This window comes from Aedes albopictus, chromosome 2, assembly GCF_035046485.1.
Source record: "Aedes albopictus strain Foshan chromosome 2, AalbF5, whole genome shotgun sequence".
In the NCBI taxonomy this organism is placed as follows: domain Eukaryota; kingdom Metazoa; phylum Arthropoda; class Insecta; order Diptera; family Culicidae; genus Aedes; species Aedes albopictus.
Genome location: NC_085137.1, coordinates 76,854,900 through 76,926,988, shown reverse-complemented (window position 1 = coordinate 76,926,988; position 72,089 = coordinate 76,854,900). Strand labels below are relative to the sequence as shown.

The following is a 72,089-nucleotide window of genomic DNA, read 5'->3' as shown; positions in this document are numbered from 1 at the left end:
CAACCCCTGTAACCACCGCATTCAGTCGAGCACCATTCATATCGATTAAAACGTAATCCGTTGAAGCCTTTGTAATGAAAAAGACACAAGAAAAAAGAAAATAAACGTTACTTTACCAAAAACAGAAAACGAGTCACAGCTGGCAGTCGTCAAATGCAGATTGAATTGTATTTAAAAAGCCCCATTATGAAAGCTAGGAAAGAAATTAAACGATTTTTTTTGTCGAATGGTTGCGGTGAGTAGTGGCTCTGCAAACACAAAGCGCTTGAACACTGATTATCCTGTAGCAAGCAGAGAAAGTATTGTTCAGAACAGAATGGGAAAAATGTAGCAATGCACCAAAGGAAGATGAGTTTCGGTGTTTAATCTGGATAGAAGTAGGTAATATAGTTTACAATAAGTAACGATCTGGCAAATGCTTGCGAAATGTAGAAAATGCATAGAAAAGTAATTTTACTTAGGGTACTGAGTTCTGATGCTAGTGAATTGAAAATCGTTTTAAAAATATCGATTTACATTTCATTCAGATGTTTTCATTCCACACTATTTTTGTTTGTATTAATTCATTAGGGAACAGATTCATTTTTAGGATCTCTTTTTATAAAATCAATGCTTGCTTACATTTTAATTATCAAAAAAATCCCTTCTACTCAGATTAAACTCCGGCAGTTATTAATCTTCATGTTCCCATTCATTAGGGTGCCGTACAAAGCACCGTACTTAACAATGTGACAAGGGGAGCGAGTAAGCAGAGAACGAATGAATTCAATTTACAGAAAAAAAAACACAACTCAACGATTGAAATGTATAATGTGTGAATATTGAAAACAGATATATTTAAATCCGAGGGAAGAGACCAGAGATCGGCCACCCGATCGGGTGGAATCTCGCTGTGCTGTTTGTAGTTCAGGGGGGGGGGGGGGGGGGCGCAACTATACAATTTCGGAATAAATGCAAATTTGTTAATCAAAATGAACGAAAACACTTGTTTCAATCACGAGGAACAAAAACGAACGCTTTACTTCCCGGCGGGGGATGGGGGATGGGGATTCTTTATGGGGAGACTTTTCAATTTACAGCCATCACATTTCCAATGGGAGTGGGACTCGTTTATGATCCTTTTCGAGAGAAATCGATGATGGTGAACGTTTCCCAGCTAATGCGAGGTATGCACTTCAAACGGAATCGCTCAAGTATTTTCGTTCATTGCATTATTTTTCCATGACCGGAATGGGCAAGAAATTTAACACTGCAAGCCCCATTTGATTTGACGTTTCGTTCCAGCTCCGTACTAGGATCCGGAATAAAGCGACGCTTTTTCATTTCTTAATCGATTCCTTGCCTGAATTTTCCACGCATCGAGATAGGCCAAGTAATTTCTTGCGATTTGCGTACTACCCATAACACAAAGTCGTATATGGTGTTGCATAGGTAGGGTGCAAGTGTATTTACGTACAGGGGATGGCCAAAATGTTTGGGATAGGCAACTTTTTTTCTTCCACAAAAAAATTCAACATGCTGTATTTTTTTCATAGAATGCATCAAAAAATCTCAAATTTTTGACTGTTTGTCAACCTATTATATGCCCAAGCAACACACATGTTATAATAGAGTTACGACAGCGCAAGTTTTGGTTGTCTTCTCCTTCTTCTTTATGGCTCTACGTCCCCAATCGGACTTGGCCTGCCTCGCTTCAACTTAGTGTTCTTTGAGCACTTCCACAGTTATTAATTGAAGGGCTTTCTTTGCCTGCCATTGCATGAATTTGTATATGGTGAGGCAAGAACAATGATACACTATGCCCAGGGAGTCGAGAAAATTTTCCCGACCGGAACGGGAATCGAACCCGCCGTCTCCGGATTGGCGATCCATAGCCTTAACCACTAGGCTAACTGGAGACTGGAACTGGAACTGAAGTTTTGGTTGTATAGAAGTTTATTTGACGTAATTTTAACATTATGTTTAAATAACGTAAAATAAACTTCTATACAACCAAAACTTGCGCTGCCGTAACGTTTATATAACATGTGTGTTGCTTGGGTGTGCATCATTGGTACAAATTTGGGCTCGATGGATTAATTTTTCGCGAAGTAAGAACCGTTCGGGTAAAACACTATTATTTAGACAACTAATTTTTGAAGTGTCATATCTCGGAAACCTGTGAACCGAATTGAATAATTTTTTTAACGTTTATCAACAATATATTGATACTTAATACGACGTTATAAAATGTAATATTTTCTCACGGCGAATTAAGTTATACCGGGTTGAAATTTTTACCCATATAGAGGAAAATAAGTCAAATTTACAATACCACACAAAAATTACTAAAAGTGGTCTTTCTTCAATCTAAATAGGCTCTAATATATCTGATTAGAGATAACTTGAGAGCAGAAGTGGAAAATCTTTGGATATCAACACTAAAATTTATTGACATTGATGTTAAAAAATTACATATTTTCGAAAAAAAAACCAAAAAGTGTCAATCCATGATAACTTTTTTCAACGTTTAAAAAGTACCTATGATTTAATAGTTTGTGAAGCATTTACATATTGTTAGTGTACGTTCAAAATTTCATTCAATTCGGTTCACTCGTTTCCGAGATATGACAGCTCAAAAATGAGTTTTCTAAAAAATAGTGTTTTACCTGAACGGTTCTTATTTTGCGAAAGATTAATCAATCGAGCCCAAATTTGTACCAATGATGCACATATAATAGGTTGACAAACAGTCAAAATTTGAGCTTTTTTGATGCACTCAATGAAAAGTTATATCATGTTGAACTTTTTGTGAGAGAGTTTTGTGAAAAGTTGCCTATCCCAAACATTTTGGCCATCCCCTATATATTTCCTTCACTTTAGCATCTTATGAAACATCATATACGACCGATTTCGAAAAATGTGTTTTCTTTATTCATTCAACTTTTTTGCTTGCTTTAAGTAAATTTTGGCGATGTTTTCAGTGAGATATTTCTCAGAACTTTTATCGGACTCCCCAGTGTAGACTCAAATTCTTGGAGGGGTAATGGGGCTTTCTCAACTTGCTGTTGGTCCATACTTCAAGCACAATTCGGGTGACCGTGGAAGATTCGGATGAGCACCTTGTTCTGGAAGTAGCTATCCAAGATCTGGTTTAGGCACTGTGGGACTCCTCGGTGATTTATGGTACTCTCTATAGCGGCCCAGTTTATACTGTTGAATGCGTTTTTCACATCTGGCGTGGCGTGACAACCGCGCTGTAACGAACTTCCCTTGAATTTTTTGGAGCGCAATCGCAGCAGCTCTCGTCACTGACCTGATAGTGTCCACCGTCAATCGTCCTTTCCGGAAGCCCAGGTACACTTGAACCACCTTGAACCGTCATCTTTGAAATAATAAGTATTATTCGTGTTTGGACAGTACAACCAACCTTTGTATTCTCTATCTCTCCGGAAATTTGCCTCTGTATAGGAACATCTGCATGCATAGCCATTCGGAACAAATCAGGACTAATATCGATGGACGCCTTAATGGTTTCTGTTGGAATATCGTCTAAATCGAGTGCCTTGATCTCCTTGAGCGACTGCGCTATTGCGAACAGTTCCGCATATGTTACCGGTGCAACCAAGCCGGTTTGACCTATGGAACTTAAGCTCATGGTCGTGTTTCATAGCGCGGGAACAATGTTTCCACGAACTTCTTCAGCATCTCTGGGGAGCGCACAGGGGATGCCGACGATTTCTTTGTCCTGGTTATGACTAGCCTGTAGCCATCACTGACTGACAGAAAATATCAATGCACGATCACTAAATTATGCGCATTAATATCTTTGCTCAGTGCACTCTCTTCGCTCCATTCTATCCCCAACGATGAACTCTTGGAAATCTTCAGGCACGATGCGCTGAGTTCTGCGATTTCCAGGCACCACTGTTTCGACTAGGTCGTCGTTACAGATCGTCGGTTTTCATCTCCATAATCAATCGTTCAACAAATGCTGGCTTGTTGAACCACGCAGTCAGCCATACACGATGGCTATCGATAATCCCCGGCTGTGGCCGTCTTCTTCTGTATTCGAATTTGTATCGAATCGCCAGACGGTTACCATGCATGTACCTAACTTCAGAAGATAGCATCGATGGTGATCTCTGCACCGTTTCTGCTGTAGGTATTTTTGTCCCCTACGTCCACCTTCAGCTTGCTATGGCTGGGCATATATTCGAGAAGAGCTCTTGTATTGGTCAAGCGACTGCTCCGTTCGACCACGCAGGCAATGAAGTCTACACCAATGACACAGGACCCAATCTCGCCAGTGCGCTGGATAGCGAATCTGGCATGGACGAAAATTGAACTATTGACCTTCTGAAGGCATAGCAATTGCAGTAGTACACCCCGTTGATCTTCGCTATTGCGAAGCCCTCGTTTGACGTGGAAACTGCACTCCCTGGAAATGTGATTCTCTTCTCCAAACTTCATGCAAAGTTTTATCCTATTGGGGCCTCTACACTCCCACGACTTGTAGCCTAACTTGAAGCACTTGAAGAACGCCTCTGGCAGCTCGTTGATACTCCACATACACACTGACCAGCTTACTCTAACGCTTACCTGGCTGCGCCCGCCTTGTTAACCTCCTAAACTGGGAGCATTTAAGCAGATTGATTCACTTGTGCCATCGATCTTGCACTGCTGTTTAAGGGCAACTGCGGGCTCCTCGGCGTCGGTTACCTCATACAAATGTTTCCACTTAGGCGCCATCCACAAATTACATAACGCTCTAGAGGCAGGGGGAGTACACGGAACCAGACATCAACCCAAATATAGGTTCTTTTCACTCATATCGGCTCTTCCGTGCGAGAACCCAAAATTGGCTACACCGCGTTAGAGCTCCGAGTAGGTTGTTTCCGTTTGATCCCGGCAGAAAATTGCAACCAATCGTAAAGTTCTTTCTACCCAGCGTTGACTTTCAAAGTACCCTAGTGGGTTGAAATAAACCCACTTTTGGGTAAACGGCGAAAACCCAAAATTTGGCTTCTCGCACGGACATAATCGGCTAGGTAGCTGCTTCTTGCTTTGTTTTTGACATCATTACGAGGGGGGGAGCGAGAAAACGACCCACTGCTGGGTAAAAAGTTCAAGTGGTATACTTATTTTTGCGTTCTTTTAACGTATTTTCAGGTAATCTGTTTTTTCGTGTATGGTCAAGCATTAGGGTCCCTACAAAAATTTTAGGATTTTCAAACAAAAAAGCGCTATTAAGGGGAAAGGGGGTAAAAAATGTCGACTTAAGCGTTACGTAATAAAGGGATGCCGCCTTAGGAGTCGCTTCCACCATCATAGGATATCAGGTGGACAAAAATCAGAAAAGTGACTTCCACCAATGCTTGTTCTGAAATTTTCTATGAATAATAAACATATAAACTAAGAGAAATCTAGAATTTCAAGTTTCTAGCTGATGTAGTTACAAAGATATTGAGTATCAAAGTTGAATAAAGCTTAAAAATGTAATTTTCGCAAAAAAAACAACACATAATTTCAAATCGATATTTTTTAATTAATATCATCATTATCAATTGGTTTCAATACATCATTGATAAGGTAATGAAGCAAGCTTTCCAACAAACAGTTGGGTTTGTGAAATAGTTGAACAATTGTAAGAAAAAAAGGTACAAGAATAAGAAAAAGTTGAAAAAGGCATGAGATTAAAATTTTGTTAATCGGCATCTTTTTTTTCCCAAACATTCCCAGCCTCAAAATCAGTTTATGGTCAAGCTTTAGGTCTACACTAATGATTTTGTATGCGAAATGCTGCGGTAAATTGCGGTCTTGGGAGATTCAGTGTTTTTTACGCACGGGACCGCCTGGGCGCGCCCCTTGAGATTAAACGACGATTTTCAAACATTCTAAGCAAATTCCCTTGGAATTCATTTTGGAATGTAACTACACAAGAGATTTGATCATTCTAAGCACAAAAAAAAAACAAAATAAAAATATAAAAAATTAAACAAACTCAAACTTTATATATATTATCAGTTATTTGACCATATTGAAAATACGCCCTTTTCAAAACTTGGTCGTGATGTTTAAAAATGTACATAAACAATATATTTTAGTCGAACCAACTACAGAATTCCAACAAGTCCTCGAAAATATGACGAAAATATTTTTGTCCGCCTGCTTGTATGGGAATCCCCCATAGTGGCATCAGAGCTCTTTCCTGTACCCCTTCTCCGGGATTTCTTGTGCCTTGTATGACGACGTGGATGAAGTCTCACGTTACATTTGAAAAAAGCCTATCCCTAAAATGTAAACAAATCGATTTTGATACCATTCCATATTGCATCTTTTGCACCATATTCGACCCCCTGCAATTTTTTTTTGTCCCACCACAATATGTTCCCACCAGTTTTAGCATGCATTGGTTCGTTTCGCTGCTAGATTTTTTCAGCGCCGGTTACACTTTTTGAGTGGTGCATAGAATAAGGCAATCCATGACGACTTTTCGCGATGGGGGTGACAGCCAAAAGTGTAAACATAGTGTGAGTACAACTTTACAAAGTTTCGTCAAGTGTCGTCGGTGCTTAACAAATTCCTTTCTGTTCAACTGCCATCCCGATCATCGGATGTCAAAAATACATGATAAACAAAAAAAAAATCAGCTGATCGTTTCTGTCTCATGGATTGCCTTATAGTCGGTTTGTTTACTTGCTACTTCCTTTGGTGTTTGACGTGTGAATAAATATTTTGATTTATTGAACATTTGCACGGTAATCTAAAGAGCAAAGCAAGAGGCAATAGCATCCTCCAACAGAAATTTACTGTACAAACATCAACCGTATAATCGTTAAACTTATCAGAATAAACCCCATCTTCAAAACGGCCAATCACAGCTTTTTTTTTCCTAAATTTTGATAAATTTAAGCATTTTATGATAGTATGTAAACTTGCAGGCAACTTTTGGAGGGTGACTTGTATGGGAAATTTCGTACCTAACATAAATCGCTTAAAACTATCAAATTCGATTTTGTAAAATGAAATATTTTGTATGAGTCGTTAATTTAGATGTTAATTGATCAATTTACCTTTTGATTGCATTAAAAAAATATTTCCATGCTCAATGGCTTGCAGTCAAAAATGTCCGAAATCGCATATTTTGCCCTATAAATTGAGGTATAGCTCAAAATTGTGACGTGCTGGAGAAAATCTGAGCCCGGATTCGGATTCAGCGGCTCAAAATCTGTCAGAGACACATAAGTTTGCTCTTGAGACCGACCAAAAGTTAATTTTTGTTACGCTGTGTTATGTTGCAGGTGCTGCTTGGGAGAAAAAGGGCACATTGACGAACGAACTAGTGGTGATTAAAAAGAATAGTCAGCACTTCTGTCAGCACTATACTGTCACACAATTTTAGACTAAACGCTAAATCAGTTCTCGTCCATGCTACATTCCCTATCAATTGAGTCCCGGGGTCATCGGTGGAGACTTCAACGCCTGGGTGATTGAGTGGGGTAGCAACTCGACTAACGCAAGAGGCTGGATACTATACGAATCATCTATGTGACCTTCTGGAGCGCGGGTCCAAAAACTATTTAGCTCAGATTGAAGGGTCAACGTTAAATACACGTACAGTGACCATCTAGCGATTCGATACAGGGTAGAATATCTAGGAAAACAGCTACAGCCGAAGGTTATCGACAGCCATCGAGAATTCGACAGCTTGGCATTTGTGGAGCGATTACTTATGGAAAGCAACACCGACAACAAGGTGGCCCACACTTATATGAAAAACAAAAATTTCGAAAAATGCCAAGTCTTACCTCCTCAATCAGTTGTTTTAGACTCCCAGAAGCTACGTTCAAAATTTGAGCAAAATCGGTTGAGCCTAAGGGGGCGCTCAAAACGCTTGAAGTTTGTATGGGAAAACTTGGCCAAATGTATGCAGAAATTTTAAGTTTTCGAATTGTGCCGCTAGGTGGCGCTGTAAGCGTTCAATAATCAAACCCTTTGATATTATTGTAGGTGACTATATGCCAAACAAGTTTGTCGAAGACCGCAAAGTGATCAAACGTCTGTGAAAAAAGTTATACCCTAGGAAAAGTGAGGATAAACTTTATTGCTATTTTTTCCAATACAAGTAAAGGAATAATATACTTTGCCTAGGGTATAACTTTTTTCACAGCCGTCGGATCACTTCGCGGTCTTCGACAAACTTGTTTGGCATATAGTCACGTACAATAATATCAAAGGGATTGATTATTGAACGCTTACAGCGCCACCTAGCGCCAACATTCGAAAACTTAAAATTTCTGCATACATTTGGCCAAGTTTTCCCATACAAACTTCAAGCGTTTTGAGCGCCCCCTTAGGCTCAACCGATTTTGCTCAAATTTTGAACGTAGCTTCTGGGAGTCTAAAACAACTGATTGAGGAGGTAAGACTTGGCATTTTTCGAAATTTTTGTTTGTCATATAAGTGTGGGCCACCCTAACCGACAATCTGTCCAGCGAGAATCTAGTCGGAGCTCTAAGCTGGGCCTACGGCACCTGCCATTTAAGTTGAACAAGACTCCAGGTCAGGATGGCATAACAATATATTAGCTATGGAAAGCATAATAATAATAATAATAGCGTAATATATTGTTGATAAACGTTAAAAATTAAATTTAATTCAGTTCACTGGTTTTTAAGATAAAACAGTTCAAAAATAAGCTGTCTGAAAAATAGTGTTTTACGAAAATGATTCCAGCTTCGCCAAAGATTAACCAATCGAGCTCATATGTCTACCAATGATGCACATATAATAGGTTGATAAACAGTCAAAATTTGAGAATTTTTGATGCATTTTATGAAAAGTTACAGCATATTGAACTTTTTTGAGAGTGAAAAAAAAGTTGCCTATCCCAAATATTTTGGCCACCCCCTGTAGTAATGCAGAGCAATTTGGTTTATTTTTGGTTTTAAAGAATAGTTGTTTAAGAATTCTTCTAATGCATTAAAAAACAAATTTTGTTACTTGGGGTACGCTTTGAATGCCTACGTTTTGTATGGATATGGATAACAAGTCATGTTTTCTGAATGCCGGTGCCGGACGACAACCCTACAAAGTTGGCGTACGTCACAGATCTTGTTGGCACAAAACGACAAGGAGCACAACGGAGAGCGGCTACCGTAAACTGAGCACTATTATTGATTATGTGTTATCCTAAGACGATGTTGAACAAATAAATATATGAAGGTACATTATGCGATCGACATTTTGTTGACATTATGGTATCCAAGCTAAAAGAACTTCTGCATCAAGGAAATGGATTCAATTCATGAACTAAATGGATTTCAAGGTTCCAAAGAAGCTTGAGTAGGACAAGCGGCTTAATATTTTGTTGGGGTGTCAATCGGGGGTTCGAAGGAGTTTTAAGGCGTTTCCAGCCATTTCAAGGCGTTTACGGGAGATTTCAGAGAGTTTTTAGGAGGCTTCATTGACTCTCAGGTAAGTTTTACGGGGATTTCAAGGAGGTTGTGGAGGTGTTTCAGGGCATTTCAAAGCGTTTAAACTTATATCAGGGCGCTTCAAGAGATGTTAGAAGGTGCTTCTTAGGCTTTGGGATGCCATATATACAGATTTATCTGTATTACACAGGTTTTTGAGCTTCCATTTGTTCTATATGAAATACAGATTTTTGAGCTAAAGGGGCTATTTTTTTTGTATGGGATACAGATTTTTCTCACAAATTTTGTATGGGATACAGATTTTTGAAAAGAGTGATACAGATTTTTCAAAAAATCATCTGGAATCCCTGGTTTCACGGGACTTTTAAAGGAGCTCCAGAGGCGTGTTTCAACGCATTCCAGGACATTATTATGGGAGCGAGGTTTAGGAGGTTCCATAGGCTAGGCACTCAAGAGGCATCCGTAGGTTCTGAACTGTCCTTCTCTGATTACACTCATTCGAAGAGGGTATTCTGCTTAGAGGGTTCGAAAATTTAGCACAAGAATTCGTAGGCCCTTCATGAGGTTTCATGGTAGGAAGTTTCTGAAGCGTTTCATGGTGTTGCAGAGGGTTTCGGTAGGTTTTAGGAGTCTTCACGGGCTCTTAGGTTTCAAGACGGTTTCAAGGGGGTTTAAGGTGTTTTAACGCGTTTCAGGATGGTTCAGATGGCTTTTAAGGGCCTCCATATGATTGAACGTGCACAGAAAGAAATCATGAAAATTTAACAACACGTGAGCTAAGAATCGATTGAAAATTATAGCGGAAACTTTAAAATTACAGCCATTTACCGAGAGATGATACAGTCCGCTCAGTAATCAGCCAATCATGCGTATTGTTCACGGATTTTGAGACATATTCGCTTGAAATTTACATGTAGTAACGTAAACGAGGACAGCAACGCTCACGCTCGTCGTCTGCCTCGCTGCGGGGACGGCTCTCTCTCTTGTGGCTGAAGCGGTAAGCAGTTTGTTCGTTTAAAGCGGAACATGTTTATCTTTGATTGCCTTCTCTTCAACTTGGTGAGACAGCCTAGAAAAGTTAGGTGTGGACTCTCACTCGGAAGATCTGAGTTCGATTCTCGTATTAGTTTTTTTTTAAGTTTCTCTGAAAAGTCGGTGCTATTAATAACATTTTTCTCAACAGTCGGCAGTGTAATTTTAAGATCACAAATAAATTTCTATCGAACACGATGGAGGTCAATTTGTTACATTCAGTTCGTCATAAATTTACAGATTTTGTCCGTACTGTGTGAGCATCATTTAGCCCCCAGTTTCAGGGAGTTTTAGCCGGTTTGAAAGAGAATGAAAACCCCGGTTCACACGACTCATCTCTCTCTACCAACAAAAATAAGAAGATAGGCTCAGTGTACCAGTTATGTCTATTGTCTATAGTACTTCAAATTCGCTTTTTAACCTTTAATGATGCAAATCAACAAGAAAAAAATTATAAACAACAGATCATGTTCAGAAAAGATGGTTGCAATCGTTCAAACTTCAAGAAATAAATCATTTTCCTTAAATTTTTGGCTTCCTTGCACCCTATTTCGCCAAAGTGTACCAGTTATGGCCAATCCCATAAGGAATGCATGTAAATAGTGCGAAGTGAAACACAAATTAACAAATGTATCCATAATTGATACAGGGTTCCTATCATTGGCACACGCCGTAATAAATACTAAAAGTAGTTTTGGCACGGTTTCTATATTTTTCCTGTAAAATGTGAAAACAAAACAATTATTTGACATATCGATGACATTCGATAGTCTTCTTCTTATTTTTATAAAAATATTTTTTCTTAGGTAGTGCGATAACTGGTACAGGCACACTACTTGTTCTGTGAAACTGGCACGAAACAGACTGCACCTCATTTGTGCGAGCCGGATCGATTTCCGAAAATCAGCCCATTCAGCCCATGACACGAAGTAGGCGAATTGTCGGTACATTATTAATTCCTAAAAAGAAGGTACAATAAATGTGTTCGAAACGTCAGATGAAAGCATAAGAATCCATTTTTAATTGCAACAGACTAGAAGTAATCACCCCGAATCAACATATCACAGTCGAATCTTTGAAAACTGATCATCTGTAGTGCGTTTCAGACACAATGTTTTTTTTTTCATAACCTTGTAAACTTGCTCGCACTACCAGAGATGTGAACAACGATTGAGAAACTTATCAATATGATGACGAAAAATATCGATGAATTTTGGAGGAGCAACACTCTGCGACTAGCTAGAACAAGCTCGGAAAACACGTTGAACAACGACAGAGAAGCGAATGTTAACTACTATTTGAATAGAAAAAATCTAAAAGTTATTTGGAGAGATGGATTAATTTTTCGTTCTGAAAATACATTGATACTACTGAGGTCCACCAAATTAAACAAATGCTTTGTGTCACGAGCTGAAAAACAAAGAGGATAGAAGATGGATGGACGTATGGATATTAAAAGGTGAACGCAGTGATACGGCAAAAGAAATTAATAGATTGAAGCCTGTATCTGCAATAATCGGGACACAGAAGTACGGCTGTAGTTCTGTAATGAATCGGTAAAATTGACCAAATAGTTGACTGAGAACTCTTTGGTGTATGGTTATTATATGTGCCAAATTTCATAAAAATCGATGCCTTTTAACTGTGGATGAAAAACAAACAGACATGGTTTTAAGCATTTTGTACAATCATGACCAATTTTCATTCGTTCTTTCACGCTACAGCTTAATGTTCTGTGGTGATAATTATGAAATTTCGTTAGCAGTTATGATACTAATAGAGATACTTTCTCGCAAAATTTTATCAACTTTGATCAATTGGTTTGAAAGCTACTGGTGTTGATAGGGGTGAGTGTTAGTGAATGTTTTTCGTGTTATGCATGTGCGATGTTTGCGTATTCGTAACTTTTGAATTTCTCTGCCAATTTTCACAAAAGATGGTTGATTATGTGTATATTATGTCTGCAAAATTTGATGATTATTGGTATAGTACATTCAATAGTACAATAGACACAATAAAGGGCGCTTACTAATTGCTGTCTGAGGAGTTAAATCACGTTCAGTTCCAATACATGTTTCGACTATAAAATTGTTGATAGTGCATCGATTTTTTGAAATTTTGCCTATGCAACAAATGTACATTGAGAGGTTTGTGTTCAAAATTTCAGCCATTTCCTTTGCCAAATTCAAAAGTTACAGCGCTGACAATCAAAACTAGCGGTTGTGCAAAATTCAATGGTGCACATTCTACGCTTTCATTGTGAAATGAACACATCTTAAGATATTATTAGGCAAAATTTGAGCAATTTTAATGTATCTATATCAGAGTCACAGCTGTATTTCGGTGTCCCGATTTTTACGGATAATGGCTTTATTGCTGAATATAAGAGAAACGAGCAAATCTAAAGAGATTAGATTAGCGAGAATACGACACACCCTGCCGATCAAGTAATTCGCTTTCATCATTGTAAGAACAATACAGTTCCACCCTGTTTTATCCTTGAAGCCCCTTTTGTGTCCGCCGATAGGTGTGGGACGAACTTAGCACCAGTCACGAAGGTGAAGTACCTTTCAAACAGCTCAACGACGCAACAACGGCTTGACCTGGGTTGGCCATAAAACACGTGTTTGCACGGCTGTCAAAGATGTCTAATGTGTGAACAAAAGCGACTAAATTCCAGTAAATGGTAAAACGTTCCGTTGTTGGCATGTTCCATTGGAACAGGGGATGATTCTATAAACACAAGAGATCCGGTGTGAAAGGTGCGGGGAAACCGTTCGTGATTTCACCTTTCTCCATCATGGGAAGGAAGGTATAGAGCTACTGAACATACAAGTAAACAAGGTGCCTCAGAATAAGCGCGCTGATGATGGTGGTGCGGTGCGATGTCGTGACATGGCATAAACGACGATGGCTGAAGCTTAGCGACCCGAAGGTAAGATGGTGTTCTTAGCTAGGCGATACCGATAAATGTACGGAGCATTAAATTACAAAGCCAATTGTGTCGAAAGATGTGTTTCACTTCAAGCTATCTATGTATGGTGTGGTAAATGGAAGATAGCAACTATTTCAACTGCCAACAGTGCGGTGTCAAAATTTAAGAGAGACCCGCAAACAAGTTATGTATTATAAATTATCTAGATATTCGAAGAACTTAGTATACATTATAAAATAAAAAAAATGCCAAAAGAAGCAAAGCATATCCGAAAATTCAATAACACTGTTCCTTGTAAATTATAAGCTGAATCACTGAACCGAATATACATATGATTCCAATGGTTCAGCATTTTACTTATAAGAAACATTCATTTTTCATTGCTTTCACTTTAATCGTTGTTTAGCGTGACCAATGACAAAAGCGCCATTCGACTGCATCACCATTAATCTTAATGTAAGCTTGAATTCCCAAATGTTTCCGATGAATTAGGTGCGATATTAAAGATCCACGCTTCTACCACGCACGTTCACTTCATTACGTTAAACTGTCTGGACACTAGAACAAACACTGGAATGCCCAGAAATAGACTCTAAAATTCCATTTGTGTGTAGCGTTGCATGGATCATCCTTGTTAATTTCATTATAAAACCATGTGCTATCATTGTCTTTGATAACTCGTTTCTTCTTAGTAAATCTGACACTATCTAGAAATAAAAACAGATTTTAATTTTTTAGAGTATGGTTAGGCAAGCCTAATAATTGATCATCATCATCATCAATTTAAGGTTTGAACTGAGACTTTCATTAATTCCCTTCAAGCGCTCAGCAGCGGCTCAACCAACCAGTGGAAAGTCTTCGTAATTAATCCAAGCGAAGCGGTCGAGTTCCACCACATTAATCACATTTTCCGCACCATAAGGCTGACACAAATTTCGATTTTCTCTTATGTCCCCGCCCCCTCGGAAAATTTTAGTCGAAATTCAACATTTTGAGGGGGGACACCAATAAATTATTCAAGAAATTTTAAAATTTAAAGGTGAAATTAGAGTTGCACAGAAAATTTCTTAACAAATCCGATGAGTTTATTGATTGTGCCGAATTGTTAGGGTATTTCTTCGTCAAATACATTTATTATTTATTGTCCTCCCCCTTAGTGAGCCAACGAGTATTGTGACAAAAGAAGAAAATGAGATTTGTTCCGGCCTAATGTAAACACAATAAATATTAAATCACTAATTGCACACAGTCACCCTCCCACGTCATTAACAGCGAAGGAATCAGCGAAGCGCCACCATCATCACCGGTTCAGAACTTTGAACTTAAAGTATTTCCCCTCGGGGTCTAAATCAATCATCGGCCGATGCGACAGTCGCTATAGGTAGCCAGGTTGCCGTCAGCGAGCTCCACCCACTCCAGCCAACCTGGCAACACCAGCCCGGGCAGCCAGCCAGCGAGGCAAGGCGAGGTCGTGGTCCGTGATGGCCGTACCCATACAATACGCGCGAAAGAAAACTTTTGGCTCGAGGGTTAGCTAATCTGAAATCTTACCGAGGCAATATGTCACGTCAAGTGTGAGCCAAACGACAACAATAAACCGATCCCAGGGAGCACCGATGCGATGGGGCAGCACCGAAGGCGAAAGTCAACTAGGACCAACCGGTGTTCATCCGGTTGGCACTGGGCACAAGGCAAGGCGATGGGGGGAAAGCTAAATGCTTTGGATCACGCAAACCAACTTTTAACGGCCTTTTTCCACACTGACTGACTGGTTGGTTAAGCTAAACGGTGACGATGGACGCGCTTTGGGGCGTAACAGCTGCTGAGGTGGACGCTGCTGGCTGTTGAGTTGAGACAGAAAGGGTAACCATTAGTCGTCAGGAATTGCGTCGTTGTCGTCGGGAAACACCTTCTGCTGGCTTTGTCTTGAAGAGGAAAAGGTTAGAAACATGACATTATGGCTGGTCACGCCGGGAAATGTTGTGGGAAGAATAAGAAAAGGTGGGACGGGACGAATGGGTACAGACAAACTAACATTGCTAGAACTTTTTTTCGACAATTTTTACAATGATTCGTTTTTCACGAGATTTTCATTCTCTTATGCTAATTTTGTGGTATTAGGCAGTACTTAGTAAAGAAATATAACTAAGTGAGAGTAACACTGGGATCACTATTTAGGAAAACAACCATTAAGGTAACATTACCTAATTGGAATTTGAATGTTTTCAGAGCAATGTATGTTTGAGAATCCCCAAGAACTTTTTTTGTCTGCATTAACGAGATTTTTAGCCCTAGACTAGTTTCTCTTGGGACCCACGCTTTACTTCCCTTCCGAAGGAAGAACCCACAAGTTAGTGAGTATGTCGGGAGTGGGATTCGATCCCAGGTCTCCAGCGTGATTGTCTTGTGTTCTAACCACCACACCAGGTCCGCTTTCAAGAACTCCATTGAGTCATCATGAGAGGTCATCGGATCTACAAGCGTAATCAATCTGGAACGTCTTAAAACCCTTCTGAAAACGTGAAAGCCTATGAAGACTTTTAAAAGCCATCTGGAACCACCTGAACCGTCTCGAAACATCTTGAAAACCCTGGAACCCTTTGAGACCCTCTGGAGCGCACTACTACCCTTCTGAAGCCTCCTAAAAACGCCCTGAAATGCCCTGAAGTGCTTTGAAAAGCTCCTGAAACTCCCCTGGTATTCGAGGCCAGCGAGTTTGCGGCAGCAGTGGTGAAACTATCCGGCTCCAAAGGGTTAAATTCCCCACGAAGCTCACCTGACTGTCTATGAATCACCCTTAAACCTCTCGGAAACCTCCTGACACGCCAAGAAACACTTTAAAACCCCCTTAAACCTCAGTGAAGGCCTCTTAAGAACCTACGGATCTCTTTTAAGTGCCCATGGAACCCCGTAACCTCAGTCCATCTACGGTAAATTATGAACGCATACGGATTTCCGGATAAACTGATACGAATCATCAAGGCAACGATGGATCGAGTGATGTGCGTAGTTCGAGTATCAGGGACACTCCCCCCAGTCTGTTCGAATCTTGTAGAGAGTTACGGCAAGGTATTTCATGCTTGCTGTTGAACATTGTTTAGAGCAATGTTTCCCAAACTTTTAGCAGGTATCGCCCCCTTAGAGCTTCAAAAATTATTTTCGCCCCCCTAGGTGAGATTTTATTTTTTCTATAGTAGAAGGCTGAAACTGTGCTTAGCCAAAGCCTATAAAAGCGCTACTGTTGCAAATCTAGCAGTGCTATTCAGTGTATCTAAATCTGTGTCACTCTCATTTTCATTAAATTGTTTTGTAAATGCGTTGATTTTCCGTATTCAAAAACAAATATAGTGAATTTTAATCGTACTTACAAAAATATTTAAATCGTTTTTAAGCCTACTCCTCAAACCTTTGATAATTGAACATTCATTAATCAAAATAGAACGAACTGTGAACACATATGAACACTCGATATTCCCAACCAGATGTTTTATCATTGCTTTTAAAAGGACTTTTTCGACAACTGAGAGTCAATGTTTGGTCACAAGTTGTCAAATAAGACTGGTGGAGAATTTGAAAACAATTACAAGCATATGTTATGAGAAAAAAGAGCAACTCGGAAAGGTATCAGTGTGTTGCTGAGGGCTGAAAATCTCGATAATAAAGGAAAAATAATAACAATCATAAATATCGGTGTATTTTCAAATGTAGTTACGTTTCTCCAAATCCACATCCAGATTCAAATCAACGAGCTTCGCATAAATTTGAATGCTTTCTGTGTTTTAAATAAATGATCAAATAAGTAAATATGTAGCATTAATGACTAGATTTAAAAGGAATATTTAAATGAAATTTTACGTAGAATTTTAGGAATGTTTTCAAATTAACATAACACATTAACGCAGTTGTCTGTAAACACTGTGATACGAATTTCATCACAAAAGTGTTCTTAAATTCGTCTGATATTCATGTTTTTGCTTGGAAATTCCATGAATAAGTCGGCCTACGAGTTGAAACGCAATTTTTCTCACCAATTCGCGAAAAAAAATCTATGTTCTTTTCATAATTTTAATAGATTTCTAGAATCACACAAATCCTTCAGAAATACGTGTAGCAGTCTTGTCTAGCAATTTTTCCAAAGAGTCCACATAAATACCAATAATTCTGTAAAATTAAGTCGATGCTTATGCTTAACAGTCACAGCATTTTTTATTATCTAAGACAACACTTGAACTATAAGATTGAATGTCAGGGAGTTTTTATGATTCAGTTCACATTCTCGACTTGTAATTCAATACTTTTGATGTTTTCCAATCATTGAAAAAATCGCCCCTCTTTCTAGTATTTTCGCCCCCCAATTTTGATTTTTCAAATTTTCGCCCCCCTGGACCTGATTTTCGCCCCCAAGGGGGCGATTTCGCCCACTTTGGGAATCACTGGTTTAGAGGGTGTAATCCCGAGTGGAACAATTTTCACGAAGTCCGTGCAGCTGCTTGGTTTCACTGATAATAGCGATATTATAGCTCGTAAATTTGAGACGATGGCGGAAACTTACATCCGACTGAAGAATGAAGACAGGCAATCGGATTAGTCATTAGTGTCGAAGACAAAGTACATGATGGCGAAGGGCTCTAGGGAGGAATAGCCGAACCCGCCACCTTGAATTTCTACCAACCGTGATGAAATCGAGGCGATTGACGAATTCGTGTACTTGGGCTCACTGGTGACCGCCGACAACGACATCAGCAGAGAAATTCATAGACGCATTGCGGCAGGAAGTCGAGGTAAATTCGGACTACGCAGATCTCTTCGATCGAACAAAGTTCGCCATCATACGAAGTCAACTTTCTACAAAACGCTGATTAGACCGGTAGTCCTCTATGGGCACGAAGCATGAACCCTACGTGCAGAGGACCAACACGCCCTTGGAGTTTGCGAACGGAAGATGCTGCGTGCCATCTACGGCGGAGTGCAGATGGAAGACGGGACTTGGAGAAGGCGAATTAAAAACGAGTTGCACCAGCTGCTGAAGGGATTTCAAAGAGTCTCAGGAGCGTTTCATGGAGTCTAAGACGGTTCGAGGAAAGTTTCAGGGGGCCTCAGTGGGGTTTTAAGGGTGTTTTATGCGCTATCAGGGGCTGCAATAGGGTTCCAGGGGATCTCAGGAGTGTTTCAGGGGGTCCCAGAACCAACCATCGTCCACACCGCGAAAATCGGTATGTTACGGTGGGCAGGTCACGTCTTGCGGATGTCGGATAGCGACCCTATTAAAATGGTTCTCGAGGGTCATTACACCGATACAAGAAGACGTGGTGCGCAGCGAGCTAGGTGGGTCGATCAAGTGGAGGACGATTTGCGGACTCTCCGCAGAGTGCGGAACTTACTTCTATCAAGATTTCATATGACTTCCTCACCAAGAATTGTAATATATTTCAGGGTTCAATCCCTGGCCCGTCCCTTTCATCCTACTTTATATCATTCTATCCACTTTCTCTCTCTCCCTTTTCTACATATACAGCTCATGTATATTCATATGTTCATAGCCATCGCTAGAACCAGAAACGAATTGAAAAAAAAAGTCGTTTCCCTCCCTTCCATCTTCCACTCACAGCACAGTGTATCTATCGCCTACAAATTATGCAACCAAAGCGTGCTGTGCCGCTTGACCTTATTCACCACACAATGTATCACCTTACGAACACTATAAATAACCCCCAGTCCATGGATCCGCATCACCGACCCAATGGTGACTCCCATCCTTTCCATCTAACAAATACCCCAGTCCGTGCTGATTGAGGGGATGCAGAGGTGATCTCTGTCTTTAGTAGCAACAACCAGCACACTTCTAACATTCCTTTCCCTTCCCAACTGACTATAAGGACGTGGCCGGCGTCGTTATTGATCCAAAATTTATGAGCTGCTTAAATTGCACTTTGAGAATAAGTGGAGTGTCCCAGCCCTTATTCATTTGGATCTCAGTGCAATTGGTACCAGCTCAGATCAATCACGGAGTATCAACCATTGACATGTATAGTCAGATTTGATCGTTTTTGATCGAGAATTGTAATATATTCCAGATATTTTTGGTAGATGCCTTATGCTATCGTGGCGTGTACTCAGCAGATTAAATTCCAAAATTTGTGAAAAATTCCATAAAAAGTTCATTGTAATGATTCGGCAGATTATGATATGTTTCCAGTGCTGTCGTCGTAAAAACAGAGCTAGTTAGTCAAGGGTCCCCGGTTTCAGTGCCCCTTCAGCGGTACATTCTCATGGATGAATTCCTGAAGGAACTTCTGAAAGAATCCATGAAACAACTTTTGAAGAAATCCCTGCTGAATTTTTTGAAGTAATTATTGAAGAAGTTTCTAAAGATATTTCCAAAAGTATCGCTGAAGAAAATTTAAAACGAATGAAAAAGGCTGAACATTTTTTTAAATGAATTCCTGGAAGGATTAAAAAAAAACAGGAATATTTTTGAAATTCACAGAAGGGTTTTCGTACGAAATTCCAAGAGGAATACCTGAAGAATCCCTGGAGTACCCAACAAAACCTATTGAAACATTTTTGAAAAAAAAAACCTGGAGATATCCTCTAATAAAAATTGTAAACATTTTTAAAGGAATTCCTGGAGGAATCCACATAGAATTTCCAAGAGGTACGCTTGAAGGAAATCCTGGATAATTTTTTTAGAAAATACATAGCGAAATATCCGGCAGAGTTTATGATGAAATATCTGTGTTAATTTCAGCAGGAATCTCTGCAAGAATATCTTTCAGCCTTTCCGTAAGAATCCTTATAACAATCTCTGAAAAAATCTATTGAAAAATTTCTGAATCAATCCTTGGAGGATTTACTAAATTTTTCATAAGAAATCTTTGGAGATATTTCTGGAAGAGAAATATCTTGATGGAGTATCTAACAACGGAAAGTGAAACAATCTTGGAAGTTTCCTTAATAATCTCTTTAGAATTTCCAAAGCGAGAAAATTCCTTAGAAAAGTTCTAAGAAAACATCTAAAGACTTCTTAATTTCGGATTTTCAACAAATCCGTGCATCATTAACCAGAAAAAAAAACATTAAAGTATTTTTGAGAAAGTTCATCGAAGGTTTTCTAGATGAATTGAATACTGTGTAAAATTTATGGAAGAATCTCTATGAATATAAACAAATCTTAAGAAATTCGTAGATGAATTTCTGGAGCAATCTATGCAAGGTTTTTTAAAGGAATTCCTGAAGTATTTTCTAAAGTAATTCATGCAATATTTCCAATAGAATTCTTGGAGAAATTTCTGGAGGACATTCTAAAGTCTAAATTGATTGATTGATTGATTTAACTTTATTTAAGAGACTTTCAGCCCTTGGCTGGAGTAAAGTCTGAAGGGAATCCTAGATCCTAGAAGATTTTGTGAAAGAATTTCTGACTGAATGTTTTTAGGATTTCCTGGATGATTTTCTAAGTAAATCTAAGAGGAGTTTCCAAAGGAGTCCTTGAAAGATTTCCTTGTAGAAATTTGTAAAGAGATCTCTGAAGAAGTATCTCTAGATATTTCTGAAGAAATTATTAGTCTGATTTATAATAACAGCCATGGGAGATCTTCTGAAAGAATCCCTCAACAAAAATGTGAAGGAATCCCTTAGGAGTTTCTGTAGGAACCCCTCTGCATAAAATTCCCGAATAGATCTCACATTTTTTTTTTTTAAATAGTCAATGAAGGAATCCCAGGAAGATTATATAACAAAAATTTTAGATTAACCCTAAAAGGGATACCTGGGGTCCATTGGACCCCAGGCGCCTTTCAGAGCTCGTCTTTGATGGAACACACTCAGCGAGGTGACGAAACTGAGGCCATGAAGGTATCCCTTTTAGGGTTAAAAAAATCCCTGGAGCAACTTTTAAAGCAAACCCTGGAGAAAATAATAGAATAACTCCTTGGAAGAACGTTTGATGCCTAAAGGAATTTCTGATGGATTTTTCGAAAAAAAAAAACTAGAAAGTTTTGAAAATGAGCATGAACATAGATGACTGCACAATTTGTAGTTGCTACTCTGTGATTGACCGGAGCAATCGAAGTTGCACAAAGAACCAATGAATAAGGCTTGAGACTAGCTTACCGTTCTCAATGTACACAGCTCGAGAACTCTCAAATATATCAAGGTCAATAACGGCGCCGGCCACGTCCTTACAGTCATCGAGGATGGGAAGGAATGTTAGTAAGACAAACGTTGTTATAGAGACCGAGAATCGCTGCATCTCCACGTTTGTCTCAGGTAGGGTACATTGCCAGGTCTAGGAGTAATCTATGGTTGGTGATGTGCCGTGGCAAAGGGTCAATATACACAAACCCGCACTATCGACTACTCTTCCACGCGAAAGCAAACTAAAAACAAAAATCATATCGCGTGGCTCCACCTTACCAGGAAGCAGAAACCTTTAGTCCATTCTACACAGTATTGACCTGAACGCAACGCTTAGCTTAACATAGATGTACTTGAGAAGGTATCGTTGGATCAAGTTTCCTCTATATAGCATTAAGATTTTAAATCATTTGTTTATTCTCAAAACATAATCTACTCTGTATAAAAACCGCAAATTAGAAGTCAACACCATTAACCCTCTAATACCCAATCCCGTCTTTAGACGGGGTATAGTTTGAGCATTTTTGTAATTTTTGTTTCGTGGAAAAACATTTTTTTTTATATTTTTGGCTGATTTTAGGACTGTTCTGTATATCTCAAAATGATTTTTGGTGTATTTTAATGCGTATTTACATTTTTTAAATATCATTGAAAAATTGATGTTTTAGTCACCTTTTAGAAGTCATTGTTTATTTTGTATTGAATCGCTACAATTAACATATTTTAAATTTTTCCCAACTCATTCTATCCTTGTTTAATAGTTTAAGAGAATCAAATACACTCTGAAATTGTTTTCCTTGAAATTACACGGAAAATAAAATTTTCTGTGAAAAAAACTTAAAATAATAATATTTCAACAATAATCATAAAATCTCAAAATGTTTTCATCCCAAAAAATCCGTACCCCAAATAGGCTCCCAGGAAAAATATAAAAGTGTGGGGATGTTCAAAAATAAAAATTAGAAAAATCAAAAACTGAAATTCACGAAATCGAGAATTAAAAAGAATCATCTTCCAAAACATGTTTAAATCGATTTTAGATGACGAAAAATGATATTTAGATCAAAATCAAAAATTTGGGTATTAGAGGATTAACTGAAGTAACGGACTGTACAAAGTATGAATTCAAATAATACAAAAAAACATCTACTACTATCACAACGCTGCATGACTTGAGAGCTTGGTCCGAAACTTGACGAGTTGAACCTTTCAATATTTGAGGAATAAGGATTTTTTTTTCTGCAACACACAGGGAGAAAAAATCGCCCACAATATATTTTTGGTAAATGTGAAAAACAAACAAAGTAAAATGAGACTTGAACTACTCGAGAATTACAGCCGACACTTAAATTAACAAACCTTTCAATAATTTTTGAGTTAATGAAAAAACAAACCACACCTACATGAATACGTATCAAATACTATTATTTTCAAATGGAACGAACTCACCAATTCATCCTAATGTCCGTCTCAGAAACAAGTCATCGCATGATCGAAACTCGCAATCCCATCCACAGAATAATCAGAAATTTCTGATGCTTGCTACTGCGGAGCATCACTACCAGAAATGCAATTTTGGCGCACTACAATCCACATTCGATGGCACGCAGTTTTTTATTTCAAAAAAAAAAACTAGAAAAAAATCGAAAAATGGAGGAAATTTCTGAAGGATTTGCTAAAGAAATCTTCAGAGGAATTTCTGCAGAAACTCATACACAACTTTTCTTTCAAAACTCTTTTAAAAACTTCTGGAGGAATCCCTGGAATTCCTGGAGCAATTGGAAGCTGCTATTGAAATTTCTGGTGAAATCCTTGGTCGAATTTTCAAAGTGAAACCAGTACAATTTTTTGATGGAACTGTTGAAGTATTTTCAGAAAAAAAAACTCCGAAATAGTTTCTGAAGGCATCGCTGACAGTTTTATCAAACGATTCTCTGGAGCAATTTCCGAATAAATGTCTCAAGAAATTTCTGAAGAAATCTCTTAAGGAGTATTTGAAAAAAATCCCGGAGAACTTTAAGCTAACATTTATGGATAATTTTTTTGAATGAAAAATGGAGGAATTCCAGAAATAAATCATGCAAGATGTTTTGAAAGAATTCTTTGTGAAATTTGTAGAATAGGAGGAATTTCTAAATAAATCCCTGAACAAAATTTCCGAATGAAACATGAAGGATTTTTTAAAGAATTCGTGAGGAATAATTTGGCGCGGAAAAATTTCCAAGAGGTTTTTTTAAAGATTTTTAAGAAGAATTTCTGAAGAAAGTTTTGGTAAATTGGTTCGACTGATTCTTCAAACGAAAGCCTAGAGAAATTTCTGAATAAATATCCGGATGAATTTCTGAAGCGAATGTCTCAAACAATATCTGAAATGATTTGTGAAAAATCATGGAGGAATTGATGAAGTGATTCACACCAGATTTCGAAAAAGAATTCTTTGTGACTCTTCTGGAGGAACGCATGGAAGATTTTCTGAAATTATCTGTAGCATGATGATTTGATTTTTAGAATTTTCTTTGGAGACCGTCATAATAAAGTTGAAAATTCTGGAAAAAGCGACCGAGTAGGCGGTACAAACCTACACTTCTAGTAAAAAAAGATTGTTCGGCAAATCCAGCACAGCCAGTCAGTTACCACGCTCTATCAAAAACCCTAATTAATCCACCTAGCGGTGATGGTGCCTTTCTCGTGCCATACAATATCCTTCAAATAAAACACAAGTGATAAATCAAGTCCACTCAATATGGATATATTTTATATGAGCATGATAGAGATTTCAATTGTGATTTTTTTTATAATTCCGTATATCTTCCGCAACTAACCAAGGAGAACCATTTTACTTGGTTTCAGAGAATAAACTCAAGAAAACAATCGCCGTATTAAATATTGAGGCATCATATAGATATTCAAGTTAACATTTTTTAAATCTTGACCAAGATCTTGACATATTTTCCAAGCAAAATACACACAGCAAATAAATTTGTAATATCCTCTGAAGTAATTTTTGGCTATGTCTGGCATTTCCGAACGAATTTTTACCAGTTTATATCGTCGTTTTCCAACAATTATCACACTCATCATGTACACTAGGGTTAAGTGATCCCTCAAGGGGCCTAAAGTTGTCAGAAAATGTACACGAACACAAAAACTAATGCCGTTTTTTTTTTAAACGGCATAATAAATACCATATTTATTTAAACAAGGACCGATATAAAACATCCACCGATCCAAAGATTGGTGCCTAAAGACGATTTTCGTCAAAAAAACAAAAAACCGAACAATCAAATTGGCTGATCGTCAGCCGAACTGACAGAACACGTTACGACTAGACTTGGCAGTATAGTTTTTCAGTAGACTGCCAACCCTGAGGAAAAGAAGAAGAAGATACGTAGGGGCAGTATCACGTAAACGTAACTCGGATATACAGCCGTGAGATAAGAGATATGCCTTACAATCAACGGATTACTGTTTAAATCCATGCCATTATTTTAGTTATGTGTAGGGAATCATTATTAAGCACGTGGCTCCCATTTTAATTAATCCTATTAAAAACAAACGATAGAAGCGCTGTTTGTTTTGTTTCTTATTTTTTGTATTTTTTGTTAGAAGCGAGCACCCATGAAAAAAACAAAATCAATCGGTGCCGTAATCGCTTATTTTCGAATAGGAAGAATATGGGAGCGTACACACTCAGATTGCATTTCACTGTTCGGTATTTATTTGGCTGAAAAAATTCGGTAGTGCGAAAAAACTACCGTTTTTCGGTAATTATGAGACATTTTACAAATGTTCGGTAATATTATCACTGATTAGTTTGTAGTTCGATGCTTTGACAGCAACATTTGTCAACAAATTTACAGTATGTACAGTGAAATCGAACAACTACCGTATACTGTAAGAGAAAGTACTGAAAAGCTTGTAAAATACAGCTCACTTTACCGAAGTTCCGTAAAGCTGCCAGCAACATTTGAGAAGTGTCAAACTGCTGAAAGTTGAAATTTTCATTTCGGTTTTTGCATTTAAAAAGTAGTGCACACTCAGATTCAGTTTCGTTATTCGGTAATTATTTTGCTGGAAAAATTCGGTAATGCGAAAAAACTACTGTTTTACGGTAAAGATGATCAATTTTACAAGAGTTCGGTAATATTTTACCGATTGATTTGTGATTTCATACTTTGACAGCATCATATGTCAAAAAATTTACAGTATGAACTGTAAAAGCGAACAATTACCGTATACTGTAAGAAACATTACTGAACATCTTGTAAATCACACCTTACTTTACCGAAGTTCGGTACAGTTGCCTGCAACATTTGCGAAACGTCAAACTGGCAAAAGTTGACATTTTATTTCGATTTTAGTAGTTCATAGTTTATATCCTCTGAAAAATCGGTAAATCTGAACATCTTGTCACCAGATATTTGTGAATTTTTAAAGCGCAGCATCCTGTTTGTTGTAATTGAGTAAGTATCCATAAATTATAGCAGCTATTCCTCAATCAAATAATCAGCATTTGGTTCCAGCTCCTCCAGATGTTTACGTGGTGGAACGGGGTGGAAGCTCACTTCGCGTCGTAGGTACTTCAAATTAGTACCGAGGCCAAAGATGACCAATCAATCAATCTAAGATTGACAAAATTATCGAAATTTCTTGCAAAATTTGATAAATAAAAACATTTAAACTCTCCATCAAGCTGCATTTTTCTGTTTTGCATGTACTGAAAATCTGTAAAATATCATAAAGAAAACATTGAATTACCGAAATTCTACGGTAATTTTTAAACCCTCATTACCGAAGAGTACGGTAATTTTTGACAGCCTTCAAAAATTTATTTTACCGGATGTTCGGTACACATTTAGAGTACCGAACGGATTACCGAACGTTCAGCTGTTGAGAATTCGGTAAAAAATTACCGAATACTGTAAAAAAATCTAAGTGTGTGATATCTATAAACCTCTGACCCTAAACTTCTAAACAAGTGCAATTTAAGATCGTATTTAGCGGAGCCCTGTATTTACAGGCATTTGGTAAATATTAACTCATGTATTTACACTGTCTTCCTCCAATCAAACAACAAATATTCCGTTCCAGCTCTTCGAGGTGTTGACGTGGTGAACCGGGGACTTGCTTCACGTTCATGCTACAAATCAATACCGGGACGGAATTAGGAGGAGCGACGAAACTTGTTCATAAAGGCATCGATGTGTCTCGAAAAAGTTGGTGAATAAAAGCATTTTAACTCTTTAGGCTACATCTTTTATTTTTACAAGTCAGGCCAAACATGTCTAAAGGTCCAATCTGCAGAAGAGAGGCTCTCTTTGGTTTCTCTCTCTTTCGTTAATATCTCAGCTATTTATTTGTATTTTGATTGCCTCCCTGATTTGAACGATGGTAAAAACAATCGTCTTGTGATTTGTACTGCAAAAATAGTTGAAAAGTGTACCATTATATTGCAATAATTGAAAGAGAAAGTAAACAAAGAGAGCCTCTCAAATGCAGATAGGACCTATTGAAATGTTTGGCCTGAAGTACCGAAAAACTGTAAAATATGCAAAGGAAAACATTGAATTACCGAAATCCTACGGTAATTCAAAAACGCACATTACCGGAGAAATTCGGTAATTTTTGACAGCATTCAAAAATTTTCTTTTACCGGATGTTCGGTACTTCTTTCGATTACCGAACGGACTACCGAACGTTCAGCTGTTGAGAATTCGGTAAAAAATTACCGAATACTGTAATAAAATCTAAGTGTGTAAGATTGCTGATGGAACACACACCCTATATGAATTGTCTGATGGTTTCGTTCTAGCGATTGCTAGAACGTGATTTAAGAGTGTACCTCGGTGAAATAGCTAAACGGCGGCGGCTTATATTCTGCATTGAATGTGATTTTTACATCGCTTCGTTACGCGAGTGATGCGCAGCTTAAACAATGTAGTATTTATCATGCAGCTTAAACAATGTGGAATATTTTTGTAACAATATTACCAGGTTTACCACTTCTTAGGCATTAGGGTCATTTTTACCCAAACCGTACACTACGCCAGCGAGCTTTTCCCAAAGTGATGCAAAAGGAAGGCGAAGAGCCTAAAATTAGGGGAATCGGTTTAATACACACCACCGAGGTAAAACGACCCACCTTAATATCTCCCTGATAACATAATTATTCAAATGACATGTTAACACTAATCGAAAGAATTTTAAATTTTCTATCTTCTCAATCAATAAAACTTGGAATTTTACCAACTAATAAAATAATAAAATTAAAAACCGATTTCAGTCATTTCTGATCTAAGAATGCGAAAACTTTTTTCGCAGATTTGCATGTTAAAATGGAACAAAGTTGTAAAACTTGATGTAAAAACCTCTTTTCTCACTCGCAAAATTTATTATTTGTACAAAGAAGTGCCGTTTTAAGAGTTAAAATTCGTATTTTATAGTCCAAAATCGCGAGTACTTTTGGGGCAAAATGCGCCGGCCTTCGTCGTAACTCCAAAACAGCCGTTGGCGTTTGTATTATGACTGCTGCAGAAGATACGAAAATCAGAACCTTTCAAATGTACATTATTTTCGTTATTAGCTGCAGCACTAACGTCGAGTAAACGCCGTGATGCATGCAACACTCAAATCACGTATTTTTCTTGGCGCGTTACATTGAGCGGCGCATAATTCCCGTACACTGAACGAAAATCCCATCCCGAAATCGACTGATTTGTTCGATCATCCAGTACAAATTACCAAAATCGTGTTTTCGAATGACGATTCGGTCATACGGCAATCATCTAAAAAGCGGATGACGATCATCTTATTCGCGTATGAGTCGACGCACGCTATGTGAATGAATATTAGTTGCAGAGCGAAGGCCACACAGATGCACCGAATTTATTCATCGATAGCGTAACAAGTTCCTTGATCGTGACACCCGGGGCATTGACTATTTTGCTTCGCATGTCCTATCCTGGACATGTCATATTTTTTTTTGAAAAGGATGCCCGCAAGGGTTCCCTGGCCACTAAGTAAGCACATAATTTTTTTTAAAAAAGATAGCGGTGACATTATTGTTATCAATCGCTAAAAAACATAGTTGCTCGACCATATGGTCGACATTCTATTTTCATATCGCTGTCATCCAGTTTTAAGATGACATCATTCGGTCGGTGGACCATACGGTTTCCGACCGAATGTCGTTAAGGGGCGTGATCGTATCGCCTCTCAGTCGATCTTGGGCGGGGGGTTTCGTTCAGTGTACGGGCGGCATGATTTGCCACGAATAACTGAAAAACACATATTTGATCAATAATGTAAAACAAAAAAATCATAGCTTAGCTTCTACACTGAACGAAACCCCCCGCCCAAGATCGACTGAGAGGCGATACGATCACGCCCCTTAACGATATTCGGTCGGAAACCGTATGGTTCGCCGATCAAATGATATCATCTTAAAATCGGATGACAGCGATATGAAAATAGAAAGTCGACCATATGGTCGAGCAACTTTGTTTTTTAGCGATTGATAACAATAATGTCACCGCTATCTTTTTCAAAAAATATGTACTTTATGGCCAGGGTGCCCTTGCGGGCACCCTTTCAAAAAATATGACATGTCCAGGATAGGACATGCAAATCAAAGTCGTCAATGTCCCGGGTGTCACGATCAAGGAACTTGTTACGCTATCGATGAATAAATTCGGTGCATCTGTATGGCCTTCGCTCTGCAACTAATATTCATTCACATAGCGTGCGTCGACTTATACGCGAATAAGATGATCGTCATCAGCTTTTTGGGATGATTGCCGTATGACTGATTCGTCATTCGAAAACACGATTTTGGTAATTTGGACTGGATGGTCGGACAAATCAGTCGATTTCGGGATGGGGTTTTCGTTCAGTGTACAATGTTTTCAATAATTGGAAGAAAACACATTGAACTGTAGGATGCCAGCAACTAGAATGGGCATTATTGAGTGTTTCATGCATCACTGAAAATATTCTACACGTCCGGTCCACTTGTTTCACACATGGATTTTCACTAATTGGAAAACATCTGAATTTAACGTGTCAAACCAGTCATAGATACACGGAGAACTAAAACTACCTGTTTTTTGTATTAATTTTACTCAAAAGTAAGTATATCGATTAAACTTTCTACCCAAAATTAGGCTGTTTTCTCTTTCTCCCCCCAAAAACAAAGCGAGCTGCATTGACCCACCGGGGGTGCTTTGGCCCAGTAAGCCAGTTTTGGGTAAATGCCGTTCTTGTCAAAATTGGGTTGAATTTACCTACTTTTGAGTATGGGTCATTCCACACCAAGTGTACACACCGCGTGTTATCGACCATCACGGGTTTTGACCAAATTTTGTTGGAATGTTTGTTCAAATGGAGTAAGAAAAGATCCAAATTTTGGTGCCGATCGGATCACCCCTCGGCCCGTGGCAGCACCCCTCGTCTTTGCCAATACAAGAAAAATCCAAGTTTTCCCTTCCTTTTCTTAATTTATAGCTTTGAAACAATAACATATACACATTTGTGACCTTCGGCTTTTTTGAAGAAAATTGTTGAAGAAATCCAGGAAAAATATTACTTTTTCGATACAGTGTTGCCAAACATGTTATTTTTCATTTTTAAAATTTAAAATCGATTTTTCGTCGAATGAGTATATTTTGATTTCAAAAACTTCGATTCCATCGTGTTTATCAGACATTTTCCAATCGAAAAAGCTTAACTCCCCGAGGTCTTTTTGGCCATTCCAGAGATACAGCGTTTTTAAGCTTGAAAACCATTTTTCTGTAATATATAAAATAAGTCCAATTTACAAGTTTCGCTAAGATAACATTATTCGATGCAATTTGAAGTTGATTTGGGCTGATTTAGACCAAGGAGAATAGAAAACTATGTAAAAATAATAATATGACAGTGTTGCCAGTTTATCAATTATGGATTTTTTAGAATAGATAACAATAAATTGCTAAAGTTCAAAATTTATGTATTATAATCCTTATTTCAAATAAAATTCTACCTATGTAAACATTAAGGTTGACGAAAGTGTTGCCAGACATTTTAATTTTATTGTAAAAATCTACATGAGAACTTTTGTATCAAATCAAATTATCAAGCAAGAATCATAAATTCCTTTTTTACAATTTTATTACTATTGGCAACACTGAACCCTGATAGTTTTCGTTTGGTGTGCAACTTTTTATTCTTCGAACAAACCTTTAATAAGGGCAGTGGTAAATTCAAATGTTCATTGAAATTTATTCATGGTTCAGAATTACGCTAATTGATTCCGACTGTTCTTGGTGTATTTTTAGGATTTTTTAGCTTTTCAGTCCGATAGTGAGATCAAAAACAACCTTAAGTTCTCATACTCCAACACTTACTCATTTTTGGCTTCCCGCATTGAATTTCCGAAATTTAGTTGTTTTGTTCTTCTTTTTTTGACAACAATAAAGAGAGCGAATCAGAGAGGATGCAAAAAGAGCTCAAAAGTTAGTTTAAATGTAAAAGCTTCACGAGAAGGATTTTTGAGTTCCCGTAGAGTTGCATTGTTTCGCACATGAAAAAGGACCAGGTACCTAAACAACATTAATCAGCCCAAATCATCTTTAAATTGCATCGAATAATGTTTTCTTAGCGAAACTTGTAAATTGGACTTATTTTATATATTAGAGAAAAACGGTTGTCAAGCTTAAAAACGCTGTATCTCTGGAACGGCCTGAAAGACCTCGGGGAGTTAAGCTTTTTCGATTGGAAAATGTCTGATAAACACGATGGAATCCAAATTTTTAAAATCAATATATACTCATTCGACGGAAAATCGATTTTAAATTTTAAAAATGAAAAATCTGGAGCAACATTTGAAAAGGGCCCAAGAGGTCTTGTGTCTTTTTTCGAAAACGCTCCGTAGGGCATAACAGCAGTCCGCCCACGCAAATGAACACCGTTATCCGAAAGATCGATGTTTGCTCTATCTGATAACGGTCTTAGTTTTTATGAATAAGCTGATGGGGGCTCAGGAGCGACGTGTGAAGTCATTGTTTACCAATGCTTGTATGCCCTTTTCAAATGTTGCTCCAGAAATAACATGTTTGGCAACACTGTATCGAAAAAATAATATTTTTCCTGGATTCCTTCAACAATTTTCTTCAAAAAATCCGAAGGTCACAAATGTGTATAAGTTATAGTTTCAAAGCTATAAATTAAGAAACGGAAGGGAAAACTTGGCTTTTCCTTGTATTGGTAAAGACGAGGGGTGCTGCCACGGGCCGAGGGGTGATCCGATCGGCACCAAAATTTGGATTTTTTCTTCCTCCATTTGAACAAATACTCCAACAAAATTTGGTCAAAATCCGTGATGGCCGGATAACACGTTTTCACTTTTTCTCGGTCACTTCATATGGAATGACCCGTATATTTTTGCTGGAGTTAAAGGGCAAACTACCTAGTGTGACTGTGAGTTGGATCGATTTACTCAAATTTGAGTTATTGAGCCAAACTGTGGGGTGGCGTCATAAGAACTCAAATTCGGGTTCAAATGCGGATTATTCTGCAATGTTGCAGATCTTGTCAACATCGCGAGTGTAATGATCAAGGAACTGGATACGCTATCGATGGCTGTATGAGATGATCGTCATTCAATTTTAGGATGATTGCCGTACACTGAACGAAACCCCCCCCCCCCCCCCGCCCAGGATCGACTGAGTGAGAGGCTATAGGATCACGCCGATATTTGGTCGGAAACCGTATGGTCCGCCGACCAAATGATGTCATCTTAAACCGGATGACAGCGATTTGAAAATAGAACGTCGACCATATGGTCGAGCAACTTTGTTTTTTAGCGATTGATAACAATTATGTCACTGCTATCTTTTCCAAAAAATATGTGCTAAGAATGGCCAGGGTGCCCTTGCGAGCACCCTTTCAAAAAATATGACATGTCCAGGATAGGACCAGTGTTGCCACAGGTACAGATTATTCTGCAAAAGAACAGATTTTTTTCAACTTTTTGGTACAGATTCTGTACGGTACAGATTACAGATTTTCAGCAAAAAGTACAGAATGGTACAGATTTTTTGAAATTGAGAAAAAATCATTAAAATTCAAATTTAAAACATTCTTAATACTGATATTTTTGTTTTACAAGTTCAGAAATTGATAACAGTATACTCAAATTAAGTGTTTTTCATAGTTTAGCCTGAATGTAATGCTCTTTTGGTGTATTTCAAGCGATTTTAAATCAAATGTGGTGCAAATTTAATACAGATTTTGGGTACAGATTTTTCGAATGTCTGGTACAGATTATTATTATTATTATTATTATTATTTATTAAAGACACTTTACCACGTTTGGTAGTGGCATTCGTGTCTGGTCTGGTACAGATAAAAAAGATTTTTAAGCCTCTGGTACAGATAAAAATGTGGCAACACTGGATAGGACATGTGAAACAAAATCGTCAATGTCCCGGGTGTCACGATCAAGGAACTTGTTACGCTATCGATGAATAAATTCGGTGCATCTGTGTGTGGCCTTCGCTCTGAAACTAATATTCATTCACATAGCGTGCGTCGGTCGACTCATACGCGAATAAGATGATCGTCATCCGCTTTTTGGGATGATTGCCGTATGTCTGAGTCTGATTCGTCATTCGAAAACACGATTTTGGTAATTTGGACTGGATGGTCGGACAAATCAGTCGATTTCGGGATGGGGTTTTCGTTCAGTGTACGATTGATTCATCATTGCAAAACACGTCAAAATCGTGGGGCGGGCTGGATGATCCCCCTAAATAGTTCCCTTGTTCAGAAGGAAACTTTAAAACATCAGGACATGTTGCCATCATCATACTCATACATGGTTCGTTAGTGATGGGTGACAACTTCACGTTTTTTTGAATATATGCATAGCACGTTAGCGCCGCTCTTCCGTCGTCGTCATTTTCTCTCACATTCTCTCTTACTTTCGTTCTACACTGAACGAAGCCCCCCGCCCAAGATCGACTGAGAGGCGATACGATCACGCCCCTTAACGACATTCGGTCGGAAACCGTATGTTCCACCGACCGAATGATGTCATCCTAAAACCGGATGACAGTGATATGAAAATAGAATGTCGACCATATGATCGAGCAACTTTGTTTTTTAGCGATTGATAACAATAATGCCATCGCCAACTTTCTCAAAAAAGTTTGTGCTTAGTGGTCAGGATGCTCTCGCGAGCACCCTTTTCAAAAAAGATGACATGTCCAGGATAGGACATGCGACGCATAATCGTCAACGTCCCGAGTGTCACGATCAAGGAACTTGTTACGCTATCGATGAATAAATTCGGTGCATCTGTGTGGCCTTCGCTCTGCAACTAATATTCATTCACATAGCGTGCGTCGAGTCATACGCGACTAAGATGATCGTCATCCGATTTTTGGGATGATTGCCGTATGACCGATTCGTCATTCGAAAACACGATTTTGGTACTTTGGACTGGATGGTCGGACAAATCAGTCGATTTCGGGATGGGGTTTTCGTTCAGTGTAGGAGTGTGTTGCGCTGCGGCGACCGTCGTCGCGGTCGTCACGCACCATATCGCACCTATCGCTCGGGTGAAAAATGCTGGTCCGGAACACTAAATTGGCTATAATTCGGGAACGCCTTGACAGATCCGAACCATTTTCAATAGCAAACAATGCGGTAAAATTCCGGTTCGATTCGAGCTATAATCCGAAAAATCGGCCAATGGGAAGTGCCTTAAAAATGAGTGAACTTATTTTGTTCACAGACACACATACATACACACATACAGACATCATCTCAATTCGTCGAACTGAGTTGATTGGTATATGTGACTTGACCCTCCAAGCCTTCTATCGAAAAAAAATTTTTTGAGTGAACATATAGCCTTTCAGTTCACTTGGGTGAACGAGAAAGGCAAAAATCGCTTGATGAGTTTCAGAAGGGATCCCCCTGGAGGAATTTCTAAAGCAATTCGCGAGGAAAAGTTATGTAAGCAATTAGTAAAGGAATTCCCTGGTAAATCCTCGGAGACATTTTCGACGAAATCCCTGAATGAAATTCTGAAATTTTTGATATTTTTGACACATTAATGCAAATAACGTTATTGGAAAAATGAAGCGTGTTTCGGGCAATTGCGATGGGGATCTCGATCGCGTTGCGTTGTTCAAAGGAAAAAGTGAAAAATGACGAGTGTTTGGTGCGGTTGTGATGGAAATTGCGGTCGCGTTGCATTATTCGAAGGAAAAAGTCAAAAGTGATACGTGTTTGGAGCAGGTGCACATTGTCGAATATGAATTCGATTTTGTAGACATATTGAAAATTGAAATGTCCAATGAATCGGGGTATACCTGTATAGCTTTTCAGACATTTTAACCTTCCGCAACACGCGCAATTGGCCATCACAAGGTCGACTCAATGAGGTAATGTTATCTCCTTTTTAACGTTGTTATAATAGTTAGAGTTGTGTCCTGTCTTGCGACTCGTTTTATCAGTGAACATATTTACTTGATCAAGCTGGATGTAGTGTTTTGCATCAATACCGATCTACTATATTGTCAGATTTCTTGAAACATAAGCACCGCGCGGTCGTTGAAATGTTTCAAAAAGGGGCTTTGCAAAAAAGTTCACGCGGTCTATCGTTTTCGAAAGGAACAGGCGCACCGTAAGAAACGCCGCAATGTTATTTCCCATAAGGATGAAGTAAACAGGGAGTGAAATCCGCGGCTGTACCTCGGAAGCGAAAGGCCGCGTGCACTTTTGTGCAAATCCCTCAATATTGATCTCTATATTTAGTAGAATAATATAATATAACGATACGTTTAAAAGTTAGAGAGAACGACAATGTTAAGTAGTTTTGTTGAAATTCGATAAAGGGGAGACATTGAGGTTTAGCGAAAGCTTATTCAGTTACACAAAAAGGACCTTTTACATTTACAGCATGGTATATTTTCCCACAATGTAAAATAGTTATCTAAAGTTGGTGATTTTAAGATGATTTTATAGTAAAATGGGGAAGATATTACAGTAACAAAATGTCCGTTTTTCTAAATTGAACATTTCTAAGTATAAGAGCTAGTATAAGAGACAGTTCCCTATAAATCTCCCCAATGAAGTATTTGGCAAAGCCCTCCCATCCCCCGACCTGAATGAAACGGGAATGTAGGCACCACCCGTAAGCACCCTACAAAAATGGAAAGCATTCCACTTCATCGCTTTGCTGAGGCTTTGATGTGTGCCACAACGACGATGTTGACGGCGGTAAACACGAATGCCTCAGGCATCAAATATGTATTGGAATTTGGAATCTACCGAGCCCTCTGTGACGGAATTCATTCGACACCTCTGCCTGAGGCAATGCGGCATATGTGGAGAATCCCACTGACTGGGTTCTTTTGTTCTTGAGTTTGCGACACAGACAGTATGTCGGTGTTGTTTAAGTTGCTTGCGGAAATATAAGATGTGTGATTAATTCCAATGAAACTCCAACATCAAACCTGGTTTGTCTCACTAATATGTTTTTGGATTCATGCTAATTGAACTGGAAGAACTGTTGAAATGGAAACGTTAAAAATAAACATCTAGATCTAGATCATCAATTGTTACACTTGTTAATACAATTGGTCCTATCAGCACAAATAAAAACCCTGAGAAAAATTGATCAACAACTTTGAACCACTGCATTTACCACAGCAAGAGTGCTCCAACTCGAAACCAGTTGTTTATATCCCATATGTTAACATGCCAATTTCCTCACCTGGCACAAGGTGACATCAGTTGATTAGTTACGTGTTTTGCTACTTGTTGTTACACGGGCGGGACCTGAACCATATCGTGTGCTGCCGAATGAACCACATATAGAGGTACACAGACACAGACACTGCAACGAGTGTTGTTTGTTGTCCCCGATCTCATAAACGGAAGTAGGAACTAGGATAGGCAGGATGTTATTCCTAGGGTGGGTGGCGATAGGAATTCCTAGTTGCTGGGAAGAATTGCCGATTGTTGTAGATGCTGAGCCATTGTTGGCCTATTTTGCTCTTATGTGAAGTTATGGTAAAATAATAATTAAAAATGTTTTAAGTTTTTTTTTTTAGGAAAAGCTAATTTTTGATCATTTTCAGGCGGAACGTTTTGAATAAGCTTTTCAAGTTTAAAGACAGAACACATTGCCAAAATGGATTTGGCAAGATAAAACAAACAGTTAACCAACAGATCTACTTAAACAATATTGTATTTGGACAGTTTCTGAAGGCCATAATAAATCCAAAACTATTTTAATCTGGTTTTATTATGGTTCTTCGGGTGGTCCAGAGGTCGAGCATTGAGAAAAATATTATTTGAAAAGCATTTTGTGATCTTTCTATCGCTTTAACTTACTTCGTATAAATGCAGTTATTCTTATTACTTATTACAACTGTTTTTTTTCTCTCGCATCAGATTTTTCAGTTCTAGTAATAGTTCAGTAACAGTTCTAGTAATAGTAACTAATAGTAACCACCCCAAATCGCCACTATTCTGCAGCCGCCCGCAACCAGGTCAAATGTCATCAAGTCTCCCGAAGGGTCTGGTCATCCGGTTTCTGCGAGTAAACTAGAATGAGATCAGCTCTGTGTACAACCATCCATACATGTGTGTAATGAAAATGTTGTCCCTATACTACACGTGTAGCACGGGCGCTTTAATTAAAATTACATGAAAATTATATGAAAATATTATCGCTCATAGAGCAGATGTTGTTCGATCCTCATTCCGTTGTCGTTTACCCGAAAGAACGCACACTGAAACCTTACCACACGAATGAAGAGGTAACTGAATATCAGTATCACAGCACAACCGCCTCACAATATCCCGGTGAGTAAAATCTCGCAACGTTTTACGACACTGCACCCCATCGACTTTATGGTCACGGTGGCAGCTGAAATTGATTCTAAACTGTGCCTCCCGGAAGTGTTTGACAACAAGCAACAGCACCAAAAGTTCAACTTTGTTTCTCTCTTTTGCGATTTTTTTTTCTCCTCCAAAAGTCCGGAAGGAAAAATCTTGGGTTGCATAAAAAATAATTAAAACATGAAAAGTACGGTTCAAAGTTGAAACTGAACACGACGATGGCGCTGTAGCAGGTTTTGAGAACGCAGGCAGCAACAAGCGATTGTGCTCATCTTTTGTGGAGTAGGCTCCTAACCGTGAATCCAAGCCAGGCCAAGGCAGGTATAATCGTCAGGGGCAAAGTCGTTAGGCAAGTATGAAAACTTTTTCATAAAATTACAACGGGTAGACACAGTTTTGCCGAGCGTACCTTTCCTGTTTTCCCTTATGGGAGTTCTCCGCCACAGAAACATGCAATGGGAAAGTTTAAATTTTGAGTAATCTGGAACGGAGGCAGACAGCTTACAAAAAATCTCGAACAACTATGAGCAGATCAACATTGTAAGAAAAATACATTTTGCATTGTGTGCATTGTACATTTAGGCCTTTAGGCCCTAAATAGCGAACGTTTCCTTTAAGTACGATTTCAATATTTCACAAAACTGCTGAAAGGTATGTAGTGACCCCTTCGTGATTATCAAAAGTTTTTAGAATGGGGTACATAGATGGCGCTCATTAATTGATGTATATGTACACACTTTTTTCTAGTATTTTAGTTTAGGAGGTTACTGATTACTCTTTGTATCTACAAGGGCCTGGAAATTACAAGAAAAAAATATGTCACGTCAAAACCGTAATAACAATATTTTGTCGATTATTTTTGCTATCGCATGAAAAACAAGTGCTATCAACGTATTCCAACGATTTTATCAAGTATTTCTTGAAGGTTTCCTGCAAGATTTTTTTACGATTTATATAGCAGTTACTTCAACTTCTTCTTCTTTATGGCTCGACGTTCCCACTGGGATTTGGCCTGCCTCGCTTCTACTTAGTGTTCTTTGAGCACTTCCACAGTTATTAATTGAAGGGCTTTCTTTGCCTGCCATTGCATGAATTTGTACATTGTGTGGCAAGTACAATGATACACTATGCCCAGGGAGTCGAGAAAATTTTCTCGACCTGAACGGGAATCGAACCCGCCGTCTCCGGATTGGCGAATCCGCTCAACACAGTCGTGCCAATCCAGCCAGCGACCAGCAGTCGTCCCGGTCCTGTGTTTGAGACAGGAGACGGGGTCTTCCGAAATCCGTTTTCAGGCAAGTACGCTCTCAATACGTTCAGTTCGCTGCCTGAAGTACCTCTCAATTCCAGTAGTCGCGCTGGTTCAGATTGTCACGCTAGCCCCACTCGCCACGCTGCTTCCAGTCGCCACGGGAGTACTCCATCACGTTCTCCAACGCTTCGCTACCAACCACCGGGACGCACACTTGCCGTAAGCCCAAAGGAAGCCCCGAATCCGCTCAACACAGTCGTGCCAATCCAGCCAGCGACCAGCAGTCGTCCCGGTCCTGTGTTTGAGACAGGAGACGGGGTCTTCCGAAATCCGTTCTCAGGCAAGTACGCTCCCAATACGTTCAGTTCGCTGCCTGAAGTTCCTCTCAATTCCAGCAGCCACGCTGATTTTAGACGCCACGCTGATTCCAATCGCCACGCTTGTCCCAGTCCTGTGTTTGAGACCGCTCCTAGTGTTTCGACTGCCGCTGACCCTGAACCCGATCCCCTCTCACAACTGAGAGTGTATTATCAAAATACCAGAGGACTTCGCACTAAAATCGATTCGTTCTTCGTAGCAGCTGCGGAAGCGGAGTACGACGTCATTGTGTTGACGGAAACTTGGCTCGATGACGTTATATCTTCAACTCAGCTGTTTGGTAACGCATATACAGTGTACAGAACTGATCGCAGTAGGCTAAACAGCAGAAAAACAAGAGGTGGTGGAGTTCTAGTGGCCGTTTCGTCCAGTCTTCAATCTTGTATTGACCCTTCGCCTGTTAGTAATCGGCTAGAGCAACTCTGGGTGAAGGTTCATCTTAATGGGTTTGATGTCAGCGTTGGAGTACTTTATCTACCCCCGGATTACAAAAATGACCTGTTCCTCATTCAGCAGCACTTGGAATCCATCGACTCTATTATGTCCGGTTTAAGCCAACACGATTATGCCCTACTTTTTGGTGACTACAACCATTCGGAGATGCTTTGGTTACCTTCTGAGGATGGTGGCCTTAAACTTGATACTAGAGGTTCAAATCTCACAGGTCCCGGTAGTATACTATACGATGGCTTTTGCTTCCATAACTTGACGCAAATTAATTCGGTTAAAAACGCCAATAGCGGTATTCTTGATCTGGTTCTGGTGAATGACTTGTCACTACCAGCCTGTCATCTTTCCGAAGCAGTCGAAGCGCTCGTTGTAGTCGATACCGCTCACCCCGCAATAGAAATCGATATTGTGATGTCTCTACCGGTAAAATACGAGCAGGCTCCAGAAGGCGCGCTTTTCGATTTCCGTCGTGCTGATTATGAAGTGCTCACCAAAGACATTTTTTCAATTAATTGGCAATTTTTGGACTCAGATCTTAATTTGGATGACATGGTTGAATCGTTCAGCAGTGAAATTCGACGCATTATTGAGCATCGTGTCCCTTTCAAGCGTCCTCCGTTAAAACCACCCTGGACAAACCGATACCTCCGTAAACTGAAATGCCGAAGAAGGTCAGCACTTCGAAAATACCGACGGAATCGTTCTCCTCAGCTGAAACGTTGTTTCGTGTTTGCTAGCAACAAATACACTAGCTACAATCGACTTTCATACGCTCGATATGTTGACCGAGTTCAGAGGAATCTTCGACTACACCCAAAACGCTTTTGGTCTTTTGTAAAGTCTAAGCGCAAGGAAGATGGACTACCGACGGCTATGCACTTTGGAGAATCTTCGGTAGATACTGCTTCTGGAAAGTGTAACCTTTTTGCGCAACACTTCAAGTCTGCATTCTCGGGCGCCGATGTCACGCCTGCACTAATCGCTGAGGCCATCCGTGATACTCCATCGGATGTAATCGATTTTGGTATTTTCGATGTCACTGAAGAACACGTTCTTAATGCAATTCGGAAGCTGAAGTATTCTACGTCACCTGGACCTGATGGCATTCCGTCATCTTTGCTGAAAAGGTGTTCCGCTGCATTTTTAATGCCATTGACGAAGCTGTTCAATCACTCGCTGCAACAAGGTACCTTTCCTACCAGTTGGAAAAACTCTTTTCTTTCACCTGTGTTTAAGAAAGGCGACAAGCGTGACATAGCTAACTACAGAGGGATAACATCATTAGCTGCCTGCTCGAAAATATTTGAGATTATTGTGAAAAACGTACTGTTTGAATGCTGCAAGAACTACATATCCACGGCTCAACATGGATTTTTCCCTAAGCGATCAGTGTCTACCAATCTTATCGAGTTTACGTCACTATGCATTCGGTCGATGGATGCTGGAAAGCAAGTGGACGTGATATACACGGATTTCAAATCAGCGTTTGATCGTGTGAATCATAGGATTCTCCTCAATAAGCTTGCTAAATTGGGAGTATCCGCAGGCTTTGTTAGATGGTTCGACTCGTATTTATCTGGTCGATCTATGAAAGTGCGCATTGGTTCGACCCAATCGGAATCAATTCCTATTCCCTCTGGAGTGCCACAGGGAAGCAATCTTGGACCACTTTTATTTTCACTGTTTATCAACGACGTAGCGTTTGTACTACCCCGCGGTGAAAGAGTGTTCTATGCCGATGACGTGAAGTTTTTCATCGTGGTCACCAGTATTGTAGATTGCTTGGCACTTCAGGCAACGTTAAACTCTTTTGAATGCTGGAGCAGGCGAAATGGATTGGAACTCTGCGTGGGAAAATGCAATGCAATTTCTTTTTGCAGAAAACGGAATCCTATCCTCTTTGAATACTCTTTGCAAGGTGAAAAGTTGGAGCGGAAGAGCGAGATTAAGGATCTTGGAGTGATACTGGATACAGAGATGACGTTCAGGCCGCACTATGATGATGTACTTACTAGAGCAAACAAACAGCTGGGCTTCATTTTTAAAATTGCTGATGGATTTCGAGATCCTTTGTGTCTAAAGTCTCTGTACAGCGCTTTAGTTCGCTCTATTTTGGAAACGGCAGCAGTTGTTTGGTGCCCGTATAACCGGAATTGGATAGATCGTTTTGAAGCTGTACAACGGAAATTCGTGAGATTAGCTCTTCGGGGCCTACCCTGGCGGGACGCTGTGCATCTTCCTCCGTATGAGCATCGGTGCATGCTACTGGGGTTGGATACTTTGGAGAAAAGGAGATCGTCTATGCAATCCAGCTTTATTGGGAAGCTATTGAATGGCGAGATTGATGCTCCAGCCTTACTCTCTGAACTTCGTATTTACGTTCCTGAACGGCCACTACGACGACGCAACTTTCTCCATTTGGATTCTCGCAATAGCCGATATGGACAACATGATCCTCTTAGGTATATGGTAGTGAATTTTAATAATGTTTTTGATGATTTTGATTTCCGTTAACGTATTTTGTGAAACTTAGATTTGTTATTTTTAAAATGTGAGTATTAGTTCTTAGTTTTAATTTTGTATTTTTAATGTGTAATATGTTAAGATGTGGGTTTTTATGCCTAAAAAGGCTCTTCCCAACCACACTTCATTAAGACTCCAGAGGTCAGATGAAGAAATACAATACAATAAATAAATAAATACAATAAATAAATAGCCTTAACCACTAGGCTAACTGGAGACCAAGTTACTTCAAGGACTTCTCCAAAAAATCCTCTGAAATTTACTTCGGAGCTTTGTTCAGGGACAGACATTCAGATATTCAGACATTCTTATAAGAATTGTTTAAGAAAAACTTACAATGATTCCTATAGGAATTCATCCAAGTATTTCTTCAGGATTTTTTTCAAAAAAATCTCAAGAAACCCTTAAGGAATTCCTCCAAGGATTTTTTTTCAAAAATAACTTCCAGCATTCCTTTAGAAATACCTTTAGAAATACTGGACTCAAGAGCGTTTTAGTAAATAAGCATGTTGTGGTTGCGGTAGGTCTCATTACGGTTCACCCACGCACGCCTATACTTACTTTTATCAAATACCGTAATGATTGCTCTTCCTGATAGCGGTGCGCGATCAAAACAAGTTTATTTACAAAAAGCATATAGACTTTTTCAACACGTTAGGCTAGAAGTACTAGGAGGAAATAGATTCTTGAAGAAATTTTGAAAGCAAAGGGATTTTTGGAAGCATTTATAATAAAATGCCTAAAATTTTTCAAACGAATGGATCACTCAAACAGCTAAAACAATCTCTATGGAATGAACAGATAGCGCCACCGTAGCCTTGTGTGTTTGGAATAACTCCACTGCTGTTACAATGCTAATGACCATATACAGTGACGCCTTTGTTTACATGCGGCGAACGATAGAAAAGTTTGCTTCATTGATCCATCAATGACGGAAACTCCGAAGAACTCCTCTCACATTGGTTAGTGAAATTGAAAACACAATTTTCAAAAGAATTCCTATGGATTCCCTTGGGGGAATTGCCGTAGAAACCCATGAAAAAAATTATGCCGAAATTCTTTGAGGATGAATGTGCCCTTTCTTCAATGTGCCCCTCCCTAAATTATCTGAAGGAAAACTTTGGGAAATCCCCGAAGGAATCTTTGTAACGTAGCTTGAAAAAAATCCTGGGAGAAAAAGATGAAATCCTTACTGAAATTTCTTAACGGATTCTCGAACGAACTAAGAAAGAGGACTTGAAAAAAAAAACCCAAATTAATCCACCTAGTGGTGATTGTGCCTTTCTCGTCGTATATGTTCTCACGATCTTTCCATCAACGTTACTCAAAGTGTTCCTAAATCCTGATATTTTTTAGGAATAGCAAGCATTTTATCAAAGCCATCATTGAATTGACATAAAACTTATTGATGGCACATAGTCCGACGTATAAGCAGAGTTGAATAATATCAGATTTCTCAGTTGACTGATTAGTTTACACAATTACATAATCACAGATCACTTTGCGGTCTTTAACAAAGTTTTTTTCTGCACATTTTAGGTTGTATTTTATTGACCGTTGAAAACAAGAACGTACTGAAGAAGGAGTTATCAAAAAAGCTGCTATTTGATGTACTGTCAAACCCCGTGTATTCATCACTCTTTAAGGACAAACATCTTGAGATCCCGCTTCAACAGTACATCAAAACTTCAGACGCACAAATCTCAAGAAGGAAGCTTCAAACAACAATGGATTTTATTATTTTGTTCTTGCTCACTCGTTATAAGCTTAAAATGAGAAGCTCAGGTGCGCTGGTTTTGTTTACTAAAAGATTTGTGCCCTTGAAATCGTGAGTAGGTGCCAAAGTCGGCCATTGTGGCGGCAATTTTGGGATTCTAACAAGTCTGTCCTTAATACGACACTTTTTAATTCGTACCCCGCTCATTCGACATTTGTCGAATTGAAAAAAATGATCAAATGTCACAGTGTAATACGTATTTACGAATGATCCGATAAGTGATGTTACTCACACCTGCAGAAGCTCCTCGTGCAGCTGCTACTTCCGGAAGTTCAAATTTGGTGCTTTCCGACACCTGATCCGTTTGGTGATCAACCGCAGTGAACTTCATAAGCCAACAATCGTAAAAGGAACAAGCTATCAATTCGTACCATCACAATATCTGTAGGATTTGTTTTCAAAAACAAATCCTACAATTTCAATAAAAACTAATATACAGTTAGTTTATCGAATTAAAAGTTTACCCAGGTAATTTGACAGCAATTATTGACGTGGTTTTATGGTACCACCACGAGGATGCTATGGTTATCTGATTTTGTTGCCGCTTATCATGCGCAGTCAGAGCTTACTAATACCAACATTCACTCAATACAGCAGCGGGAGAAAATAAGGGAAAACGCACTTTGGCGAACAATGTTTGCGAAAAGAGGTGCTGTGTGTCTTTTCACAAACAATTCCCACTCCCTGTAGGAACTTTACCTAAACATAGACACTCTCAAAATGAAAATTATCAAATATGCCGCTTCTTCATGATCAACACTTTATTGAAATCTAATGTGATGCAAGCGTTTTGCACCAATATCCCTCGTAAAAAGGTAAACATTCAAAATTCACGACTGTGTTGGTGAATATTATGGCTGGAGCATAAATTTATGCTCCACGTAAGGAGGCACAATTCAACCTGTCAAACTCCATAGTGAAAAAATAGGTTGCCGTCCCCTTGGGTACCACACGCATGGGTTTGGTTCAATTTCACATTTTATTTTTATCACTTTCGGTTCACATTTTACCACTCACCGATTGTCATTGATGTGACCTTAGACTAGTTTCATGCAAATTGTTAATCAGTTTTTTAACAGTCGCAAATTTATGTAATGCATGCATGGGTTTGGTTCATTTGTGCATTTCGCCAGTTCCGGCGAGACACTCGAAACTGGTTCCGGAACGCTACCGGTAAATGTGGCCTGAGACTATTTTCTTGCTCGTTCTACATTTGACCAATTCCGTTGGGGCACCTGGAACCGGTTTCGGCACACTATTGGTTTTCCAAAGTATGGTCTTTGATTTTTTTTTCCTGTTAACCGTTAATCAGGTTACCTTTTTGAGTCATTTTATGTGTCGAATTTATAGATTTGGTTCTCCTTCCGATGGAGCAACCGTTATCGGTTGTGGAACACTACCGGTTGTCCCCAATATGGCCGGAAACCTTTGTTTTTTGCCAAACCAAGATACCTAAAAAACCGCGATTTGATGTGTCGCATGCATGGGTTTGGTTCACTTTTATATTTGGCTGTTTGGTGGGGCACCCGGAACCGGTTCCGGATCACTACCGATTCAGATATGTACTGAGAATATTTGCCTGCTTACTGTTCATCAAGATATCAAAAAAAGCCACTATTTGATATGTCGCATGCACGGGTTTGATTAACTTTTATACTTGGCCACCTTCGGCGGAACATCTGGAACCGGTACCGGATCACAACCGGTTCCGATATGGTCTGAGAATACTTTCCTGCGTACTGTTCATCAGGTTATCGAAAAAGCCGCGGTTTGATATGTCGCATACATGAGTTTAGATCAATTTTATATTTAGCCACTTCCGACGGGACACCCGGAACCAGTTCTGGAACACAACCGGTTCCGATATGGTCTGAGAATATTTTCCTGCTAACTGTTCATCAGGATATAAAAAAGCCACTATTTGATATGTCGCATGCATGGGTTTAGTTAACTTTTATATTTGGTCACTTCCGTCGGGACACCCGGAACCAGTTCCGGGACACTACCGGTTCAGATATGGTCTAAGACTATTTTTTTGCTTACCATTCATCAAGTTATCGAAAATGCCGTAGTTTGATGTGCCGCATGCATGGGTTTGTAGCGTTTTCATATCTGGCCCCTTCCTGGGGTACCGGTGCGGAACACCTAAATGGCCATAACTCCGGAACGGCTGAACCGATTCGAACCATTTTCAATAGGAAACAATGGGACCAGATTCCGCGTCGAATGAACCATCGGTCATTAAAATCGGTTGAGGTTTAGTTCAAAAAAGTGATGTGAGTTTATTTTGACCACACACATACACACATACATACACACACACACACACACACACATACACACACACAGACATCACCTCAACTCGTCGAGCTGAGTTGATTGGTATATGTGACTCGACCCTCCGGGCCTCCTATCAAAAAGTCATTTTTGGAGTGAACATATAGCCTTTCCAGTACACTTAGTGTACGAGAAAGGCAAAACGCCTGATGATTCTTTGAAAGATTTCCTACAAGCAATCATCGGCGGAATTTTTGAAGTTATTTTTACAGGTATAACCAAAGAAATGCTAGAACAAATTCCGAAGAAATCTTAGAAAGGACTTTTAGAAAAATCATTTGAGGCATTGCAAAAAAAAAACGCTTGTATAAAATTATTAAGAACATCTTGAAGGAATTCCTGAAGGATTCCTCTGAAGAATTGCTTAAAGGATCATGTGAGGTAGCCCCATGGAATCATTTGTGGAAATTTTTAAGAAACTTTTAATGGAATTCCTGAAAATATTATGAAGCAATTATTTGAAATTATTCCTAGATGAATCGTAAAAGATATGTATGAAAAAGTGCTTAAAGTTCCTCACTTGTAACAAATACCTGACGACACATTGAAAAATTTATTAGTAGTTTTGTGAAGAAAATCCGGACGCAATTGGTGATATCACTTAAGAAAACTTTGAAGAAATCAGTACAAAAAAATTTGATGGAAGTTTTCCTTAAACAATTCCAGTAGATTTTTCATGAAGGATTTTCTTTGAAAATTCTTGAAAGAATTCTTACATTTTTTACATATTTAAATTTCTATTAGTATTCATTGGAGGAATTTCTGAATTTCTCTGAAAGTCCCATTGGAAGAAATTCTAAATCATTGCAAGGAAAAATACCTAAAAGATCCTGTAGCATTTCGTGGAGAAATGAAAAAATCCTTGCATGGAAGAATTCCCGACGGGTTTCTTGTACTAAATTATGTGTATATAAATACCTAGAAAAAATCTTGTATGATATTTCTAATGGAAAACTTGGAGAATTGATCATTTTTTATTTTTTTTTTTGAAATTCTAGAAATTCTGCACGAATCTTTTTTGACAGGAATTTTTAAAGGCATCTTTGAAGAAAGTTCTTTTGAATTTTCAATAAAACCTTGGTAGAATTCCTAAAGCGATCTCTGGAAAAATCAAAAAATAATCCTCGGTAGAATCATTGGAGAAATTATTGAATAAATTGAACAACCAATGCTTTATCCGATAAATGAAACCTTCGCAGGAGTTTCTAACCAGATCCTTGAAACAATTTTGATAATTTTCAAATTATTTTTTCGGGACAAATTCTCGTAGGAATTTTTGAGGTGATTCCAGAATAATTCCATGAAGATATTTTCTATAAAATCTTAGCCTTGCATTAAGTACTTAAAAGAAGCTTCTAGATACTCTTAAAGAATACCTGAAAAAAGTGACAAGACAGTCTTAGGAGGAATTCATGAAGGAATCTCTGAAGAAACTTCTGAGAAATTATTCAATTTGAATTTTGAGTAGGGTGCGTGTACCAATCATGGCACTACCTAAGGAGAGCTATTTATACAAAAATAACGAGAAGACCAACGAATGTCACCAATAAGTTAAAAGACAGCTTAGTTTCCATACTTTACAGGAAAAATATCGAAACGGAGCGAAAACTACTTTTAGTATTTATTACAGCGTGTGCCAATGATAGGAACCATGTACCAGTTATGGTTACATTTTTTAACTTCGGTTCCTTTTCGCACTATTTGCATGCATTTCTTATGGGGTTAGCCATAACTGGTACACTAAGGCGAAAAAGGGTGCAAGGAAGCCGAAATTTTAAGGAAAATGATTTATTTCTACCATGATTTGAGCAAAATGTGGAGTTTAAATGAGTGCGACCATCTTTTGTGAACGTGATCTGTTGTTCACAAATTTTTTTCTTGTTGATTTACATCGTTAAAGGGTGAAAATCAACTATGGCGAATAATTGGTACTATAGCCATAATTGGTACACTTACCCTATTTGCTACTTAACTATTTAAGCATATAAAGGAATGAAGCTATTTGTTTTGTTTCTTATTTTTGTCAGAAATGTACACGAATGATAACAAAAACTACGGATTTAATCGGTGCCATAATCGCTTTGTTTCCGATTACGATGAATTTGGGATCGTAAGATTATAAAGGGCATGGTGACTCTACCAGGAATCCGTAGAGAAATTTTTGATCCGGTTTTTTGGAGGAATTTCTGGTGAAATCATGCATGATAGAAACATGGAATGATTTCTCAAACGTTTTCTCGAAAGAATTTTGAAGGAGTCTTATCAAAAATCGCAAAAGGAATTTTTAGAAGAGTCACTAGAGGAACGTTAGCAAAATTCCTGAAGAAATCCTTGGAGACACTAGTAGAGATGATCGATATTAAAAAATCTTTTGCGGATCTCTTCTTTCGGGAACCTTTTTTTCTAAGGATTTTTCGAGAGAATTCCTGTAGATTCTCTTAGAGACACTTCTGTCGGGATCCGTCCGACATCGTTCGGTGGAGGCTTTCAGGTCGGCTCGCAAGGCCTTCCAGAAAGCTGTTCGGACTGCTGAATGATCCGGCTGAAAAAAAAAAACCTTTGTACAAATATTTTTAGTTTGAGCGAAATCAGTCAGTTAAACAAAATTCTTGCGAAGTCTAAGGATTTTGCATTTTTGCTACAGAATATATTCCCAAATCCTAGTGGGATATTACTGTAAAGTTTATTTTGAATGCGGGACGTGCGTTGTATGAAGAATCAAAGAGTGTCAGACCTTCTGAAATGCTCAGAACGTATTGTCGATCATCACATCAGTGATGTTCATCTGGTCAACGTGGCTCTTTATGTAAACCAACATGCTTAGGTACCAATCTGGAAAGTCCACTGTGACTTTTTCGCACAAAGCTATTTACGATATCGAGAAAGCATTCACTCAAAAGCATTCTTGCTCGAGTGTTATCTTAACTATTGAGGGTGATTTTGGCAACGTGTCTTTCGATGCCATATTGGAAGCCACAGAGTGACTTCCATTTTTATTTACCAAATGATCGAAAACCAACGTCTCTTCTCGACATTGCGTCAAGCAGCAATTAGGAAATTGAGTGTTTATGGATGCTCCTAAGGGGGAGTCTTATGGATTTGCTGACGATTGCCTAGCATTGTTAGTTGGTACATATGTGCATCAGCACCCTTTTCAACCTGATGCAAAGCGCCTTTCAGGTGGTTAAAGGTTGGTGTCGTAAATATGGGCTTTCGGTTAATCTGAGTAAAACATCTATTGTTCTTTTCACGGAAATGCGAAAGCGTAATGGTGTTCGTTCATTGGCTCTTTTTGTTTCTGAAATCGATGTGTCTGAACAGGTAAAGCACGTTGGAATTATTCTTGATACCAAGCTTTCTTGGACACCTCACATTGAGTTCAGAATCAGAAAAGCTTGTATGACGCTTGGGCAATGCTTGCGAACCTTTGGTACAACTTGGGGCCTAAACCCAAGTATATCAAATCAATTTACACAACTGTTCTCTTCTCATCAACTTCTACGGCAGCGCTTCCAAGAACGTTTGCTAAATAAGCTGTTATGCAGCTACTTTTGTTAGTAGAGTGGAGAGAAGTATTTCAGACGACATCGTATGTTACACTGATTGCTCCCTTCTAGATGGTCGAGCTGGTGTTTATTCTCGTGAGTTAAGGCTGTATCAGTCTTACTCACTTGGTAGACACTGCAACGTTTTTCAGGCCGAAATCTTTGCTCCGGTGTGCGAAGTGCAATCAGCACTTCAGCAGCACGTAATGGACAAAGTCTTATACTTTTGTATAGATAAACAGGCTACCATTAAAGCACTTGCTTCGGCCAACTCTAGGTCGAACTCAAATTGCGGAGCTGAATTCAACAAACGCTGTTCACCTTGTATGGATACTTGGACATTTTTTCGATACTGAAAATGAATTGGCTGATGAGTTAGCTCGCACTGGGCCTTATGGTGACGTCATTGGCCCTGAGCCTATTTCCTGAGCTGAGCTATTCCGGCTTCGAAGTGTTGAGTAAAGCTTCAGATTGATAATGCAGTATACATTTTTTATCTTTTATATTGTAAAAACTTTTGAATTTTGTAAATAAATGGATGCAATTTCTTGAAACTCGTCCATACGCACATAAATCAACCGTTAACATTTAGCGACAATTACTTAAATTCGGTTTATAATATGATTTTCAAAGGCTGTTAAACATTTGGGTTTAGTGTTACTCACAAATCACCTCAACGCATGAGTTTTTCTTCATATTTTTCGCAATTCTTTCAGAGCTTATCCAATGCACTATTTTCCAATTTGTCAACTAACCCCTACCAAGAACAGCCCATATTTTCCCATTTGAGCGATCCATCCACCCCAAAGAAAGAAATCCGTTTTGTCTATAAAGCTTCATCACAGCCCATGATCCGAGAGGAAATATATGTCCTCTTCCAAGACAAATCACGCGCTCTCGGTGGATAATTTGTTCCTATTTTGTTGTTAGTGCCGAGTTTGCGGGGGGAAAAGGATTCCACAAATCCGGGCGAAATGGGCACGCGTTCATCCTAATTTCCCGCAGTCATAAATTATATTAGCGAACACACTCTCGCTGTTTTCCCCCACCGCTCCGCCGCCGCGCGGGTGTTGGTTGATGGAGCGAGCGCTGAAACTTTTTTCCTGAGTTGGGACTGGTGCGAATAAAACTCACTCATGCACGTGAAATCATACACACACCGGTCGGGTGGTCGTATCCGTCGTTGTCGGAAGGTTTCAGCTCGCACGGAAAACAGCAGCAAAATCATAACTCCGCTGTCGATTGCGCAGTTAATTTATAACCGTGTGCTTCACGGAAGATTTATGCTGCCGCGTTGGCTCCTTGAGAGATGGTTGCGGGACGGGGAAGAAACTTTGGTTCAATCATGTTGCAGCTCAGCAGCTTCTGGAAGGACGACGAATAGGACGTTGACGACGGATGGGGCCCGTGTCTTGGAACGCGAATAAAAAGTTCATAAATTTCGCTGCTGCCAGTGTTCCGCTTCTTTACATCAACAATTTATGAAGTTTGAATAAATTTCAAATCCTTTTCACCGGTTGACGCCAGGGGCGGGAGCGAACCATGGGATGAGTATGCGTTGCAGATGAATGATATTTTTTGCTGACAACTTCGTTGTTACTTGAGGACGCATGAAAAGAGCAATAAATTTCACTCATGTTTGACTTCCAAACGTGGATCGCAAATTGCGACACGCCTCGAAGCGAAATGAGGATTCTGAGAAAATTATGACTTTGGAAGTTTTTTATTTGATTTTTTGTCGCAAATTTTCGTTGGAAAAGGTCCTGATTCTTCATTTACAATTACTTACATAGATGAACAACGCAGCTTCTAAGGAAAGCCGTTTTCGTCCATGATTTTCCATGGATCTGTGCAGATACTGTCGCATGCCACTTTGAAGCGTTGGGATTCACGTTTGGCTTATGGTCGACCGGATATCGACGAAGCCGGCCTGACAACTTTCCGCGAATTCATTCGACGGAAAATGATTGGTGCTCTCGGCTGCGTCATTGATGATTGCTCTTACTCAGGCAGTCATCAAGAAGGGCCTCATGGAGCTCACCCTCTTCCGGTAATACTGGCTCAAAATTCTGCGCGGATATTAAGGCAAACAAGATTACGCTCCACCAGGTCCACCAATCGTGCTCTCTGCACCGCAGCCTTCTCGTGCAAACCGGATCGGTAGCAAACTCCAACTTTGCAAGGTTCGGCATTCTTGCAACATACTCTGCTCACCTTATGTTTCTGGCTTTAGCCGTCTTGTAAATGCTGAGTTCGCCGTAGAGTGCAGCAAGTTCGGTGTTCATCCTTTGCCAGCACACACCGTTCTCTTGCACGCCACCAAAGATCGCCCTTAGCACACGTCACTCGAAAACTTCGAGTGCTTGAAGGTCCTCCTCGAACATGGCCCATGTCTCGTGTCCGTAGAGGACCACCTGTCTTATCAGCGTCTTGTACATGGTGCACTTGGTGCGTTGGTGAATCTTTTTAGACCACAGCTTCTTCTGGAGGAGCCCGTAGTAGGCCCGACTTCCGCTGATGATGCGCCTTCGTATTTCACAGCTAGCATAGTTGTCAGCCAAGGTAGACGAGTTCCTCCACCATCTCGAAGGCATCACCGCCTATCATGACATTACTACCTAGACGGACCCAGTCGTGTTCACCACCAGTCTGACCTTTGCTGCTTCGTGTTTCAGGCAGATGTACAACTCTGCCACCGTTCCCAATGTTTCATAGATAAGGTCGTCCACGAAGCACACAAATTGACCAAACTTTGTTAACCGAACTCGATGCATCACACCTTTCGAAGCGATGTTGTAGAGTAGGTATGAGAGTCAGTCGCCTTGTCGTAGTCCGTAGAGAGATTCGAATGACCTCGATAGTTCACCCGAAACCCCGTACGCAGTTTTGCACATCGTCCATCGTTGCTTTGAGAAACAACCAATTTCTTCCATGATGTTCCAAAGCCTTGTACGCTCGATACTGTCGTATGACGCCTTGAAATCGATGATCAGGTGTTGTTTTAGGACCTGGTATTCCTGGTTGAGGCATTTCTGGAGGATTTGCCATACGGCAAATGATGAAGCCGGCTTGATAACTTCCCACGAATTAATTTGCTTTAAGTGACAGAAGACGGTAGATGCTTTGGGATTGCACGTTGTAGGCGGCATTCAAAATGGTAGTTCTCCCGCGTCTCGATATTCTTCGATTGCCAGGTGGTTCGCTCCGAGCTTTCAAATGCGATGCAACTTCAGAACTTCAGTAACTTCAGATGCCATACCAACTCTTGACTCGCTTCACTTAGTGCCACGTACTCCAACTCCATCGAAGATAGAGTGACACTCGACTGCTTCCGGCTGCACCAAGAAATTCCGCCGCCAGCGTACCGGTAGACTCCCCGGAACGAATATCGTCCGCCCAACCCGCATCAGAAAATCCGTCCAGTTCGCCACCAGAATTGCTGTGCTGCTAGCGCCAATCTCTTGTCGTCTTCAGATAGCGAACGACTCGATTCGCTGCTGGCCAGTCCACCTCGATTGAGGCACTTGCCTTGCGTTCGAGAGTATCGACGCACTCACGTGTGGACACCAGCTGTCGCATAACGTAAATTTTACTGGAAAGAGATGCTCGCTCACTCGTGGAAACTTTTCAAAGCATCTCACATCTCCTTCGCCGTTGTTTGCTGCGTCACGTGAATCAGCTATGTAGGGTCAAGTAGGGTAAGATGCCATTTTTTAAACTTTCATCGTTTTCAATGATAATTAGCGTCATTTGTAAGGCTTTCAAAGTGGTAACAGCAACTAGACAATATTAGCTCGATACTTCAGCAAAACTATACACTAAACTATTGCATTTTCATTGATTTTTTGCGATTTTAAAAACTGATTCGTAAAACGGAAGTGGTGCAAAATGACCATCTGCCATGGGGTAAGATGCCACTTCATGGAAACATTAAAAAATTACGTCCATCAGTTTTCGGGCATTTCCGACTCCTTTTCCCCCTCTGTCACGCTTTTTTCGTAAACTCAATAAATGGAGTGTTACCTCCCTCCCCGCAAAACGATGATCGTAATATTTGAATAACCCCTAACATGGAAAGCGTAGACATCAACAACCATGCGTCTCCATGTGAGCCTCAATCTCGTCGGAAACACTTGGCTGGTAATAAAATCACCAGAAAACCTTAATTGCAAGCACGAAAAACCGGAAGTTGCCAATTTTCATTGGGAAATCAAAAGATTTTTCGTGGGTTTGGTGACCTAGCTTCTAGAATAATGTTCGATGCAAACATATCTTGATACCATTCACCTATTAGTAAAGTAATGATCAAGTCCCATACAGGAATGATTTTATGAGTCGGGCCATTTTACCCCGTCTTGGCATTTGATTTGATTTGATTTATTATGATTATAGGCATTTGCCCATTATCTTAAACTATTACAACACATACATTCATTTCAGGTCAATTAATCTAAAAACTACATCTAATTACATGCTTAATTTTTTCTTTGGACATTTCAACATTAAACTGATTTCGATTAGCATTATAAAATGACATTATGCGATACATGGGTTCATTCCTAGCGTAATTTTGAACTCTATTTGGAATTTGAAACGGACGTACTTGTCTTAAACCTGATCGTTCAATGAGACCTGCCCTGCTAGGTATGGAGAAACGTATCTATCATCTATGACATCCTTCAAAAATAAAGCATCGGCCATTTTCCTACGAATTTCTAGCGAATCTATACCAACAAGCATGCATACGGATTTGTAGTTGGGTAAGGCGTCTCTCCAACCTAGGTTACGAAGAGCAAACCGGACAAACTTTTTTTGAACACTTTCGATTCTCGTTTTATGAGTTTCATAATATGGTTGCCAAACTACACTAGCATATTCAATGATTGAACGAACTAATCCAATGTAAAGTGAGATGATAGTGTAAGGATCGTCGAAATCTTTCCCAAGACGCTTAATCAGTCCAAACATGGCGTTAGCTGTTGCAATAACTTTTTCTGTATGTTCGGTAAAAATTAGTTCCGAATCAAGCTGCACACCCAAGTCATTCACGCAGAACGATCGATTAATTACATCGGCACCCATCTGATACTCAAAATGAATGGTATTATTTTTTCTGGAAAACGACACCACATTACATTTTGACACATTGATCTTGAGACCGAACTTTCTGCAAAAGCTGGAGAAAAGTTCAATATTCCGTTGCAAATTTTGACAATCCTTCAGACAGCTTACTGGGATGAAAATTTTAACATCATCTGCATAAATGAGAATATATAATCCATCAAGAAAGCTAGCAAGCTAGGCAACTCGTTCATAACAGTGATGAAAAGCAGGGGGCCCAAATGGCTACCTTGAGGCACTTCGGAATCAACCGAGAATGCCTTTGATCGCGATTGGTGAAGCTTAACGTACTGCGTGCGATTTTCTAGGTAAGTCTGCAGCCACCTGAGAATTGGTCCTTCAATGCCGTGCTTTCTTAGAACGGACAAAATGGCACCAGTGTTAACCACGTCGAATGCCTTGGACATATCCGTGTATAATGTATCCACGTGTAGCCCATCCATCATCCACTGGGTGGTCCTCGAGACAAATTCAACCAGATTAGTAGTCGTAGAGCGTTTTTTCAGGAATCCATGCTGACAAATTGATAATCTCGGTTCGATCCATGAGTAAAGTTGATCGTAGATGAGGCTTTCGAACATTTTCGGTATTGCAGACAATATGGAAATTCCTCGGTAATTTTCCACAGGCAGTTTGGAACCCTTTTTATGAATCGGGACAATGTGCGAAATTTTCCATAACATCGGAAAGTAGCCACAACGTAAGGAAAAGCTGAACAATTCAAATAAGGGCAATGCAAAAGCTTCAGCGCACATTTTGATGCAAAGGTTGGGATGCCATCAGGACCGCTACCTTTGGAGCCATCCAGCGTCTCGATTTTCTTGCGTACTTCATCCAGGGAGAGTGTAATATCTGGAATACGTTCATCACAAGGTGAAAACACGGGTACATCAATTTCACTACGCTCGGAGTAAATTGCGTTGGAATAGTCAGCAAATGGCTCAGCCGCCTGTCCAGCGCAATCAGCTTTCATTGATTTGTACGTCACGTTTACTGGCACACCAGAATCACGCCTTGTTTTGCCAACATAGTTCCAGAATACTTTCGGATTAGACTGGATATTTAACTGCAACTCGTTCATGTATGCTTCATACTGCGATCGTTGTTTAGTCTTGAACTCTCTCCGCGCTTGCTTATACACATCTTCGTCTTCATCTGATCTGCTGCGTCTGAATGTATTGTACAACCTTTTCTTGGTTTTTAAAAGTCGTATAGTATCAGCATCGAACCATTCGGGGAAAGTTGGGCTACCCACTCGTCTAACAATTACACGACAGTGCCGAGAAAACACCTCGTAAACGGTGGCATAGAAGGCTAGTACATTGAAGTCGACAGCATTGTTAACATAATATGCATTGTTGTCCAATACATCAAACATTTTAAAACATCGCAGAAAGCTTACCATTGAATCGATGATAGGATTCAGTCTCGATTCATCAAAGGTTACGGATTCAATGAAAACATCGTTCCAATTGACGGTTAACAACTCTTGCATAATAGCCGCGTGATCACATTGTTGTAGGTCTAGTTTAACACGTGTTGGTTGGTCTTGCATTTTGGGCTTTGTTCTCCTAAGTGCCCTCCAGCGCCACCCCACCAATGCCTGCGCTTTCTCATCGTTAGAGATCCAAGCCGCATCAGCATTTACCGGTTTCGGATCTGTCACCACACTTGGCACTTTCTTCCGTGTCAACAGAAGCCGAATAATTCTGGTCGTTGAGCTTCTACATTGTGACCTTCGTGTCGGCCATTTTGTTCCCGGCACTATGCACTTTATTGTCTTCGATTGAAATCAACTTTATCTGCCGGCGATGGGCCCGGAAAAGTTGGCCACCTGTCTGCACCAGTTAGTAGTCAAGATCTGGAAAATTGAACAGCTACCGGAGGAGTGGAAGGAAGGGATAATCTATCCCACCCACACGAAAGGCGACAAGTTAATGTGTAGAACTTTCGAGCGATCACCATTTTGAATGCCGCCTACAAAGTGCTATCCCAGATCATCTTCCGTCGCCTTTCACCTAAAGCAAATGAGTTCGAGGAAAGTTACCAAGCCGGCTTCATCGACGGTCGGTCGACAACGGACCAGATCTTCACCGTACGGCAAATCCTCCAGAAATGCCGTGAATACCAGGTCCCAACGCATCACCTGTTCATCGACTTCAAAGCGGCATACGACAGTATCGACCGCACAGAGCTATGGAGCTCGTTGCACTTTACGGCGAACCCAGCATCCAGAATGTGGCAAAAGCCGGAAGCATACGGTGGGCTGGGTATGTTGCAAGAATGCCGAACAACAACCTTGCAAAGTTGGTGTTTGCTAACCATCCGGTTGGTACAAGAAAACGTGGAGCGCAGAGAGCACGATCGACGGACCAGGTGGAGCGTGATCTGGCGAGTGTTGGGCGTGCCCGACGTTGGAGAGCTGCAGCTGCAAATCGAGTATTATGGCGGCAAATTGTTGATTCAGTATTATCATGAATTTGATGTTAACTAAATAAATGAATGAAAATGCAAACAATTCAGTCCGCAAGAAAAATCTTGATTTCCCAGCATATTATTCCTCAGAAACACCTTGGTGACATGGCCCGAACCACATGGTGAATGTGTCCAGCAGCAAACAGGAATATTTCCGCCCCGGTTCAATTACGTGCAGTTTATCCAACTTCTTTATTACACGATTCATAAAGTTCAATTTGCTCCAATCCTACACACCGGCTCTCTCGCATCGTTGGCCGCCACCGTATAGGGTAAGCTCACCATCTTCTGTGCAACTATCGTATCACCGACACGACGTTCCAGAGGAAACCGGAAAACCCGGTGCTTAAACTTTACACTACTAACTGTGGCGCATGTCTTCGCCTCGGACTGACACCAGCTTCCTTGGCCGGTTGATTTTTTTTTAATAAACGTCATACCAACAACCAACAGGGTGCCAACCGTCTCCCCACCAGTTAGGAATAGAAGACGAAGCGGGAGCAGAAGGGAAGGCCTTGGACCGAAGCATTTTACCACATCCGGCGCGTTGCTGTTTGGTACGTCGTCGACCGTCCTCCGACGTTTCACGTCCTCACGGTCGGCGTCTGAGCTCTGCTTGTCAGGAAAGGGATAATAATAATGTAGATTAAATTGGAAGTTTTTTCTCATCTCTGCTCGTTCACTGGCTGACGGACAGCATAAAGCAATAAAAATGTCCTTTTTTCTCGAGCATTTTTTTCTTCTTCCATTCCAGTACTGCCTTGGATCCAAGTTGGATAAGGCCGGGTGGCGTTTGCTTGGATGGAGTGGGATCTGACTCATAGCTTCCTTGGGCTCTTTTTTATTCCTCACCACCGACGGGACCGAATGTCCGCTGTTTGTTGGAACGAAATCATATCAACAACAGAGATCCCCTCTCTTCACCCTATTTCTCGAACATCAGCACCAGCAATGGAAATGGCGGCGTGTCTTGTTTTATAAAGATGACAGAAACAAGATCTCCCATCCACTGTTGGATTGTGAAAAATCGCCGCAATGTATTCTACTTTTGCTGCCGGATGGCTTCGTGAGATGGAAAGCAGTAGCCCCCCAGTAAAGGATCGTTTTCCATCAAGTAGTTTTTTCGAAGAACAGAACGAGGAGGGGTAAGATATATGAAGAGAATCCTATTTTATGGACAGTTCGTGGCTATGATGAAAGTGTTGTTAAGTATCACTTGTTTTCACATTTCTGAAGTTGAAGGCAGAATCAGTAAAAGAATTCTCAATCAAAAGGAGTTACAATGTATGGTGTCTCCAGTTAGCCTAGTGGTTAAGACTATGGATCGCCATTCCGGAGACGACGGGTTCGATTTCCGTTCTGGTCGAGAAAATTTTCTCGACTCCCTGGTTATAGTGTATCATTGTTCTTGCCTCACAATATACAAATTCATGCAATGGCAGGCAAATTAAGCCCTTCAATTAATAACTGTGGAAGTGCTCAAAAAACACTACGTTGAAGCGAGGCAGGCCAAGTCCCAGTGGGGACGTCGAGCCATAAAGAAGAAGAATGTATGAACGCTTTGACATCCATGCACACTGCGGAAAGATGTACTTTGATGAACAAATCGAGAGTTAAATTGCGAAAGAAAATCCAGAGTTCCGGTGGGAATCAAACCCACGGCTCTTAATTTGCTAGACGGGTACTTCTCTCCTCCAAGCTACGGAACCACTTGACCACTTGACTTGACTTGATACTACGGTCACACTACCGTAATAGGTGAAAGAATGTGCAGGTTAAGGATCAAGGCCCGATTCTTCAACTTCAATCAACGTGCACAACTCACACTTCAAAAGCAGTGATGATGTCAAGGACGTATTCTACATACAACTCGAACACGAGTATAAGCGCTGTCCAAATCACGACGTCAAGATCATTATAGGAGATCGAGACGCGTAGGAGACCAAAGGAAAAATTGAACTCATCAAAATCAGCCCGGAAAAGTTGGCCAGCTACCGACTAATAACCCGGATCTGGGAGCTCGAACAGTTACCGTAGGAGTGGAATGAAGGGGTTATTTACTCCGTCTACAAGAAAGGTGATAAGTGTAAGAACATAGGCCAGAGGAAGTGGTTCACCTAGGATGAACCAAACGTCAAATCCACTTTTTTTTCATAGAGGCTCTATAAAAATAAAAAGTTGTTTTGACATTTGGTTCATCCAAGGGGGCTCCCATATTCGAGCGTTCACAATTCCGAATGTCGCCTACAAAGAGTTACCCCAGATCGTCTTTCGTCGTATTTCACCTAAAATGAATTATTTCGGTGAAGTTATCGAGCGGGCTTCGTCGACGACCACTCGACAACGGACTACCTGGGTAGACGTGAATATCATAATCATATCTTAAAACGATCAAATTTTGATGTCATATCTTGATATGCTATTGGTGAGATATTCGAAAAGTTGCCAAATATCTACTCAATATCTCATCGTGATATGATTTCAAAATTTGCACTTAACTTGATCTTTGGAAAGCCTTGTGCAACCCGCTGTATTAATGTCGAAATTTCTCAACATTGCGCATGAAAACTATTTTAACTTTTTAACTTTCATTATGCGCCGTCACCAAATAACGTAACGCCTCAGGAGATAGGGGTTTAATAAATAACGTAACCCTTCAGGGGAATAAGGAATATAGCCTAGCGTTACGACCCATACAAAAAAGTTGGAGTTATCATACAAAAACACATTATGGAGGCCACCAGATCCTAATGAACCAACCACGGAGTTCAAAAATGTCGAATTTAGCGTTACGTAATAAATAGATGTTCCCTTATGTCCACCTCAAATTTTTCAAACGAGCACTGGGACAAAAAGGAAGTAGAAGTGGCCTTCATTTTCAATTTCGAAAAACGGACCGTTCAATTTTAGATTCAACTAAACATACCGCTTTTTGAGTTTAATTCAACAAATTGCGTAGTGATTCTGCCTCGGGTATACGAACAGACGACAGTCGTGACGACCACGATTTTCTAAATGTTTCTAATGCTTTTCTGAGTGACAGTTCACAATAGGGCACGTTCAGTGAAGTACTAGATTTCAGCTTTTTTTTATGGCTAGAAGGTAAATTCTCCGTTTCTGCAACGAAATTATGCAAAAATCGTGGGTATTATGATGTTTTGCCTTATTTAATGTTGTTGGAACAAAACTTTGGAAAACTTTGTTGCAAGAAATGGAGGAAAGAATAACACTGTTACCCAAAGTTTTGTTCAAACAGCATTAAATTAGGCAAATAATCATGATAGCCACGCTTTTTGCACCATTTCATTGCAGAAACGGAGAATTGACCTTCTCACCATACTAGAATTCAGCTCATTACTACAAATCAAGCACTACACCGATCTGTCCTATTCATTTTTATTTTCCATACTATCGCTTCGTTTGAAAATTTTGGGTGGAAACTGTACTAATGTTCTGCAATAGAACATTTATCATTGGGAAATCCGAAAAATTCAGTTTAAGATCAAAATTAGCTCTTAACATTTCCATCTGCAACATCCAGAATTTGAAAGAACTGAAAATTACTGCTCCAGATCAAAATCAGTTCTTTCACACACTTATCTATAACATCCGAAAATTGTAAGATCTGAAAACTACTATTCAAGATCAAAATTAGTTCTTTCACACACTCATCATTTAAACCAACACAGCTACCATGAGTCGTAAACACCTTGGAAAACGTAGAACTTGATGCTCTTGTTATCTCCTATTTGTGGAGCGGACCTGGTGTGATGGTTAGAACACTTGACTATCACGCCGAGGACCTGGGATCGAATCCCACTCCCGACAAACTCGCAAAATGTGAGTTCTTCCTTCGGAAGGGAAGTCAAGCGTGGGTCCCGAGATGAACTAGCCAAGGGCTAAAAATCTCGTTAATACAGATAAAAACAAAAAATATCTCCTTTTTTCAGATATGAGTCGTAGTGCAGTGGTAATGTCACTGCTCATAAATCACAATCATAAGTTTGATTCTGACCGCGGCCGTTTTTTTTTACTCTAACCCATCTGTCAGATCATTTTATGATATTGGTCTGATCTGCTACCGTCCAGATCTCCCCAGATATTAGTCTGATCTTATAATATCATAATGAGATGTTATTATTTTCTTCCTCATGCTCATACATTTTTTTTATCTTATTTTTGATATTTTATCTCTTATGTCAAACAAACCAAGACCTCATCATGATCTTGAGTACTTCACTGAGGAATATCAAATGATGATACTGTTTTGATTTTTTTTCTTCTACTCGGGTAGATATTCATCGTGCGTAAAATCCTCCAAAACATGCTGCGATTATCAGATCCCAACGCACCACCTGTTCATCGACTTCAAAGAAGCGTACGACTGCGGACTAACTATGGAAAATCATGGACGAGAACGTCTTCTCCGAAAAGCTGACTGGACCGATTTAAGTGATAATGGGCCAACGTTAGGAGTGGGAAGAAGGTGGACCCAGCGTTCCAACTGGCTCTATAAATATCTTCCCAGATGGTTTGAAAATGAATAATCAAGGCGTTCAAAATGTGCAAAAGAGATCGGATAGCGGTACCTCTTTAATTTACACGCGTGCCGCTGTCCGATCACATTTGCACATTTTGAACGCCTTGTCACGCCTAGACCTGTGAACGAAAACATTTTGTACTTTGTATTTAAACGCAAAATTCAGCATGTCAAAAATTGAGCTCAATCCATCAAAGCATGAATGAAAATCGGCATTTGTCCGAACAATTATGCACCACAGTGTATTTCAGTGACAAACATGTTATTGAGATAACTTCCGTACCTCACAACAAATGGGTATATCACAATAGTCCTAAAATCTGGACGCAGTGATATTCACCTAACAAACGAGAGTGTGAGAATTCCTCAGATAATTCCTTCCTGGATTTTCCAGGAGCATCTTCTGGGATTCCTCTAAAAGTTCTATCCAAGATTTTTCCAGGAGTTCCTTCCGAGATTCCCGCAGGAGTTCCTTCCGGGACTCCTCCAGGAATTTCTTTCGGCATTTTTTCAGGTGTTCCTACCGGGATTCCTCCAGGAGTTCCTCCCTAGATTCATTCAGGAATTCCTTCCGGGACTTCTTCAGGAGTACCTTCCGGGGTTCTTCGAGGAATTCCTTCCTCCTTGATTTCCTTACAGCATTCCTCCAGAAATTCTTACCGGTATTCCCTCAGGATTTATTTCCGGGATTCCTGCATGATTTTTTTTCGGTGTTATCCAGGAGTTCATACCGTGATTCCTCCAGGAGTTCCTTCAGAAGCTCTTTCCGAGAGGTTCCTTCCCGGGATCCCTCCAGGAGTTCTTTCTGGGATTCTTTCAGAAGCTCTTACTGGGATACTTCGAGGGGTTTCTTCCGGGATTCCTCTATGAGTTCCTTACTAGATTCCTCCAGGACTACTTTCTGTAACTCTTCCCGGATTCCTCCAGAAGTTTCTTTCAGGATTCCTCGAAAAGTTCCGTCTGGGTTTCTTCCAGGAGTTCCTTTCAGGATTCCTCCAGAAAATTCTCTGGAATTCCTCCAGGATTTTTTTCTCAGCATTCTTTGAGGAATTGCTACTAGGATTCCTCCAGAAGCTACATCCGGAATCCTCTGCACCGACTATATTTGTCTCGGCGCTGGCGTGAGGACCATTTTTGGCCGGCGGCGCCGGTGTCATCGGCGTCACACCGGTGGCAGCTTTCGGCAGCGGTGGCGTGAATCGGCGTGACCAATATTTGGCTGCAATGTAAACATTGTCAAAGCAAAGAAGTTTTCATTACGCTCTACAGTCTACAATTTGTAGTCCGAGCTTTTTCATGACCATTAACTATTACGTTTGAATGAATATCTTTTTTATTTCTGTCCGTTACTGTGATCAGTGATTAGACCTATTGTAATATTAGTCCTTTACTAAAGGCAGCTATATTATCGCTCAATTAAAAATTATAAATTAGCAATAAACTTAATCAAAATCGCCTAACACTTTGTATGGGTGAAGCAATAACAATTTCGGGTTTTTGTTAAATAACTGGCAATCCTATGGATATTTTCCAATAGTTTTTTGTGCAGATGATAAAAAGAAGGAACATCTCTCTTTTATCAAAGACTTTGATAGTTTTTAATATTATTTCTGTGAGATATTGGCTATTGCTAATTTTTGCCGTTTCAGTGCGCGTTAATATTTTAGTCTTTACTAAATCTATGTGAAGCCGTGGAGCAAATCTTTGTGAATCTTCACAGAGATCTGAGTAAAGAGTATTTATTCAGTTTTATTCATATGGCCTATTACTTTATCCTTAATCGTATCCGTAGTGCAGTAAAAGGCAATAATATATCGATTTTGCTAAAGTTTTTGTTATGTTTTCTTAGAACCTTCAGAATCTATCCAACTTGATAATAAGGTCGCAAATTTTCTACTAAGTAATTCCCGAATGGTTTCAGGGAGGAATCTCAGAAGGAAATCCGGAGGAACCTTAAAAAAACTCCTGGGGGAAGCCATGACGAAACTTCTGAAGTAATCTCTAGGAGTTACAACAGGAATCCCCAGAGGATTCTAGGAGAAATCCACAACGGATTATCAAGAGGAATCCCCAGAAGAATTTCATAGAGAATTTTCAAAAGAATTCGAGAATCCTCAAAGGATTTCTAGGAAGAATCATCGAAAAATATCCAGGAGGAAACCTCGAAGAAACGCCAGGAATTCCAAAAGCATGAATTTCAATTTTTCTCCAATGAAAATTTAGGAGGATCCCCAGAGGAATTTGTGGAGGAATCCCGAAAGCATTTTAGGAGGAATCCCTGAAGGAGTTCCAGGAGAAATCTAGGAGGAATCCCCGAATGAATCCCAAAAGGAAACCCCGAAATATTTCAAGGAGACATCTCCGAAGGAATTCCCGGAGGAATCCTTGAAGTCGTTCTAGGAGGAATCTCCAACGGAATTACAGGAGGAATTTCTGAAGAAAAAACAGGAAAAACCCCTGCAGGAATCTCAGGCAGAACTCCTGAAAGGATTCTGGGAGAAATCTTTGAAGGATTTACAAGTGGAATACACGAAGGATTTTAAATAGGAAATCCTGAAGGAGTTTCAAGAGATGTCCAGGATGGGATGTCCGGGAATCTCCGATGGAACTTCATAGCAGAAATCCCGGAAGGAATTCCAAGAGCACGCCTGGAGGAATTCCATGAGGAATCTTTGAAGGAAACCCAGCAGATATCTCCGAAAGAATTCGAAGAGGAATCATCAAGGACATTCCAGGAAGAATCGACGACGGAATATCTTGAGAAAACCCCGACAGGAAATCTAGGAAGAATCCTCGAATGAATTCCAAGAGGAATCCCCGTAGGAATTTCAGAAGGGATTCCTGAAGAAATTCCTGGAGGAATGCTGTATGCTGAATTCCTGTATGAACCCTTGATGAAACTCCCGGAGTGATCTTTAAGGGATCTCCCTAAGCGATCCCTACAGAACGTTACAAGAAATCTCTTGTTTTAGAGGAAACTCCTGGACTAGTTCCTAAAGACACTCCTGTAGGAATTCCTTAAAAATCTTCAAAAGGAATCCCTGAAGGATCTCTCGAACAAATCTCTGAAGGACCTCTTATGGGAATCTCTGATGTAACTATAGGAGTCATCCTTGAATCCTCCAGAAAAAAAAATCTGAATGAGCCCCTGGAGATACTTCAAGGGTACTCCTGTCGAGATCTTCTGAAAAAAAAACAATGCTGAAACTTCTTGTGGCTTCCCTGAAGTTTGCTGGATCTCCTGAAGGCATTACTGAATCCTTCTGGAAGAGCCTCTGAAAACTCTCAACTTTATGCAAATTTATTTTTGTTTGTGCACTGATTAACGGCGCGAAAAATGAACATCGGTGGCGTGACAAACAGCGGCGTATGACACGCCGCCGATACCTCGGTTGGCGTCGGAGTGGGATAAAAAGTGTCGGCGACGCACAGGTCTATTCCGGGGTTCCTACAATACTTCCTTCCGGGATTCTTCGAGGAGTTCCTTTCGGGTTCCACCATGGCTTTCTTTCAGGATTCTCGAGAAAATCCTTCCGGGACTCCCGGAAGCGTAACCATGCATTATCCTTATCAGATTAATCAAAGATAGACAACGTACATATAAAACTGCGTAAAGGTTTCGGATGTACTCTGCATTTCATTCGAATCTCGCCAGGGACTGCGTCAAGGTGACAAACTATTATGCTTACCTTCCAGCATCGCGCTGGTCGATGTTATGCGACAAGTCTGGTTCAATAGCCGGTGTATGACTTTCACGAAAGCCAGTCAATTATCATCAGAACATTTGGAACGACGATGCAAATCCATATACCCACCTGAAATGTAAAGTACCGAATTTTGGACTGGTCTTTTGAAAAATCGTCTACTTCTGTGCCTTGCTGATAGCTGTCAAAAACACGATCCGTGGAATACTAAATCGCATTTATCAGTCTAAAATCAATAATAAATCGCATAAAGTCGTGCGCCAAAAGAAATGCACGACAAGGACCGTAGAACACTTGACGGCTGAAGTAATGGTTTGCAGAAGAAGAGCAATGAGTAGCAAAGAAAGATAATTTATAGCTATATAAATGTGCATGTATATTTTAAGCCATATCTTAAAAAAGTCACTTAACGATATATATGGTATGTCCCAAATGTCTATTTGTTGCATTACATTCCCAAGCCTGATTGAGAAAGGAAAAATCTTAACAAAAGTGCAACCAATCAACGTTTGCCCTAAGTCCCCAATGAGGTACAGATACAGGTGGCGCAGATAAACATTGCGAACCACTAGTTGTCTCTTTCGTTCCACCGCTGTTCTTATGCAACTCAATTAGTGACGTCACTAATTGAGTTGCATAAGATCAGCGGTAGAACAAAAGAGACAACTAGTGGTTCGTAATGTTTATCTGCGCCACCTGTATCTGTACCTCATTGCTAAGTCCCTTCCAACTGCAAAAGACACTGCTGCAGCTAAAAAGTAAATTAAATAATTTTTGATAGCAATTAGCCCGCATCAAGAGTGGAAATCTTCGAAAGTTGTTTCCCTTCGACAAGTGGATCATCAGCGGCAGCTAACAAATGGGTTGAGAAAGAAAAGAAAAGCACCGAGTACAAATGAGGAAATCATCAAACGCAGAGATCTTGCAGCTGGACGAAAAAGTTCGTTCCTTAGCAAAAGGGCTGACTCGTGAGAGGAATGGTCATCACAGGAGTTCACATGTGGAATAGCAGGCAAAGGCTTCCACAATCCACCCTGCTCCAGTCGAGTCCCGAATCCCGATACTGATTGAGGCAGCCGTTTGCCATTCGTGTCCGGCTACGTACGGAATTAAGAACTAATGAAACGAAAGTTCAACTGCCAAAAAAGAAAGTGGGAAGAACAAAAAGCGCAAAGCTGTTCTCTGTTCCGAAGTGTTTCTTAAGCTGCTTGTATGAGCGTCATGGGCGGTTTCTAGGGGGCGAAAAAAGAGATGTCAGAATTCGACGGAAAAATAGACCATGTGGATTGAATTCAACCTCTTTTCTAAAAGCCCTTCGCAACACCTCTGGCAAATGACAACTTTGCGCAAAACTTGACCGAAGGTAGCCTGCATCCGAAGCAAGAGCAACCGGCAGCAACCCTCTTCCGACTGGCTCAAGGAGCTACATAGCTCCTAGCTCCGAAAGACTGTAGGTAACTGCGAGCGAAAAAATCACCCAAACTATTGTATCGGATTGATTTACGAGCTTTTGTTTGGCCTGAGTGAGAGGCGAGTGCATGTGAAGAATGATAATTTGTTGCTTGCTTGTTTTGCGGAAGTTTTTATGTTCTTGAGCCCTATCGGATGCTGGCCGTCCGTCCGGTCCATTCCGTTCCGAGCTCCTTCTTCTGGCTCTGGTGTGTTTATTGACTTTCGATCGAACGACACACAGATTTGTTCGAACAAGCAACAGATTGAGATGGCTCTTGGTGGAGGAATGCGTTGTTCGGTGTTGCGAGGATTGCTAGCAGTTTGCTGTGTCGCATCGTCCAGAATTTGGAATGATGAATTGTTCGTCGGACGGTGTCTAGCCGACTGGTCTTGCTGAATTATGCATACGAGACCAAGGAGCAGACGAAAATAAGTAACGTTCGGATCGATAGCAAACTTGCAAGTGAGACCACCTGAGTCTTAGAAGAAGGAAGTCGGAAGAACTTTACGGTTCATAAGTCTGGAATTGTTCCGGCTAAAATGGAACAAACTCACAATAGGCAGAAGACTGAAATTTAACAATTCAGGTCAGTATGACTTCAATAGGGTAGCGAACCACTTGGGCAGCGGCCGGTATTTTGGGCACTCTTCGCTATAACTCAGTCAATTCCAAACCAATTGATTTGAAATTTTGTACACGGCTAAAAACTATACGTATCTCATCGCGTTCCAAAAATTGTGTCAATTGGTTCAGAATTGGCTGAGTTATAGCTGAAAAGTGCCCAAAATAGGACCCCTGTACAGATGGTTTCACTTTCCTATGATCAGTACGAATTTTATTACTAAATTCTCATAAACATTACCAACTGGGAGCTTCTCAAATTGGTAAAGGTTGCGTAGTACTACTAGACTGGATCAACATGGTCGATTTTTTCTTTCAAATAAATGTCATCAATCGCAAGTCAGTTTCATTTGCGTTTTGGATGCAATTTTGCTAATGGTAGTTTTCGATCTATCTTCGGATGACCTTTCAACTGCGTGAAAAAAAATGTTGAAAAATAACACCAAGTCAGATTGTCCAATTATCAAAATCAAAAGTAATCACAAGTCAGTCCCTTTACGAACATGTAAACCCTGCAAGAATACAAAATTTTAGCCAGCTCTATATTGTTCACAGGTACGATATCACAATTGAATCATTTTGTAAAAGTTTTTTGATGATCTCAGAAGTATTCAATCAAAAGCTATTTTTTTAAGTTTCATGTTGAAATAATGGTGTCATGGGGTACTTCAAATAATTTTGTATTTTCTGACCATATATCCATTTTCGAACGTACTTTCACTCGATTACATAGTTTTCCAACAAATGCCTCACTCGCCTTGTAAAAAAAACCCATTCCAGCAGGTAAGGAAACCACAGGTCGGACTCGATTATCCGGAGACTCGATTATCCGGAAGTCGATTATCCGGAATTTTAGACTCGATTATCCGGAGTATTTTTATTGCAGTATTTTCTTTTATTTCAATGAAAAAATTTGACAGAACTAAGTATTATAACATAGTGCTGACACGATTTTAAATGCCCCCGATTTCGTTTTCCTCCGATTTTGTCGGCTTTTTGACCCGATTATGTTAGCCTCTTTTTACGAGAAAATTAAAATATTTTACACTCAGCTTTAACATTTTACATTTCCAGTATTTTACAGTGTATCTCAAATTTAGTACAGTTGATAATTTTTGGTGTCATATGCAAATTACGTAACAAAAAAATCTCGCGTAATATATGAAAAGAGCCAAATAATTTTAAATCTCTTCTCAGCTAGAAAACGCGAAATGTTGCATCTGTTTTCAAAACATGCCGTGAATCATCCAGGAAATTTTCCAAGAATGATTGCTGGCATTTCTTCAAATAGTGTTTCTGGGATTTCTCCAAATTTTCCTTCAAAGGGAAATTTTTAAGAGATTTATTTCATACCAACTCCAAGAATTCCTCCTGAGACTCCTTTGGGAATATCTGCTGAGATTCCTCAAGCAATCAATCTCTGCTGGAATTCCGCCAGATATTTTCCGAGGAGATTTTACGAAAAATTTTACGGGCAAATCTTGCTGGGATTCCATTAGGATTTTATACTGGAATTCTTCCACGGATTTTTGTAGTTGTGCTTTAAAAATACCCACAGGTGGATCTACAGTTTTATTTTTCTAGGAATTATGTATGGGATTCTTATGGGGATTTCTCCTGATATTTCTTAAAGTTTCCTCTGGAATATTCTGTTGATGACCACCAAAAGTCCTTGAGGATTTCTTTAGGTATTCATGAAGAAATTTCTCCTGGGATTCTTTCAGGAATTCCTCCAGATATTTTTCTTCATTATTTTCTACAGGATTTTTTGCATGGATTTCTTCAGAAATTCTCCCGGATATTCCTCAGAACTCTTTTACTGAACTCCAGGAAATTAGGCTTGCCCACTTTTTCAAAAATGTTCTCTGATTCTCAAGTCCACCCCAACCCCATATTTTGATTGGCATCCAAAAAAAGTAACTTGTCCAAACTTCAGCCAAAACCATTGAAATTAAGAGGTCTAAAGCATGATTGGCCCCGAAAAGCTAGATTTTAGGACACATTAGGCTTTCACGAATTTTAATAATTTTCGCTCAACTCCCCTACATCATTGATGCCAAAGAAGCAAATAATCAGCAAAAGCAGTTATTTCTTATGGGGGTGGACTTGAGAATTACTGCTCCCAGTATCGTGTATCATAGACACACGGAAGAGGTTCTTTCTAAATTAGAACACTCTGAAAATTAACGCTGAATTCATCATACAACAGCCCAATTCACTTCAATTTTTTTTTCTCGTCCCTCAACATTTTCCCCAATTTACACAAATCACACCCTTTTTCCTCAACCATGCCTTCTTTAGGAAGTATCCGTTAAGTACGTTACCCCAAAATTGGAAATTTTTATACGGATTTTTCCGTGACGTACTTAATGAATGCCCCCTTACTGTTTATGTTTTGTTTCACGAACCCATAACCTTTTTATTTAGTTCAAAATTGACAGAAACGTGCCCCGATCTTATCAATCTAAAACACTATAAGGATCTTACTGAATGCAGCATACTAAGGGGATGTCCTAAATTACGTCATATTTGAGAGGGGCGGGGAGGTGCAACAAATTGTGCTGACCCATTAAAACTTCAGAAAATTTGTATAAAAAGTGTTACTAGGTTAAGCAACAAAAAAAGTTTTTTGACGTCATTTATGGACGATCCCTTATTCGAATTTCTGGCTACGTCACTGCTTCATGAAAATAAAATAACAAAAACATATATTTTCATACGTTTTAAAATTTTGAATTTATTTTTATATGTGATTCGATTATCCGGAGTGAAATAAAAATCGATACTCCGGATAATCGAGTCCGACCTGCAGTTTCATATCACAATATTTTGTTTTGTTGTGGCACTGAGTGACGTTGGTGTACTCGACTATAGTTGAAAACTGAAATTTTGAAGCTTCTCAGTCTTGACAAAATTAATTCTGCCGTTCGGGGTGACATTGGGCCTAGAGGGTGTGCTATACACGCATCAACCCAAAACATCCTTCCATCATCAATCAGCACTAGCAATAAAAACTCACATAATGTTGTTACAACCTAGGTCAGGCCCGCATGGATGCGAACGATGGCCTCGGTGCAACATGCGTAAGCAGTTTGCATCGAGGCACTTGAGAACGCCACATGTTTTGCTGATTGCAGTTTTACTCGTTGGTGGTCGTCCGTTCGGACGATGCACTAGGTTCAAATTTCATCCAAATATATTATTGCCGAAAATATTGTCACCGCCGTCCCAGGCGTCTGTATCTATCTCTTTTACTCATATTGTAACAATGAATTGAAAAACCAAATAAAAGGAACCTCGGTTCCACTACCAGGACAGTCTGGTTCTGGCCACTGACTAATTGGTTTCACTGCAGCTAATGCATACTGAATCATTTCCCTGAAGCACTCTGTTTCCCAGATACTGCTTATTAGTCTAAGGTAGCAACAAGTAAACGTTTTAAAGCTAAAGGACCCCAGTCTTTTAGCCCATGCTGTTAGTCCCCGGACGGGCTTGCATAAGGGTCACATTGGTCCATCGATCTCACGGATTCAATATAAGTCATGAATCCTCCATTGCTTAGTATCTTAGAATTATGTATTCTATTTAGTAGTATAGCGCACAATATGCATTCCCGTCGTATTCTAAACCTGCGGAATAGTGGTCCAATGGCACCCCGCATGACGGTATGCTGTTATTTTATGCTGTCCGACGATTCGGTCTGTATGGGACCTTCTTCAGGTATTCTGAAAATATCCATTTGTTTCGAAACTTAAAAAAAATCGAAATTGTTTTTTTACCTTACCAATAGTTACAGTGTTCTCATACAGTGGCTTCTTCTAAAATTACAAACACAACACTGCACGAGAATATTGTAACTATTGATAAAACTTTTGCCAATTTTTAAAAGCTGTAAAGCAATTGTGAAAATTTCAAACAACAAATAAATATTTCCGGAGTCCCTGAAGAAGGTCTCAAATGGACAGAAACGTTGAACAAAATAAAATAACAGCCATTTGATTTTGGCAAGATAGGGAAGTCACAAAATATAGTCCCATTGTTTCCTATTGAAAATGCTTCAGATCGGTCCAGCCGTTCCGGAGTTATGGCCATTTAGGTGTTCCAGACCGGTACCCCTGGGAGGGGCCAGACATGAAAATGCAACAAACCCATGCATGCGACATATCAAACCACGGCATTTTCGAACATCTGATGAACGGTAAGCAGGAAAATAGTCTCAGAACATATCATAACCGTTAGTGTTCCGGAACCGGTTCCAGATGTCCCGCCGGAAGTGGCCAAATATAAAAGAGATCCAAACCCATGCATGCGATACATCAAACAGCGGCATTTTCGATAACCTGATGAACGGTTAGCAGGAACACAGTATCAGACCATATCTGAACCTGTAGTGTTCCGAAACCGGTTCTGGGTGTCCCGCCGGAAGTGGCCAAATATAAAATTGAACATATCTCATTCATGCGACACATCAAACAGCGACATTTTTGGTAATCT

At 39.8% G+C, this 72,089-nt stretch overlaps 1 protein-coding gene across 1 annotated transcript; it reads left to right on the top strand.

Moving 5' to 3' along the window:
- The first annotated feature begins 37,262 nt into the window (after nucleotides 1-37,262).
- Nucleotides 37,263-58,094, top strand: LOC134286090 (uncharacterized). Its single transcript, XM_062847657.1, has 4 exons — nucleotides 37,263-37,383; nucleotides 38,715-40,685; nucleotides 57,731-57,834; nucleotides 58,032-58,094. The coding sequence occupies exons 1-4, from the start codon at nucleotides 37,263-37,265 to the stop codon at nucleotides 58,092-58,094; spliced, it is 2,259 nt and encodes a 752-aa protein (XP_062703641.1).
- The last annotated feature ends 13,995 nt before the right edge of the window (nucleotides 58,095-72,089 follow it).

Bases quoted from the DNA above. Each gene is read 5' to 3' on its own strand.
- LOC134286090 (XM_062847657.1), top strand. From the start codon at position 37,263: ATGTTGTTCGATCCTCATTCCGTTGTCGTTTACCCGAAAGAACGCACA. The intron at 37,384-38,714 runs GTGAGTAAAATC...ATCCGTTTTCAG, and splicing joins AACCGCCTCACAATATCCCG to GCAAGTACGCTCTCAATACG. The intron at 57,835-58,031 runs GTACGTCGTCGA...CTTCCATTCCAG, and splicing joins ATCCGGCGCGTTGCTGTTTG to TACTGCCTTGGATCCAAGTT.